General features: G+C 36.7%; 3 protein-coding genes across 3 annotated transcripts; 1 reads left to right on the top strand and 2 right to left on the bottom strand.

Annotated features, from left to right (window-relative positions):
- Positions 1-20,065: 20,065 nt before the first annotated feature.
- On the top strand, positions 20,066-21,575 carry LOC141665353 (glutathione S-transferase T3-like). Its single transcript, XM_074471336.1, has 2 exons — positions 20,066-20,201; positions 20,770-21,575. The coding sequence occupies exons 1-2, from the start codon at positions 20,066-20,068 to the stop codon at positions 21,573-21,575; spliced, it is 942 nt and encodes a 313-aa protein (XP_074327437.1).
- Positions 21,576-25,436: 3,861 nt separating this feature from the next.
- LOC141665352 (glutathione S-transferase T2-like) lies at positions 25,437-26,018 on the bottom strand. Its single transcript, XM_074471334.1, has one exon. It carries the CDS (start codon positions 26,016-26,018, stop codon positions 25,437-25,439), a length of 582 nt encoding a protein of 193 aa, XP_074327435.1.
- Positions 26,019-36,735: 10,717 nt separating this feature from the next.
- On the bottom strand, positions 36,736-38,025 carry LOC141665351 (uncharacterized). The gene is made up of 2 exons (XM_074471333.1): positions 37,684-38,025; positions 36,736-37,146 (listed from the first exon to the last, which is right to left on the bottom strand). The coding sequence occupies exons 1-2, from the start codon at positions 38,023-38,025 to the stop codon at positions 36,736-36,738; spliced, it is 753 nt and encodes a 250-aa protein (XP_074327434.1).
- Positions 38,026-72,089: the final 34,064 nt, after the last annotated feature.

Genomic DNA, 72,089 nt, shown 5'->3' with positions numbered 1-72,089 from the left:
CATCAGTTAAAAGTCATAATTCAGCATCCGTTGATAGAAGTAATGCAGCATCCATTGAAAGACAAAGTGCATCATCCGTTGAAGTACATAATGAAGCATCCATTGATCATAGTCTATCAACGGATAATCAATTCACTTCATCAGTTGATAGAACTCCCAGTTCCTTTCAAAGGATCAGTAACTCAGGGGGAGTTTCAACCAATCAACACTCTATCTCACATCATGACAATACTGAGGCAACCTCATCTAGAGCTAATCTACCACCTCAAAGGAAATGGACCAAGAATCATCCTTTTGAATTGATCATTGGTGATGCAACATCTAAGGTGCAGACTAGAAGGGCTACTCAAGATGAATGTCTATACAGTAGTTTTCTATCACAGGAGGAACCTAAGAGAGTGGAAGAAGCTCTATTGGATCCAGATTGGATTTTAGCAATGCAAGAGGAGCTAAACCAATTTGAGAGGAACAAGGTATGGAAACTGGTACCCAAGCCAAAGAATAAAAGCTCTATTGACACAAAATGGGTATTCAGGAACAAGATGGATGAAAATGGTATTGTCATAAGGAATAAAGCCAGACTGGTTGCCAAGAGCTATTCTCAACAAGAGGGAATAGATTTTGATGAGACATTTGCTCCAGTTGCAAGACTTGAAGCCATTAGAATCTTTTTAGCCTATGCAGCCCATGCCAATTTCAAAGTCTATCAAATGGATGTCAAGAGTGCTTTTCTGAATGGAGAATTGGAGGAAGAAGTTTATGTAAGCCAACCTCCAGGATTTGAAGATCCAAATTTTCCAGACTATGTGTATTATCTGTTAAAAGCACTCTATGGACTAAAGCAAGCACCTAGAGCCTGGTATGAGACTTTGTTAAAATTTCTTCTAGATAATTACTTCACAAGAGGTACTGTTGATAAAACTCTTTTCTTTAGAAATGTTAATGGCTCTACAATACTTGTTCAAATATATGTAGATGATATTATATTTGGTTCTACAGATGATAAGCTTTGTAAAAAGTTTGCTAAGTTAATGCAAAGTAAATATGAAATGAGCATGATGGGAGAACTAACTTATTTTCTTGGTTTACAAGTTAAACAAGTTAGTGGTGGAATTTTCATTAGTCAAACAAAATATATTTATGATCTTTTAAAGAAGTTTGACTTAATGGATTGTTCATCTGCAAAAACTCCCATGGCCACTGCCACCAAGCTTGAATTAAACAAGGCTGAAAAGTCTGTGGACATTATAAGTTATAGAGGCATGGTTGGCTCACTTCTATATTTAACTGCTAATAGACCTGATATAATGTTTTCTACATGTCTCTGTGCTAGATTTCAAGCTGACCCTAAAGAATCTCACTTAGTGCCTATTTAAAGAATTTTCAGATATCTCAAAGGGACACCAAATCTAGGAATTTGGTACCCTAGAGAGTCTGGTTTTGATCTAATTGGCTACTCAGATGCAGATTATGCAGGTTGCAAAATAGACAGGAAAAGTACAACTGGCACCTGCCAATTTCTAGGGAATAAGCTTGTGTCATGGTTCAGCAAGAAGCAAAATTCTGTTTCTACATCAACAGCTGAAGCTGAGTACATTGTTGCTGGTAGTTGCTGTGCACAGATACTATGGATGAGGAATCAACTATTTGACTATGGGCTAACTGTTGATAAAATTCTTATATTCTGTGACAACACAAGTGCCATTGCCATTACTGAAAATCCAGTGCAGCACTCAAGAACCAAGCACATTGACATCAAGTACCACTTCATAAGGGAACATGTGATGAATGGTACAGTGGAACTTAATTTTGTTCCAAGTGAAAAGCAGATTGCAGACATATTTACCAAGCCACTTGATGAATCAACATTCACAAGATTAGTAAGTGAGCTAGGTATGCTTAATTATTCATAAATTCATGTCCTTATTATAATTTGTTTTGAAGCTTGAAATGAATTTGAACAAGGTTGGCTTTAAGTAAAGTTTATTCTATCAATGGATATTCCCTATCCGTTGAAAGCCAAAAGTGTTCTATCAACGGATGTTCATTATCCGTTGAAAGACAAATACATTTCTGGTAATTTTATCCTTCAACGGATAAAATTGTGTAATAATATTCAACGGATAGATGTTTACCTCATCCGTTGAAGTGTCACATCAGTTGTTTTAAGTAAGTCACAACCGTTGATTCTTTTACGTAACCGTTGATACATACATATATACACAGTTGTATGTATTTGTATTAAAGGCAGTTTTTAGAATTCATACAGTTTTCTTTATTCTCAAGCGGCTGTAATTTACTTAAAAATATTGTTTAATCATTACGTTTTAATTTGAGAAAGTATAAAAGCCCCTTGAATTTTTATTCTCACTTTACGCTTTCTTGCAATTTTTCAAAAGCTTTCACTCTCTTTCTCTTCCAAAACTCTCAACTTTTCTCTGCAACCTCTACCCACTACAATGGCACCAGTAGTAAAGATAATGTCCCAGTCTGGATTTGTCTATGAGAAAAACAATTTCGTAGCTTTGGTGGAAAAGAATGAAGCCCACTCAGATTATCACCAGATGATGGACTTCAACAAAAATTGCAAACTAAGCTATGCAATGCTGGAAGCCCCAACTATTTACTGTGAGGTAATTGAGGAGATTTGGACAACTGCAGAGTTCAACCCCACTGATATGACCATCTCTTTCACTCTCAAAGGTAAAGATTACTGTATTAACTGTGATGATATACAGTCCTATTTCAAACTACCTGAGAACAATGCCATGACACCACACGCTGATAATGATGTATCTAGCATGTTAGATTCCATAGGCTATTCTTTTGATTCTGCTAGTTTAGGGAGTATTAGAAGAAAAGGCCTTAGGAAAGAATGGAGTTTTCTTGGTGATGCCTTTATCAAGGTTTTCTCTGGGAAAATTAGTAATTTTGATGCAATAACTTCATCTCTAGTTAATATGCTCTATATGCTAGTTTATGATAGGTATTTTAATTTTAGCAACTATGTCATGCTAGAATTGGATACCAGGTTAGGTAACAAAGCTAATAGACCTCATAACATCTACTATGCTAGATTCTTTATGTTATTGGCTAACCATGTAGCTGAAGGTTTGGTCATAACTAATGAGAGTAATAAACTCAAATGCTGGGCACAAGAGAAAAGGGTCCTTGCAGACCTTTTGAGAATTAATCTCAACAATCAGGTGCCATTGGTATATTTACCAATAATGAATGCACCTCAGGTAAGTGAGATAAATACTTCTTCAACTCCTACTACTTCTAACCCCATTATATTTTTACCTTCAAGTGTGGCCATGGAATCTGTGTCCTTGTCCCAACAGATTCCTACCAAAGCCACCAAACCTAAAGTTTCAAGACCAAAGTCAAAGAAAGCCACATCTGTTGTTTCTCAAAAGACAACAGTTGTAACAACTACCATAAACCCTGAGGGGAGTGAATAGGGTGTGAGTGGTGAGGGAAGGGGTGAACATCAAGAAACCCCCCAGGATAAGGTAGGAGAGGTGAGTGGTACCCCAGCTAGCCAAGCCACAGTTTCTCAAAAGACTGTGGTGGTTGAAAAGGATTCAAACTCATCCCTAGTTGCATCCTCCCAAAAGGGTGCAGCTATTGAAAATAGTCCCCAACCAGGGACACAGAACAAAAGAGGGAGGGACACTGAAGCCACACACTCACCTGTAAAAGCCTTTACAAGAAGAAAGAGGATCAAAACCTCAGTTTCCACACAGGGTGCACACACTGCACAGATACACCCACCTGTATCTATGCCTTCTCAAATTCAGCTTGATGTGACTCCAACAAATGTGGAGTCACAACCCCATTCTATCAAAATTGACACACATCAATCACCAAATTCTCCATCATCATCTCTGGATGTGGACATGATATTCACATCAATTCCTGATTCTCCCTCTTTACAACTCAGGGAGGAGCCCCACTCAAATACTGGTGATCATCATCTGTTAGATGATTTGTTGGATCATCAGCCAATTCTTTCAGATTTGGTTGAAGAATCTGTGTCCCCTAAATTAAAATCAATCCACACAGGTTCAACAATCATGTCACTTTCAATTTCTACTTATTTTCCTTCTTCAACGGATATTTCTCATCTATTGACAAGTGGTTGTTCTTCGATGGATAAGCTTAACATCAGTTATCCGTTGATACCATCAGTTCCTACTTCAACGGATACTCCCTATCCGTTGATAGTCTCTACACAAATAACTGAATCAATTCCAAGTGTAGAAGACATGGTTACTGTACAATCACTTCTAGGATTGAGGGAAGGCAGTGAAAATTTGAGTGAGAGGCTGGGTTGCTCCCAGGCAAAATGAGAGCTTGAGAGTCTAAATATGCATGCTATTTCTTCCAGCATCGCAAAAGAAAGTGAGAGGAGTGCCACCTTAGTAGGTGAGGATGAGGGTGTGAGGAGTGTGAGCCAGGGGGAGCCCCTGATGCAAGAAAAGAGAGAAATTGAGAGAAAAGCAGGTACAGAAGGTATAAGGATGGATCCAGCCATTGCCAATGAGTCAATGATTGTGGATGATGCTGAAAAGGAAAGACAATTTCAGCAACATTACAAAGCTGTAATTGATAACATTTCCTTGGATGCTGACACTTTTACTCATCCTGTGTCAACCTATCAATTGTTGGCTACTCAGGGCTATGAGGAGGCAGAAAAGACTTTAAACCTAGTGCATACTTCAGAATCTCTACAAAGGGATAAATCTGCTGTCAACTTGATGCCTTCTACAGCTGGTGAGCCATCTGAAGAATTTGGAGTAAATTCTAATGATGATGACTCTGTTTCATTTGATGGAAGCATGAACTTAGGGGGAGATGAAGGCCCAAGTTCTATTCCAGATTTACCTGAATGGGCATTGACAAAGGAGTCAACACCAGGAAAATTCAATGTCTCCTTAGTCAAGCAAATCATGTCAATCCAAAGAGCCATTCAGAACACCTCCAATACTGGTACCAAGGCTCTTCTTCAAGCCCACCTAGATTCTCTACATCTCATGAAGCTACAACAATAAAGGTAGAATTTGAGTGTGGATGAGCTCAAGAAGGATATAGCTGACTTAAAGTCCTACAATTCTGAGAAGCTGGATTCAGTCATGCCCTATGGTACCATGCAGGACTTGTTACTGAGAGTAAGAAGAGAATCAGATGCTGAAAAGAGGCTGGCCAAGTTGGAGGATAGAGTTCATGTCATTGAAAACTCTGTGGTCACCATTCTTCAAAATTAACAGTCTCAGACAAGTTTACTCATGCAACTGGCTAAAGCACAAGGCTTGACTCCTCTCCTTGATGATAATAAAAAGGGGGAGAATAAAGAAGGGGGAGGGGAGCCATCCACAAACATTCAAATATCCAAAGTGCTAGTTCCTGCCATCACTACTTCTCCAACAGTTCAAATCAAAGGAAAGCTTGATGGAATTGATCTAATCCAGCTAGCAGCAGCTGAGATGAAGGTGAAAGAGCAAAGGAGACAAATTGATGAAAGGATGCAACAGGTGTTTGGCTCTACAACCTCAAAATCATTATCTGTGAAACTAGCACAAAGGTTGAGCAAATCATTATGGAGCACAAGCCAGTAAGGACGAATAAGGGTGGAGAAACTTCCTTCAGGAATTTGAAACCCATGGTACTCAAGCCATCCACTAGATTCAACAGGGACTCTACAAAGAACCCTCTAAACTTTAGTCAATCAAAGGAAGTAGATTTTCCTCTTCCAAAACCTGATGAAGATAAAATTTTGGGTGGCAGCATCATAAAGCACAAAGAGACCAATGATGTAGTGGAAAGAATGAATATGGCTATCATTTATAGAGAGGGAAAGAGTATCTATGTGATGCAAGGACATCCCAAACTCTCTAAAGCCAAGAGGGAAGAAACCATGAGGTTAAAGGAAGAAGCTAAAAAGCTGAAGGCTGACAAAAGAGCACAAGCAAAGCTTGAAAAACAGCTAAAGTCAAGTCAGGATGAAGAAAAGAAGAAGATTGAAGACAAGAGTGAAGAAGACAAGATTTAAAGCAGAAAAGTGGATGGGGAATGTGCTTGGTGAAAGTGTGGAGGAAAGAAAGGAATGGCAGAAAGGAATGGCAGAACGGGAACAGAAGGAAGGCCAATGCAAAAAGGAAGAGTGGAGATGACACTGAAGAAACCCAATCAAAATCTAAACCACTACCTTCCATTCCTGAACCTTTTGTTGCTGATCCTAGTATAAATGTCCATGGTGAACCAATCATCCCTAAAGAGGAACCTATTGATTGGGACACCATCAACTTGCCTACCTTCCTAACTACCTCTCCACCACCAAAGAAACTGAAAAGAAAATCCAAATCTACACCTCCCCTAACCTCAAGTAAATTCACTCAGAAATATAAACTTAAGCCTAAACCACAAGCCTCAAAGGATGATTATGTTCACATTTGCGACATAAAAGAGTTTACAGATATTGAACTCTATCTGGATGAGCTGGAGGAAGTAAGGGGAATAAGTGCATACAAACAGCTCCCAGAAAGGCTAGTGTTCAAGTATAAAGGAAGTGAGGAAAGGACTTGGCCTCTTCAAAGAATTCTGAATGAAGGCTATTCTACCTTGGTTAGAGTTTACTCAGCTATCAAAAGGGATTCTGGCTTTACCAGGACTGCCAAAACTGAGATTCTCAACAAGATTGCTAGCATAAGGAAAACCTGGTGGGAGTCTAATTCCTTGCCTAGAACATTACTCATACCTGAGCATGGAATTACAATTCATAAATCACCTCATTGGTTGATGGAGTTCAGAGACAATAAAGGAGTCAGAATATTTTTCAGACCTGAAGACCAGCTTAAAATTGCCAGTAATGAAACTATCAAGGACATGCAATCTAAGTTGGACATCGGTGAAGAAGATGAAGCTGAATTCTACAGACAGCTCCAACTCCTAGTAGAGGAAAATGACAGGAGGCTAGGGAAGAAAATAAGGGATCAAAGGAAAAGAAAATAATCTGCTCAGCCTAAAGGAGCATCCTTGGAAATAATGTAATTCTTCAATTCTATCTCAGTACATACACTTTTGCAGCACTTTTGAATTTCTACTTGATTTCAGTTGATATATTTGTTAAGTGTTTTGTTATCATCAAGTTAAACCCGAGTTTATGCCTACAATTCTAGTAGACATAAATAGGGGGAGATTGTTAGGAATATGTGTATTAGTTTGATGATAAGTTAAACAAAACACTTAAGTGGAAATCTAGTGTTTGTAGCCTCAACGGATAAGACCATTCTGGCTATCAGTTGATGGAGTAGCTTTACTTAGAAATAAGTTCAGTATTGTAGCATATTTCAGTTTCTGTATTTAAGTTATAATTCTTAGATGATTGTGGGAAATTATAAGTCATGTTGATTGTAAATATTTCATGCCTTGTAATTTTGTATAAGTGAAGTAGTATCAACTGATAAATTAAAGGCCTTTAACAGATGAGAAACAAAGCTTCAACGGATGTCTCTAAAGCTTCAACGGATAACATCCATCAACGGATGAGTGCATCAACGGATAAAGCTTCAACTGCTAATGCATCAATGGATAAAGCCATTAACGGATGAAAGCTTCAACTGATGCTCAGTTCAATAGTAGTTGACAGTGACAATTCATAAGCTGACAGAGGCACATGGGTTGACAGAGACAATTGGAATGTGGTAGCCTCTTGGAGGAATCAAGAAAATGCAACATTTTTATTCTGGTGCAAACAAGGAAGTATTCAAAGATTCACAGATTATCCTAGATTGCATTGGATAGAGAAATGAAGGAGAAACATGTGAAGAATCTTTTTAATTGTATTTGTACTTTTGTCTTCACTTGTAAACTTGGTGATATATAAACCAAGTTGTAGCTAGTAATTAGAAAGTGAATTTTCCAGAGCTGTTTAGAAAAACATAGAGAGAAAATCATCTAGTTTGTACTAGGACGCAGTTGTGATCAATTCTTTTGAATCACAGATTTTCCGAAATACACATCTCTAGTGAAACAACAAATCCACCAGAAAAGTTTTTAAAGCCTTTGTGTTCTTTACATTTGTGTTTTGAATATATATCTGTCTGCACCTGCCCAAAGCAATTCACACACAAATGTTCACCAAAACACTTAGCCTTTGAAACTGCTCAAAACTTGAAAAAGTTTTGAGATTTACATTCAACCCCCCTTCTGTAAATCTCATTGTTAGTTCCTTGGGAATAACATATCTCAACCCGAAAATTTTATCCATACCCGAACCCGACCCGAACCCGAAAAAATACCCGAAAATGAATACCCGAACCCGATCCATCGGATTTCGGATCGGATTCGGGTATACCCGAAACCCGAATTTTATTTGAATTGGATATTCATACCCGAAACCCGAACCCGAACCCGAAATCTGAAAAGTTGTATAATTATTGATATTGCAAGTGCTTGGGATTGAACACGCGACTTGTAGAGAAAGAGTTTTAATGTGTTATTTTCAACCACTACACCACATCATTAATTGTGTTATTATATGTATAACTAATATTTAAAAAATCAACTCAATTGATACCCAGTTTTTTAAATTTATTACTAAAAGATGTTTTGTTAACCTTATAAATTTTATAAACCTTTTAAATGATTGAATAATTATATTTAATTAAACTTTATAGTTAGTTAATTTTTAACATAAATATAAAAATATATGTTCTAAAAATTATATAAGAATATGTATAATGTAAATTATTAATATATATATATATTATGATGTGTAATATATAAAATTATAATATTATATATATGTAATTTATATATATAATAATTAGGGTTTTTTTCGGATTTTGGGTTTTTAATCGGGTTCGGATAGAGTTTCGGATTTCGGATCGGTATGCCTAATATCCAAATCCAAATCCAAAAAATTTCGGGTTTAAAAATTAAATCCATATGCAAATCCAAATCCAAAAAATCGGGTTCGGTAAATCCAAAATTTCGGGTTTCGGATCGGGTATCCGTTGGATCGGATTATTTTGCCATCTCTAAGCGAACTGAAATTATAAGGGAAATGATGTTCTTGCACTCGAAGAAATCTGGGTGTAACTAGAGGTGAACAAAATCTGTAAAACCCGCAAAACCGACCCAAACCGCCCCTTATTTTGGCCGAACAAGCCGACCCGTTCGAAATCAAAAAATAATTGTGGTTCAATTTTTTTTACCCGAATATGTTGGACTGGGTCAGGGTTTAATAAATATTAACCCTAAATCCACCCGACCCAACCCGTTTATGTAATCTCAATATAAAATTAAAATAATAATTAAAATAGATGGTTCTATTGATAACAAAGTTGTACAACTATATGTAGTTGCAGTCAAACTTCATATAGGTTTGAAGTTAAATTGGTGCTTGCTTGTATACAGCGCCATATGGTATGTTATTTGATAAATATCATTTTGCTGCAACTCTGAATAATGTCCATAAAGCCATAGAGTTTATATAAAATTCTCGCAATAATGTGACAATCAAAACCTCTTGCAGTAGTGTTCATATTAACTTGGATGTTTTATTTATTTGAAATCATCTTGCTATATATAAATTGTTATGCTTCTTTATGGTAACATACTAAATGATCTGCTATATGCTAACATATTGTAACAGTCTGCACTTCCGGACTATTAATTATAAATACCAAAACTTAAACAAAATAGATTCTTATTTGATAATTCTAATATATCACGAAGGTCAAAGCAGCGGTCAAACTCAATAATCAAAATCATAACAACGGAGACGTAGCTCCACAAATCCGATAATAATTGTCTAAACAGATATCAAATTTATTCTTATGGCACGAAAGTCTTTAATCTAATCGAATAGCACGAAACTAATCAACACGGTTCTCCATAATGTTCTCATTCCTTATTCATAATATGCTCCAAATTCCGAACCTGAAATATTAAAAGGGGTGAGCTACAAAGCTCTGCACGTTCAAAATTGACTAACTATTTAACGGAAAAATAATTGGTGTTTTAATAAAACAATTTTTTCTCAAAATAATAATAATTTTGTAAAATATTTTCTAAAATAAATCTAACCCAAAATTTTTTATTTTAAAATTCAGAATTTAAAACAGAGCAGAATTTATAACGGAGTAAAACAGAACGAAACAGAACGAAATGATAATTCTTATAAATACCACAGTCTTGATCTATGACCAAACGTTGCCAGTAGCCGGCATCTAATTCTTATTCTTATTCTTTATACCACACTTTTCCAGTAGTCGGCATCTAGAGTTCAATAATTACACACCCTTAATAGGTATCTAAAGTTGCACACTTGTGCGCCTAATAAGGGTATTTAAGGCTAGTTCCGGAACTATACGTAAATTATGAACGGGCTTGAAAATGTAGAGACTGTGTTTTAAAAGATTCTCGTATCTTATTTCTATATAGTTCGAAACAAAATTCTTATATCTTATACGAAATTCGAAAATCTGAGTATCAAAACTTTTCCAAAAATAAAAGTAAGCCAGAAAGTACTTATCTTAAAGCCTGACCATATCTGAATATAGACTTTTTGACCCTCTAAATAACTTTATCTTGAAAAATATGAAACAGAAAATTTGTATAGAACGGAAAGAGCTTTCGAAAAAGTCCAAGATCACTGAATTCTGACTTACGATGAAGTTTTTACGAATTTTACAAGATTGCTGATTTATGCTAAGAAAAGCCCTACGAATTTTGATATTAAAAACGAGGAATACAAATATTATGTATTTATAACGATACAAAACCCTATTTATTAATCTACAAGCTATCCATATTAAAATCTGATTCAAATTTTAGGCTCATTTTTCTAATTTAAATTTTAAATCCTAATCCTTTTCCAATTTTAATCCTTTTTATTCTACTATTCTATTATTAATCTAATTTTAAAATTACAGGATATTACATACTACCCTCCTTAAAAAGAATTTGGTTCCCAAATTCACAAAAATCATAAAATTCGTGATACGTCTACCCCTTGATCTACCAAAGGTCAAACTATGGTCCACAAGATCGAATCCTAGGGAATGTGCTAGTCTCGTACCTAACACATTCCGAAGGACAGCCTGCTCTGGATACCAACTGTAAGAGCCTGCACTTCCGGACTATTAATTCTAAATACCAAAACTTAAATAAAATAGATTATTGTTCGATAATTCTAATATATCACTAAGGTCAAAGCAGCGGTCAAACTCAATAATCAAAATCATAAAAATGGAGACGCGGCTCCATAAATCCGATAATAATTGTCTAAACAGATATCAAATTTATTCTTATGACACGAAAGTCTTTATTCTAATCGAATAGCACGAAACTATTCAGCACAGATCTTCACAATGTTCTCATTCCTTATTCATAATATGCTCTAAATTCTGAACTTAAAATATTAAAAGGGGTGAGCTATAAAGCTCAGCACGTACAAATTGACTAACTATATAACGGAAAAACCATGGGTGTTTTTAATAAAATGATTATTTCCCAAAACAATACTAATTTTGTAAAATATTTTCTAAAATAAATCCAACCGAAAGTTTTTTATTTTAAAATTCAGAATTTAAAACAGAGCATGTTGGGTCCCAATGTGTTTGTAGAAGGGGGGGTTGAATACAAACAGCACCGAATAATCGAATTAAATGCGGAATAAAAAATGTGAAACAAAATTCAAGTTAAATAAAAATATTATTAAACTTGAAAGGTGTTACAACAACTGTATCGATTACAAGGTATTAATCTCAAATTAATTATCACAAATCTAGAATAAATTCGACATGAACTTTTTCTATTTTTGTAATAAAAAGATTCAAATGCTAAACGCAATTTGAGATTAAGTTCTAGGGATTTTGATCCGCTAGATTGTTACACAAGAACAAGATAAATAATTCTAGTGGTTTGGATTTAACATTAACAAACTAGAAATTGATCTTGAATTTCTGCAGATGAAGGATGATATTTTTCAGAGGCGGCTGCTTTCTTTTGTTCTTGACTTGTGTGTTGGATTAATTGCTTTCTGCTGCTTCTTTGCTTCTTTTTAAATCATTCAACAGAATTGATTTGAACTGGAATGACAATCCTGAGCTCAGCAAGACTTTCGGTAGGACAATGGATTGAACTAGCAAGACAATCTGAATGAACTAGCATGACAATCAGAATGAACTAGCATGACAATCCTCCTCCTAGAGTAACTTTCGGTGAGACTATTAAAAATGGCCTAGCATGACAATCGGTATGACAATCCTGATTGTCATGCTAGTTCATTTTCAATTGACTTGCTGAATTTAAATGAATTTTAATCCAATTTAAATTCTGAAAATTCCTAAAATTCCTAGAATTAATTCAGAATTAATTAATCAATTAATTCAATTAATAAATAAATTATTCTTCGCAGATATAATTTATTTTCTTAATTAAATTAGATGACTTAATTAATTAATAGAGAATTAATTCTAGTCTTGAGCAGCAACCATTCTTCTGCAAATCTTCTGAAAATCACTGAAAATTATGAATCAATTCCATCACTTCAACGTTGACACTCGATGTACTGTCTGGTTCATGAGTGACTAACTTCCGTGACGTTTCTTCATGTCTTGACTTTGACACTTTGATTTTCTTCAGATTAAATCCTTGTAATAAATGATACTCTGACGAGATCTCTGTCACTTGATTAAATCCACGATCTTGATTTATATCACTGAGGCATGATCAACTTCTTGAACTTCTTCCAGTGAATTACCTCCTCAAGTCTGTAGATGAACTTTGTTTCTGAATCCTTTGACAGATATTACTTTGCGAGATCTCTGTGACGGTAGATCCACTATTTACTTATTACATTCTTATTTGAGTTGAGTTGAATCCTCGAATATACAAATAGGTCTATGACATATGACTTACAATCTCCCCCTATTTGTTTGTTAGACAATAACACACAAATACCTAGAGGATAACTCAACTAACAAATAAGAAAAAGATATAAACATACATGCAAAGTAAATAGCAGAAAAGTTCTGGATGAGATTTAACATTTTCCAGATTCCAAGTAGATGTTCCTCTAGACTGAACATATCTTCAAGTAGTTCCATCTTCATTTGTACAACCACATTTCCTGTTGAGAAGCCCATATCTCTTGCTTCTCCCCCTATGAGAATCAACTGATTAAAGAAGATCACCTTCGTTTTACCACCTCTCCCGTACAATAGGATCCGCAGATAAAAACCAATGGTACTCCCCTAACAGCTTCTTCCCTGACTAGGAAATCACCTTGTGTTTACCACCTCTCCCGTACAATAGGATCCGTAGTTACAAACAACAATGGTGTGGTGTAGTGTACATGTAGGATCTTTTTCTTCCTCCCTGCTATTTCTCCCCCTTAGTTGAGGAATCCTCCAAACTATTACTTAAGCTTTTATCTCCCCCTTAAAGAAGGAATGTATGCCGTCGTCTGAAGGAGTTCTCATATTTCACTTGGATGGAAAAGAAATAACAAGTAGTTTCTCTTTCTTCCTCACTGTGAGTGTGTGATTGTGTTTAGTGTACCTCACATGTGTTTCACTCTTCTCTCCACTCGTGTTTACACTCATTCTCACAAGTGTATCACTCTTCTCTCATAGCTCCATAATCCAGCTATACCTGCAAGGAAAATCACCTTAGCCATCCTTAAGGAGGTCACAGGTGGTGCAATGGGAGTTCACAAATCCCCATCCTTGTTAAACTCGTCAGATAAATCTGAGTCATAATCTACAAGTTGCTAGTTTCCCTTTTAGGGTTCCAGATTTGAATTCTGGGAAGGTAAACAATGATCCAAAGATTTTAGCATAAAGATCAAGGTTCCCTTCTAATGTCTGTGAAGACACTTCCTTGTGACTCATCAGGTAATATCTGAATCATTGTCAACAAGTTGCCGATCTGCACCTATGTCAGATCCACTATCCGCAGATGCATCCAGGGGATTTAAGCCTGGGGAGGTAGACACTGACCACTAACATATGGCTTTTGGATCAGTATCCTCTCCTAACACCTGTAAAGGCAATTGGTCCACTAACGAACCTTGAACAATCGAATCTGACCTTAAAATGGTCGAAACTCTTGTTTCCGTCAACTCATCCTTTGTGTGTGTAACCTCTCCTTGTGCATCAAGAATTGATTATGTTTGAAGTGGTGACACTACATCGGATACCTTGGCCGACAGGCAAAATTCAATAGACTCACCCTGTTGAGAGAATGAATCTAGTAACTGTTTTTGTGCCTTTTCAGCCATTACATCTTTTTGAGAAGATGTATGGGGGCTAGCAGTTGTCTCGGTTTAAATACTACTCATCTATGTATGAGACAGAGCCACTGGGTTGACTACAGAACCTTCCTTATGTGGTGCACTAGGCACTATCTCCCTCACGCTCATTCATACTATATTTAGTGGTAAGAGAGTGTTGGTTGGTTCTGTTTTTTTTTTTTGTGTTTGTCTTTACAGTCTGGGATAGACGTTGTGGGTTTTCAACCTCATGACTGTCAATGAAAGAAAGTCAATGGAGACTGAACATGTATCATAGAACATATGGTAATAGAGAGAAAATGATTTACAATAGTGATTTCAAAAGATTTTACATGAAATAAGAAATCACTAATGTAGAAAGAAGTTTAATTTTGTTTTTCACTATGAATGAGTTTTTGATAAAACATTGATCACTTAGGGTAAAGTCTAAGTAATTCTCATTCATGTCAAAAGCTTACAAATATCTGCAACATAATGTTAACAATATATCATTGACCGATACTTGTCAAGTACTTTAGATACTAATTGTTATGTTGCATTATCAATATACCACTGCACATATAAAACAATATGATTGTGCTTAGTGATAAGAGAGTTATAAATATGACGACTCTACTTATTCATATAAAACTGTAACTGCAGTTAGAGTGCCATACCATGTCCTTGACGATTGCTTGAGCAGTATACTAGTTCATACCAACCTGAAGTGAGATTGTGAAGAAGAAATTGCATAGTCCAATAGATCTGCAGCTGCAAAGTCCATGAACTGTGGTGCACTGACTTCCTCTTTTAACTCACCAATCAGGAGTACACTTGTACACATCTTACTAGAGTACAATTCCAAGTGTAATGTGCAGCAGGTGTCTGATATGTCGTAATATTCTCAAGTCTTGTCACTGGTGCTATATGTTAGATACTGCTTCCTGATAATAACCTAGCACAATATACAAAATTACAATGATAACATTCCCAGCTTGTAAACAGCCATATCCCTCGGATAAACCTTTGCTGTTATCTCCAAAGGTAATCAGGGGGCCAGCTTTCTCAATCCTCATTTGATAGCAGGGCTCTATCTCCGGTCATATGTCTTGATGATCCACTTGTCAAGAATCCACACTACCGGTTACACCTGTATACTGCCCTGCACTTCAAATGGATTAGACCTTCTTCAGAACCCAAACTTGGTTGGGCCCGGCATACTTGTAGAACTGTCCTTTGTCAGACAAAACAACATTTTTAATTTTAATTGTCTCAACTTTCTCAATGACTGAACATTTGACCTTGTAAACAGCCTTAACAAATTTCTGTTTAAGCTTAGGCACAAATGTCTCCTTTCTAGCCTTAGAAGGACTGGCAGTCTTAGACCTATCATGCTTCTTGTTATTCACATGCTGACGAGGAGTAGTCTTATCATTAGACACATGCTTACCATTAAAATAAGCATACATCATATTAAAAGCACAAGACATACAATTAGCAACACCACATGCTTTATGAGAGTGATTAACAGCAGGCAATTTATGCATGGTAGACATGGCATTATTGTTATCCAACTCATGTGTGTCTGAGTTAGTCTCAGTTGCTTTCACAACTTTGACTGGAACTTTCGACTCACTTGACTTGGAAACAATTTTCTCATTAGCATGATCCTCAGCACGTATTTCTTCTTGAATAACAGAAGAGGTCGCATCAAATGGTTCAGCAATTGATGCTTTATAGAGGGGTTCATCAACACCCTTAAGCACATGTGGTACTTCCCTCCCTTTAGCACATACATGAGGAGGGGAGTTTATGCCTAATTCTCCAATAGCAGCATTGTAATCATAACCTATTCCAGATGTTTGATTAACAGCTTGCTTACTGTAGAACTCTTTAGCCTTCGAACAAGAATTGAAGTAGGCTCTAACCTTAGTCTCAAGACCGGTGATCTTATCTTTGAGAATAGTTTCGAGTTTTCTATAACAGTCAACTCTATTCTCTAGAAAAGATACCTGTTCTTTTAATCTGTCTTGATTAATGTGCACAAGTCTTAATTCATTGACCTCTTTCTCAAGGTCTGTGATCTGTAAACTTAACAGTTCATTATCACGACGTGCACAATCTAAGTTACCTCTTAGATGATAAACCATTTCAGCATCAGAAAGTTTTACCTCTATTCTTGACGATGAAGCTTTTCCATCAATAGCCATAAGAGCAAGATTTCCTTCATCTTCATCTTCACTGTCAGTATCATCCCAGCTTCTTCCCTTTGCCAGATAAGCCCTTTCAGAGTTCTTTCTTACTTGCTTTGGCTTCCTACATTCTGTGGCAAAGTGTCCCAACTCATTGCAGTTATAGCATCTAATGGTGCCCCGATCAACCATCCCTGTTTGGTATCCACCACTGCTGGTGTTAGAGGATGAAGATCCACCTTTCTGGAATTTGTTGTAGTTGGACTTGTACTTCAGCTTGGGATTCCTCTTGAATCTGACATGGGAGAATCTCTTGACAATTTGGGCCATTGACTCGTCTTCCAATTGCTCCAGCTCTTCCAAGGAATAAAAATCATCACTTGATTGATTTGTAGTAGGAGGATCATATTCTGCTACTAACATATTTTCCTCAGCCTTGGAATACTGTACCATTCTCTCCAATTGTTGAGATTGCTGTTGTTGTTGACCTTCAGCTACAAGTGCAGTAGATGTGCTGACCATTCTATCCTTCCCGTAGACTTCCTTCTGTTGAATCTGCTCCAACTCATAGGTTTTTAACACTCCATAGAGCCTGTCCAAAGAAATCTCACTCAGATCTCTAGCTTCTCTAATGGCAGTGATTCTATGTTCAAGATGAGCTGGCAGTGTTAAAAGGAACTTTTTGTTGACCTCCCTGATTGAATAATACTTTCCATTGATGTTCAGGTTGTTGATCAACGCATTGTACCTCTCAAACACTTCAGTAATTCCTTCTCCTGGATTTGATTTGAAATGTTCATATTCAGAGGTTAGGATTTCCAACTTGTTCTCCCTAACTTCCTCTGTGCCTTCATTAATCACCTCAATAGTTTCCCACATGTGTTTAGAATTTTTACAGTTCATCACATGTCTGTTCATCAAAGGATCAAGGGAATCAATTAATATTAATTGAAGGCTGGCATCCAAGGAGGCTTCTTCCTTCTCAGCAGGAGTAAAATCTTCAGGCTCTTTTGGATAGGTTCTAGCTTCAGTAGTCACCACACCATCTATTATTACCTCCGGTTCAATAACCATCGGAGTTTTTATATCCTTCTTTAACAAGTTTGAATATTTGGGATTTGCAACTTGTAAAAATAATAGCATCTTCTTCTTCCACATGATATAATTCTCTTTATCAAATTGTGGAATTTTAACGGTTCCAACTTTATGTGAAGTCATTATGAATTTTTGAATGAATAAAAATTCAAAGAGTTGAAAAATCACAAAAGTCTAGGATCTTGATTTGTTCGTTAATCAGAAGGCTCTGATACCAATTGTTGGGTCCCAATGTGTTTGTAGAAGGGGGGGTTGAATACAAACAGCACCGAATAATCGAATTAAATGCGGAATAAAAAATGTGAAACAAAATTCAAGTTAAATAAAAATATTATTAAACTTGAAAGGTGTTACAACAACTGTATCGATTACAAGGTATTAATCTCAAATTAATTATCACAAATCTAGAATAAATTCGACATGAACTTTTTCTATTTTTGTAATAAAAAGATTCAAATGCTAAACGCAATTTGAGATTAAGTTCTAGGGATTTTGATCCGCTAGATTGTTACACAAGAACAAGATAAATAATTCTAGTGGTTTGGATTTAACATTAACAAACTAGAAATTGATCTTGAATTTCTGCAGATGAAGGATGATATTTTTCAGAGGCGGCTGCTTTCTTTTGTTCTTGACTTGTGTGTTGGATTAATTGCTTTCTGCTGCTTCTTTGCTTCTTTTTAAATCATTCAACAAAATTGATTTGAACTGGAATGACAATCCTGAGCTCAGCAAGACTTTCGGTAGGACAATGGATTGAACTAGCAAGACAATCTGAATGAACTAGCATGACAATCAGAATGAACTAGCATGACAATCCTCCTCCTAGAGTAACTTTCGGTGAGACTATTGAAAATGGCCTAGCATGACAATCGGTATGACAATCCTGATTGTCATGCTAGTTCATTTTCAATTGACTTGCTGAATTTAAATGAATTTTAATCCAATTTAAATTCTGAAAATTCCTAAAATTCCTAGAATTAATTCAGAATTAATTAATCAATTAATTCAATTAATAAATAAATTATTCTTCGCAGATATAATTTATTTTCTTAATTAAATTAGATGACTTAATTAATTAATAGAGAATTAATTCTAGTCTTGAGCAGCAACCATTCTTCTGCAAATCTTCTGAAAATCACTGAAAATTATGAATCAATTCCATCACTTCAACGTTGACACTCGATGTACTGTCTGGTTCATGAGTGACTAACTTCCGTGACGTTTCTTCATGTCTTGACTTTGACACTTTGATTTTCTTCAGATTAAATCCTTGTAATAAATGATACTCTGACGAGATCTCTGTCACTTGATTAAATCCACGATCTTGATTTATATCACTGAGGCATGATCAACTTCTTGAACTTCTTCCAGTGAATTACCTCCTCAAGTCTGTAGATGAACTTTGTTTCTGAATCCTTTGACAGATATTACTTTGCGAGATCTCTGTGACGGTAGATCCACTATTTACTTATTACATTCTTATTTGAGTTGAGTTGAATCCTCGAATATACAAATAGGTCTATGACATATGACTTACAGAGCAGAATCTATAACGGAGTAAAACAAAATGAAACAGAACGAAACGATAATTCTTATAAATACCACAGTCTTGATCTACGACCACACTTTTCCAGTAGCTGGCATCTAATTCTTATTCTTATTCTTTATACCACACTTTGCCAGTGGTCGGCATCTAAAGTTCAATAATTAAGTGCCTTTAATAGGTATTTAAAGTTGCACACTTGTGCGCCTAATAAGGGTAACTAAGGCTAGTTCCGGAACTATAGCGTAAATTATGAACATGTTCGAAAACGTAGAGACTGAGTTTCAAAAGATTCCCTTATCTTATTTCCTATACAGTTCGAAATAAAATTCTTATATCTTATACGAAATTCGAAAATCAGAGTATCAAAACTTTTCCGAAAATAAAAGTAAGTCAAAAAGTACTTACCTTGAAGCCTGACCAGATCTAAATATAGCCTTTTTGACCCTCTAAATGATGTTATATTAAAAACACGAAACACGAAAGTTGTAGAGAATGAAAAGAGCTTTCCGAAAAGTTTAGGATCACTGAATTCTGACTTACGATGAATTTTCTACGAATTTTACAAGATTATTGATTTATGCTAAGAAGAACCCTACCAATTTTGATATTAAAAAATGAGGAATATGAACATGATGTATTTATAACGATACAAAACCCTATTTCTTAACCTACAAGTTATCCATATTAAAATCTGATCCAAATTTTAGGCTCATTGGTCTAATTTAAATTTTAAATCCTTATCCAATTTTAATCCTTTTTATTCTATTATTAATCTAATTCTAAAAATTATGAAATATTACAACTGACCTGTTTAATTTTTAGTTTAACAAAATTAATTCGATCAAACTAATCCGATCCTACCCAAATTAATCTATTAATAATAAGGTTGGGTTATAAATATTTTGTAGGTTTACAAATTCGATTTTTTGTAAACCGTACATAATGGATTGGGTTAATTTTTGCCAGCAACCCAGCCAAACCGACCCGTCCAAATCGACCGTGTTCAACCCCAAGTGTAAGAGCAGCTGCAGCCGAGGGCCAATTGTCACCTCGGGCAGAGAGAAAGAAAAATGGGACTGTAAATATGTGGTTGGAGTATTGTATATGAAATGGGACGTCCCGGTTTCAAGGGACGGACCACTTCATCACAAGTGGGGGCCCAATTTCTTATAAAAATTGTAAAAAAAGAATCTGAACAAGGCATATGCATTATATATGTAGCCATCACTTTTTTTAAAATGAATGTAACCGTTACTTTTAGAATATATCTGTTGAATGGATAAAAAATTTATAGCCGTTAACCTAATGTTTAGTATAAATTGAATTTATCACTTCTTATTTTTTACAATCTTCTTCTACTATATACTTGAAATTTTGTTTACACACAAAAAATAAATTCCAACAACTCTCAACCTTCAAACTCACAAAATCCAAATCAAATTTTCAATTCTCAAGTACCAAATACTCAATTTCCATATCCATATCCAAATCCCTATTTTTAAACTCTGAATTCTCAATTTTCAAATCCATTTTTTTCATTTACTCAAAATTCTCAATATCAGTTTCCATTTGGTCAAAATTTTCAACAATTTCCATAATTTGAAACCCAACAAATCCCATAAATAACCAAAATTCTCCACAATCAGATTTTTCGGCTTTTGGTGGCACAAACAGTATCGATCTCAACAATAATTATGATGATCTTGAAGATGTACGAGAGGGTATTGGCCATTGGAAATGGACTGAAGATAAACTCTTAATTAGTACATGGTTAAATGTATCTATTGATCTTATAATTGGTGATGATCAAAGAGGGGAAGCATTTTGGGAACGAATTCGTCAATATTGTGAAGAAAGCAATCCTGACCTTATCAAGAGAGGGCTCATAGCTATTAAAAAAAGGTGGCACCGGATAAATGAAGGAGCTCAACGATATGGATCATGTTATGATCAAGCGAATCAAATAATAGGGAGTGGTTCAAACATGGACAATATTGTTGCATTAGCTCTTGAACTCCACACAACCAAATACAAGAAAAAATCCAACTTTGATATGCATTGGAATGAGCTACACAGGCATCTGAAGTGGAGGACTCCTTTGACAAATAGTGGGAGTACAAAGAGAACAAAAATAAATAATTCTGGAGCTTATTCATCATCAACTAACAATGAAACACCAACAGATGACAATGATGTTGCGCAATCCCCGGTTCTTCCTAAAGGTACCAAAGCAGCTAAGAGAAAAGGAAAGGGAAAAAAGTTAAAAGAGTTAGAAGAAATAAAAGCTGTTGAATGCCGAAAATTGTCCTTGCTGGAAGAATTTAATAAGAATTACGAAAAGGATAACGATCTAAAGATCATTATGGCAGACACTACAGTAATGAACGAGGCTCAACTTGAAGTGCATGCCATATTGCTTCAAGAAATCAAAAGCAGGAGAACTAGCCATTAGAAGCTATCCCTTAAAATAAATTTGTCTTAGAAGTTATTCCTTGTCTTTTAGTCATTGTAATGTAGTCGGTATCTTGTAGCCATTGAATATTCGTCATTGTTAGGTAGTTATTGTCCTGGAGTCGTTGTAACCTAGTCCTTGTCTTGTAATCTTTGTCAACTAGCCGTTATAAGCTAGCTGTTGGTATAAATTCATTTCAAGTTCTATATAAGATCATCAATATATTGATAACAACCACACTTTTTATCTACTTTCTTCATATTTTTAAAAACTCTACTGAAGTATTCATTATGGCTAATAATTCTGATGCAATGAAATATTTTATTAAAGAGATGCTCTCTGACGACTCTCTATAAAAATGACGTCTTAAACTTGTTAACGAACTTTATGGAGAAATCCCTTCTTCATCCACGCCTCGTAGGATGATACACAGAGACCGTGAAGCAGGCCATGAACGTCTACTGAGAGATTATTTCGCAGAAAATCTGGTGTACACTCTGAAAACGTTCCGACGAAGGTTCTGAATGGGACGTCATATTTTTCTTCGGATTGTAAATACTCTCCCAAATTTTGATCCAAATTTTCAGCAGAGAGTTGATGGATTAGGAAGAAAAGGTCTCTCCCCTTTACAAAAATGCACTGCCGCTATGCGTATGTTGGCATATGGAACAACCGCTGATGTAGTTGATGACTATGTGCGAATCGGTGAGTCGACTTCTATTGAATGCTTGAAGAAGTTTGTCACTGATGTGATTTTGTTATTCGAAAGTGAGTACTTGCGAAAGCCAAACTCGAATGATGTTCAACGTCTATTAGCAATGGGGGAGGCTCGCGGATTTCCCGGTATGATGGGCAGCATTGATTGTATGCATTGGCAGTGGAAAAATTGTCCTAAAGCATGGAAAGAGATGTTCTTGAGCGGTCACAAAGGCATTCCAACAATATTACTTAAAGCAGTTGCCTCATCTGACTTATGGATATGGCATTCTTTTTTTGAAGTTGCTGGTTCAAAAACGACATAAATGTTTTAGACCGGTCTCCACTATTCGATGAAGTTCTAGAAGGTCGTGCTCCAGAAATAAATTACAATGTAAACGGTAACAATTATAACATATGGTATATATCCCGATGGGCAATGTTTGTCAAGACAATTCCACGTCCGCAAGGTGACAAGCGAAAGTTATTTTCCAAATATCAAGAAGGTCAACGTAAAGATGTAGAACGAGCATTTGGTGTATTACAGTCTTGATTTGCAATTATACGTGGTCCAGCACGATTTTGGGATAAAGAAGATCTTTCTAAAATAATGTGAGCTTGCATCATCTTACATAACATGATTGTCGAGGATGAGAGAGACACATATGCCACTCCATTTGGTCCACTGCCATCTTATGACGATATAACAAATGGAATATCGCAACCAGATATAGGAGATGAACCTTTTGCTCCTTATAAAAGATATATTGAAAACAACATTCGAATTCGTGACAGACAGAAGCACCATCAACTACAAACCGATTTGGTGGAACATATTTCACAATTTCACAATACTCGCTAAGTTATTTGTCACATGTTGTTCTTAATTATGTACCATTGTGTCTTAGTAATATTTTTAATTTTGTAATGTTTGTATTTTAATAATATTTTTAATTAAATAATTTTTTATTGCATTTTTTAAATTTTATAATCATATATAACTTTATTTTTAGTTTTTAATAATATTATTTTATAACACATATTTATCAAATTAGAATATAATATATTAAATAATACATATCATATAAAATTAAAATTGATAGAAGTGGGTCTCAACTTGTAAGGGGAATTGGTCTCTTGGATTGGAGCAAGATGACCATTTTTGTTTAAAAGACCAGTTGAAGCTTAGTTGTCATGTGAGTGGGGTAAAAAAAAGGGGAACTGGGACTGTAAATTGGATTTGCTCTATGAGCGCCCGCAGCGGTAGTGGACGTTTTAAAATTTAGTGGTCTCACTTTTTGCTCCACATAAGCAAATACAAGTCCAGGAAAGAACGTAAACTACATGTCTCCAGTGAAGGGTCAGTTCTCACACTTTTCAAAAATTCTTTTATAATATTTTATTGTCAATTGTAACTTGATTAATAGATTTATTTATTCAATTACTCAATTGTATTCGTTTAAATTTTAAAATATATAATAATTTTAAAATTATAATAATCAAATAAAAGTGATTAAAATTTTAAATATGTTAATTAAATAAGATAAAAATGTAATTAAAACATATCATATTATTAAAAACATGAAATAAAAATACATTAAATTTAAACGTTACAATTAAAAAAATTTAACGATTATTATGAAACTGCGAGATATGCTCAATCAAGTCATTTTTCAGTTGGCGATGTATCTGTCTATCACGCATCTGCATACTATTTTGAACATATGTTTCATACGGGATAAAAGGTTCTTCCCCTAAATTTGGTCCCGATAAGCCATTTGTTGTATCATCATAGGTTGGTAATGGACCAAATTGAGTAGCATATGTGTCTCTATCGTCTTCAACAATCATATTATGTATTATGATGCATGCTCTCATGATTCTCCCAAGATCTGCTCTATCCCAAAAGCGTGTCGAACCACGTACGATTGCGAAACGGGACTGTAACACACCAAACGTTCGTTCAACATCTTTTTGTTGACTTTCTTGATATTTTGCGAATAATTTTTTTTTCTCATTATGTGGACGAGGTATCGTTTTAACGAATGTTGCCCATTCAGGATAAATTCCATCTGTTAAGTAATATCCCATATTATAATTATTTCCATTGATAGTATAATTTACCTCTGGAGTACGACCTTGTAGTACATCATCAAATACTGGAGACCGATCTAAGACATTTATGTCATTATTTGATCCAGTAACTCCAAAAAATGCATGCCATATCCATAGATCAGATGAAGCAACTGCTTCTAGTATAATTGTTGCAACTCGTTTGTGACCACTCATGAACATTTCCTTCCATGCTTTTGGATAATTTTTCCATTGCCAATGCATGCAATCAATACTTCCCATCATACCAGGAAAGCCACGAGCTTCACCCATTTGTAATAGACGTTGCACATCATTTGAGTTCGGCTTTCGTAAGTATTCACCCTCAAATATCGCACATACAGCGGAGACGAATTTTTTCAAACATTCAACTGCAGTATCTCTCCAATACGAACGTAGTCATCAACAACATCTGCAGAGACACCATATGCCAACATACGCATTGCCGCTGTACATTTTTGTAAAGGTGATAAACCTTTTCTTCCCACAGCATCAATCATCTGTTGAAAGTATGGATCGAAATTTCAAACAGCATCCACAATACGAAGAAAGACATGTCTTCCCATACGAAATCTTCGTCGGAATATATTTTCTGGATATACAGGATTCGGAGAAAAATAATCATTCACTAGACGTTGATGACCTGCTTCACGATTTCTATAAATACTTTGACGAGGCGTGGATGTTGTTAAGCTTTGTCCATATATTTTTTGAAAAAACTCGAGTCGACGATTGTGTTTAGTGTCATCGCAGAACTCTTCAATGAATTCTTCAGTGAATTCCTTAACAAAAATTTCTGATGTGGGTGTTTGATTCATGTTAGTGTTTGATGTGAATTAAAAGAACTAACGGAACTGGTTTATATCGAAGGTAAAAGAAGAATATATTCTAACGGCTAGTATATGAACAAATAAAAACAAACACTAGATTCAAACGGCTAGTTTACAAACAAGAAAAGACAAACACTAGATTCTAACGGTTAGTTTACAAACAAGAAAAGACAAACACTAGATTCTAACGGATAGTTTACAAACAAGAAAAGATAAACACTAGCTAGTTTCTTGCCATAATTTTCTCAAGTAGTTTAGCAAGAGCCATTCGCTGAGCATCATTCATTTTAGTAGTATCTGCCATAATGACTTGTAAATCCATCTCACTTTGCTTCACCGCAAGCTCCTTTAGTCGAATTTCGTTTAATGATTCCATTATATCCATTCTTCTTTTGTCTGTAACTTGTATAGCTTCATATTCAGCAACTTCTGCAACTGTGGCCTTCGCCTTTCCCTTCCTACTAGTTGTAGTTTTTGTACCAGTAGGACGAACCGGTTCAAATTCATCAGATATTGGTGTATCGTTATTTTCTTCCGATGAATAAGCTCCAGAACTACTTACTTTAGTTCTCTTAGAACTTGCACTAGTTTGAGGAGGTCTCCACTTGGGATGTCTACGAAGCTCACGCCAATGAAGCTCAAAGTTAGACTTCTTCTTGAAATTAGTTAAATGATAATCACGAGCTTTCTCAATTAAATTATCCATATTTGTACCGCTCCCGGCTGTTCGTTGAGCCTCGTCATAAGCTGCTCCAAATTTCTGAGCACCTTCATTTATTCGTTGCCACCTTTTTTTAATTGCCATAACTCATCTCTTAATGACGCCGGGAGATTCATCTTCGCAATATTGTTGAATTCGATTCCAAAATGCTTCGGCCTTTTGATCAGTACCGACTAGTGGATCAATTGACACATTCAACCATGCACTTATTAGTAGTTTATCTTCAACCCACTTCCACTGACCGGTATTTTCTTGTACATCTTCGCTTTCTTCACAATCATCATTTAGATCAATAATATTTTCGTGGCCAAAGGCCGGCACTTGTGTTTCCGGAGAATTTTGGATATTAATTGGTGTTAGTTGGGTTTCAAATTGTGAATTTAGAAATGGAGGAAATGGAAAGTTATGGGGTAAATTTTGAGGATATGAAAATGGAAATTGAGAATTCTGATAATGTGAAAATTGATATGGGTTTAAATTTTGTGGGTTTGGAAAATAGAAATTTGGAAATGGATATGGAAATTGATGGTTTATATTTTGAGAATTTGAATTTTGATTTGAAGATGGGGGGTTGTTTGGATTCATTTTGCTAAGATTTTCTTTTAGAAGTAAGGAGTGTGAATAATGAGAGTAAAGAAATTGATATTTATAGAAATAAAAATATTACCATTTATAACCGTTATAATTATAACGTTAGTATACTAACCGTTGATATTATAGCCGTTGTTTAAAAGTAATTCACATATACACTCACAAGTTTACATAATCATATGGCATGTTCAGTATTTCTCAAAAAGTAGTATTAAAATATTTATCTACGGCCAAATGGCTCCGGTCCGAGACAGTGACCCTGGCCATTTGAAAGTGTCTCGTCTAATGTTGAAATATTCACTATCCAACCACTTGGAGAAATTACGTGTTCCGAGGTATGAAGTAACCCCGCATTGCAGGTGTTCTAAGGCCATATCCAACAGTTGTGATCCAAAAATTCAAATTTGGATCACCATCTGATCCAAATACTGATCCAAATTTCTGACCAACTCCAACAGTGTGATCCAAATATTTGATCCAAATTATTTTTTACATATAATAATATATAAATATCATATTAAGCATTTTTATCTTAAATTTATCATTTAATCATTATTAACAATTTATATAATATTTCTTAAATTAATTAAATCAAAAAATATTAATACACATAAAAATATTAAAATTGTGCACTTAATTCACGAAAAACACATTTATTGCAATAATTAACATACAAAATATCATTAATAAATACTAATTTTCCGAATTAGTACATTGTTCCCACAAAGGCTCAATTAATGAATCTCTAAGTACAATATGTGTCTCTTTATTTTTTATTTTTAAATTTTAATGAAATTATTTTTTCTCATTATTTTAAGTTTTATTTTAAAAATAAATTTTGTTAACTATTATTTATATTCTGTTATTAATTATATAATTAAATAATCAAAGATCAATTTAAAATCTCATAAAGTACAAATAACAAAATCATTATTTTATATTAAACTAAGTGATCCAAATTTGGATCACTGTTGGAATGAAATTTGGAATAATTGCCCCAAATATTTAGATTAATGTTGGATTTGCCCTAACACCCATATTTGAAAAGGGCTTTGTACGCTAGTGCCTAGTCACATGGCAACCAGCACACCCGGTAAACATATGGGACCCCTGCTAACATCTTGATACTAAAATCGAGGCAAAGCTGTAAACCTAAAACTCTCTCGCTGATACTAGTTGCACATGCCCGAGTGCACGTGGGGTATCCTGTAATCGAAAACTGGGGTAATTTTAAATTCTTAATCGACGGCTGTGATGGATCCGTACCCTTGGAAAAACAATGACAAGCGAATGATGAAATGATTTTGATGCAGACGGGGAGGATACGACTGTTGACGAGATCGAAAAATATTTGACCCGCGAATACAAGTGCACGTGCGAGTACAGATGGAGTACACGTGTGCTTTGCTGGCCTGGGGTGAATTGTCTGCCACGTGGATTACACGTGAAGGGCAATCATGATGGAGCGTTCTTTGAAGACAAGTGAACTTGGGGAAGTTGCACGATACATTTGCAATGTCAATTGACCGTTAAATTTAGAGAATTATCTGAAAATAAGTATTTTATAATAAATAAAATTAAAATTTTATTTTTGCAAATACAGGGGTAAATTTATTTATATAAAAAAATTATTCAATTTTTATATACAAAATCTTAATCATTTTACATATTTTTTTTAAAATTAACTTTAAGGAACCTTTTTATCGTGGATGTTCTCTTTTTTCAGAAAAATATAAACATTTTTCAAAATTTGTCAAATATACGCAAACAAATTACTCATCTTAATTTAATATACAGTAACTATTACGATGACTAAGCAAGAAAACAACTTATTCGGCTAACATTTTTATAACATGTACAAAGGATAAAGTAAAAGGCAAAAGGGGCCCGGAGAGTACCAGTTTAAAAACACAAATTTCAGTAACATTTTATTACAAAATGGTTTTTTAACATTTATTTCGACGTAAAAGAGTAGAATTTTAAATTTTATAAGAAAAATGGATAACATAAACTAACATGACAACGATTTCCTGAGCGCTTGCACTTCTTACCTGTAGATTAATGATTCAAATGAAATGAAATGAAATGTAACAAGTGGTGTACCCATAATTTGAAAAAATATTTAACTTGGTCTCTTACTCTCAGGGTGTGGCTACGAAATGGAAGTGTACAATATTTGAATTTTAATATTGAATATTTTAGGGGATGCTCGTAAATACATGGTAAGATTTCAATTTATAAATTTAATTCATTTCAATTGGTGTAATTTTTATGCATGCGGGTTTATTATTATCGATAATATAAGTCAATCAAATTGAGCTAAATTTATTGTTTTTGGAAAAAATTCATGACAACACAAATTTAGAAGTTGTTAGAATCTCGGTGCAAGTTATGCTGATTTGAAACTGTTTTCACGAAAAACACTAGACGGAAATTTATGCATGTTGTGGCCGATCTTATTTGATGATTTATAGAATTTCATAGGCAATGGAGTACTTGTTTTTTTATTCCTGGAGTCCATTTACATTCTGTAATTAATATAGTACGTAAAAGATTAGATACTCATATTATTTTGTGCATCATTTTATATAAATATCATTATTCAAATAAAAATCTTGCAAATCTCATATATTTTATAAAAAGAACAAATAAGTTCTGTAATATAAAGATGTATGTTCTGCATACTAAACATGTATTATAGAATAATATGGTTTACAATTTTTACCCATAAATTATATGTATTTTGCATATTTTTTATTAAAATATTGATGTGTATGCAAAATAATTCACGAAAATAACATTAACTGTAATGTTTTATGTAGTATTTAGTTGTAGAACGTATGTAGAATCCTGGACTCCGCAAAAAATGAAGACTTCATAGAATTTATATATATATATATATATATATATATATATATACTATACTATATTATAATAAACGAAATATTAAAAGTTTGGTAGTCGGTCAGTCGATACTTGATAAAATTACTTAATTACCCTTAATTAATTATTCTATATCTTATTGTCCAGTTAGTCGATTTGTCAATTCCAATACTTATTGATATTGGAGTCAATTTCTTTAGTCAATTTAATAACTATTTCATATCCAACTCTATATTATTATTAATTGATATTAAAGTTAAGTTCCTCTACCAATTTAAAATTCTAATTCATATTTAGGTATATATTATTCTAATTAATATTTCGGACTAAAATAAATTTAAGCAAGATAAATATAATTAGTTTAATTTAGTTGATATAATGTGCATCGGGATAAGAAAAAATAATAAATATTAATGATTTGTCTAAAAAACTATTCTATTGAACTAGAATAAATAAAATAATACATATTAGTCATCTAAGATAATTAAAATATAATTCAACCAACTAAAATAAAATCATATACATTAATTATTTGGGCTAAAACAAAATTATTTTATTAATCCGGACATAAAAAATTAAAATTAAACTAAATTTAATTAGCTGAATTTGGTCATAGTAATGGGTCTCGTGCTAAAATAAAATAAAGTAAAACACTAATATGGGATAAATTAAATTAATATTAGATTAAGTATAATTCGTATTCTATTGATATGAACCAAAAATTAACTTTTGACTAAACATAATTTTTTTTTAAAACACACATAAAATGATCAATAAACTATATCGTTCAATCAATACTATTGTCTTTTTAAAATAGCTCTTATAATTTATGGATTAAGTAATAAACTTTCGAGAAATAATATTTTTATTAAAGTTTCAAAATAATAGAAAAACATTATATTTTTATTCTCAAAAAAACTATAAACTCTCTATAATAATTTTAAAAACATATGAACATACATATGTATTAATATAATTATCACGAAATCATATTATTTAGAAAGGTAAAAATAAAAAAAATAATGAATAAATTTTACAAACTCAATTTAGAATATTTTGTTTACAAAAATTATATAATATTAAAAAAGATTTGGGTATCGGTGCATCGTTAGGGTTTTAAGCTAGTAATATTTAATAACTAAATAAATATATGTAGCAGTAATAGTTTTGGTTTAAATAGTAGTACCTGTTTATACTAAATATATTTTTGAATGTAGAATTGGTGACAACACTTGCAGTGTTTGATGTTACTTTCTTGGTGTTAAGCACACAATGACTATTGTAAAGAAATGTAGTTAACCTTTTAAAAATTTGACAAACAACTCTTTAAAAAACAGTGAAATATTTTAGGTGTTCAAATATTTTAGCTACGTTGTACAAACATGTGCAACTTCATTTATAGAGCATTTATATATTGAACCTATTGTTAGTTTTCGGTGATCAAACGCAGATTGCGGATAACGCCCCAAATACATAACCAAGCAGCTGAAACAGATGAGGCATACACTTTTATTTAGAAGCAAAAATTGACAATATAAAAGTACACTGAAACACAAGAGCATGTGAAAATTAAGATTAAAGAAACTAATATTAATCCACCTTCCCGCATTAGGTGCTGAAATAGTTTCAGAAGCTGCCAAGTCTCAGGAGCAATTAATTTTAAAATCACACACTTATAACCTGTTTTGATTTATAGTTATATTTTCATTTTTCAATTTTTATTTCATTCGGTTTTAATATCGAAACTAAACTGATTACAATTGAAATTGGGTTTTTTTTATACCAAAACTGAATTCAAATCATAATTGACGATAATGATTTTCGATTTTAAAAATCGGAGATATATGGTTGTGGTTCCGATTTCATTTAGAAATCGAGCTGGACCGACTCATCCTCTGGCCTAGTATTGATAACAACCATAACAAAATCCTTTTGAACGTCACATGTTGATCGCACGGCAATATCGGACACGACCCGAAACCCGATCCGAACCCGACTCGATTCATAACCCGATTTACTACTAGAAAATCCCAAAGTGAACCGAACACGACCTGTACAACCCAAAAGTGACCCGAATTGACCTGTTATTACGAATTTTATTTCTTCTCATTTAAAAATTTGTTTTTATTTAATTTTAGTTAATTTTAAACTTGACCCGAAATTGATTCATTTATGAACACAAATATGATCCGAAATCCGTAATTGCCCCTTGATGAGAGGCATTAATGGTTAAAAAATTGTAACGGGCCCGGCCCACGTGAGGGGCATATGGGAGAAGAAACCCCCAGGTACGGACAGAGAAGAAGATATGAATATGATATGATTGTCGGAGAGCGAATGCGGAATGCTAGTCGGGTCGAAGGTACACGTGGGACAGGTACCACGAACTCAGGGGCCACCTAATCATTCCCCAATATATTGTCGGAATACCTCCATTTTTTATTTTATTTTAGGACTTGTCAACTGATTTTTAAAATGTTTTTTGAAAATTAGGACTTTTTAAGTAAAGTTTCAATTGAAAAAATTTCCGGTTAAAATTGTAACTACGCTCCTACAAGTCAACAATAGATTAACAGTGCCTGTAATTGGGACAATCGATGAATTTTCTGTGTCAGGACAATCGATGAATTTTCCTGACACAGAAAATTATTAAAATTACGAACCGGGATTGAAATGGATGGAAAGGATGGTTTGGTTTTGAAAGAGCTATTGTAGTGTTGGAACCAAAAATCGAATTAATATGACATGGATTTAAATTATGAATTTATATGTTTAGTTTAAAAGTAAGATGAATTTGTTAGGTACAAATATTTATGAGTTACTTGTTAAGCCCAGATTCCTTCGAGAGCTTAAACTGGCTTCGGCTGCCTTGAAGGTGGTTTCGGCTGATACATGAAAATGAAGAGAATGCGAGAGTTTGTACCCCCGATTCACCTCCGGTGTGAGAATAAGAATCTGGTTGTAAGGGTGTGGTAATAATACAAGAAAAGCAGAGTGTATGTGAGAATGTGTTTGTTTTGTCTTACTTTTCAAGGGTTTTTATACCCAATTCTGCCATGAATGCTCATCCGTTACTCATCATTAAGGAGGGAGTGAAAAAGGGGCGTTATGTCCCTTGTTCTTCCTAACGGTCTGGAAGTAAAGTGGGCCTTGGCCTGGGACTTATGTGGGCCTTCATCTCGCGGGCCTGAAGGTCCTTCGGCCCAGTAGCTCAATCGCATATTGGGCCTTCGTTCGATGGGCCTTGGTGGGCCTATAACCAACATGTCCTTGTCCTTCGGCTGGGCCTTCGGGCCGGCCGACGGACACCGGTCTCGGCCCATATTGAGGTGAAGAAACCCTAGGGCGACCGCTTCAATTCCGCCTTGATCTTCGGTCGTACACGTGGCAAGCTTGTGGGAACTTGCAGTGCATTAACGTGACAGCTGTTGGCACGTCGTTCCATGGCTCAATCTCAGCCGTTGAATCTCAACCGTTTTAATCTGGGACGTCTATTTTAAAAACCCCCAAACGTCGCCTTTCTGAATTCATTTTAGGCGCCTATATAAAGTCCATTTGCGCATTTCCTTTTCTTTTTATCACTTTCAGTTTCTCCACACACAGCAACGAACTGCGGCGAGTTTTTCAATCACGGGCAACAACAACTCCGTCTTCCCAGATTATCACATCTCAATCCAAGAACACCTTCAAATCAGTAACTCTCTTCGGGGGGTTCTTGGCCTAAGAACGTCCTTCGGGAGCCGACCCAGGGGCAGATGGGCGGTTTGGAGTTTAAAGATGGCAGGCGGATGGTTTTCTGGGGGCGAGTACGTCCTTCGGGGGGACTTTCCCTTTAGAACAGCCTTCGGGAGCCGACTCCAGATCTTTTTTCTGTTCGCTCGGTTCTGGGACATGTACTCGGCCTTCTAATATTTTTCATTTTTCCTTTGTCTTGTCGCGAGTACATGGACTAATGTCGCTCTGTTTCCAAATACAGGGACATGGAGCGAGCGAATCGCCCTAGAGACTTGGGACCCAAGGTCGGGCACTTTGGTGGGAACCTCTTCTATTCACCCCGAGAGAACGGGTCGGGATCTTTTTGGATCGGTGGCGAATTGCCCGGTGGTGAATAACCGGTCGGAATTGACGAATGAGAGAATAATTCAGATGTATTCTGATTTCTTTGTCCTTCGGAATTTCTTTTGACTCTATGCCCCTAAGGAGAACGAACAGATTATGACACGCCTGGGGTGCCCGAAGGGTTTGGTAGCTGTGCCGTCGGGATCTCGGAGGCGACTTTCAAATGTGGCTTTAGAGTGCCGATTCTGAAGATGGTGAAGTACCTCTTCAGACAGATGGGGATCGCCCTGGGGCAGATGGATCCCAACGGGTTCATCCACATCAACTGCTTCCAGAACAGGTGCCTTCATGCCGGAGTTCTCCCAACTCCGAGGCTATTCTTGTGGCATTATGACTTCCGAAAGAACCCGAAGAGCCCGCGTTTTTATACCATTGCTCGTCGGGCTGGCTGGGCAGATTGGACGGCCACCAACTCCAGTAACAAGCAGACCCATACTCACTGGTGTTTTGTGAGTGGTCGGAAATTGGATCCGTTGTCCGTCGTGCGGGACGTGAACCCTTCGCTGCTCCTCGCTCCGAGTCTAACAGAGAGGGAGAAGGAGGACTACGCGGCCCTGGTAGACGTCAATGTGAGCAAATTGGGTCCCGAGGAGTTTCGGGATAGAGATTGGCTCCTCAGCTTGTGGGGTGGGGGTAACAAAACTTTTTCCTTTGTTCTTTCATTATTTATTTTGTTCCATCGCCTATATAATTTGTCCTTTTTATGCATTCTGTCATACCTGCTCGTGCTGACTTGTCTCCTGTTTACATTTCAGTGTCTTCAAGAGAGGCCCTGATGGAGCAGAAGAAGGCCAGGGCGGCCGAAAAGAGGCCTGCAGAAGAGGTGGCGAAGAAGAAAGCTGTTGATGGAGGGTCCACGCCGAATCCTTCCGAGGAGACGGAGGATAGACCCGAGACAGGGTCACGCCGCTCCGTCAGGTTCCGGCGGCCTCTGATAGAGATGAGGACGAGCCGGTGGTGGTGAGGGAAGGGAACTCTTCCAAGAGGACTCGCAGCCGGGAGGGGGTCGTTCACTCCTATCTCCCCGGATGGGGTGTGCTGACGTCCGACCACACTGTCTACCCGGTGAGGCAGTCTACTAAGGAGGTTGCTTCGGACCTGTGCCACGGCCTCCAGCTCCCGGCCGATCTGCCGGCCTTTGCTTCGGCTTCTCCGACCGAGGCTTGCACTGAGCTTCTGTCCTTTTTGTCCTTGGTATGTTTTTAAGTTTTCTTCATTTTTTCTTTCGCTTGTCCTTTTTTCTTTCCACACCTTTTTCTAATGCTTTTGCCTTGTCTTTTTTGCAGACTGCTCCTTGGGCCGCAACCGTGGAGGATAAAGTTAGGGATATGGAGACTCGGATGGCCGAGGTGAAGGAGCTGGAGAGGAGGGCCACGGCGGCCGAGGAGGAACTTGTAAGGGTCAAAGCCCAGAACGAGGTCCTGGACGACGAGGCCACCGTGCTGAAGGAGGACAAGTCTCGGCTGGAGAATGAATTGGAGAAGGCGAACCGGAGGATCTCCCACCGGAACGTCCAGCTGAAGAGGTCCCGAAAGGAGCTTCGGAAGAAGCAGAAGCAGCTGGACCAGACGGAAGTGCGCTGCTTCCAGTTCGGCGCTGACTATGTCCTGAAGAAGGCCCATGGCCTGAACTGGGACTATAAGAAGTTGCTGGACGACAGCCTGGAGGATCCTATCGGCCGGTCAGCAGTTGAAGCCCCTCCTGTCTCCTCCGGCGAAGACGAAGAGCTCTCGGATGAAGGCCCTCAATCCTAAGCTTTCAGCACTGAGGCCCTCAATCCTAAGTTTTCCTTAACAAATTTAATAAAATGAATCGTGTCTTCGGATTTATCCATTCGCCTTAACGATTTTAACGAATTGTGTCTTCGGCTTCATTTGCCTTAACAATTTTAATAAAACAAATCGCATCTTCGGCTTTTGACTTAGCAATTTTAACAATTTTAATAAAGTGAATCGCATCTTCGGCTTTATTCATTCGCCTTAACGATTTTAATAAAATGAATCGCATCTTCGGCTTTTGCCTTAGCAATTTTGATATAGCAATTTTAATAAAACGAATCGCATCTTCGGCTTTTGCCTTAGCAATTTTAATAATGCCTTACTACCCCCTATGACCCCAAGGGTTAAAGGCCGAAGGTGACTTCGGGCTGTTAATGCTTTTAATGCTCTTACGCGAAGGAACAAGGGTGTTGGTCATTTAGTGATTGCCCCTTGATCAACATGTCATTGTTCGTTCGGTTAATAAGAAGTTTTGGCTGGTCTTCTTCGGGATTGGCCCTGGACCAGGTCGTTCTTCATTTTGTATTCTTTGGTAGTTACAATCGTGATTGAGGCCGAAGGAGCATGTCCCTTTCTAAGATTGCCCCTGGACAGGGTTTCCTTCGGCCTTCTTGAATATCACACGAACGAGGGAAAGACGAAGGATAGGGCATTATTTTAGGATTGCCCCTTAAGGCCCTTAATTCGTGTTTACCATGTGCGAATTTGTAATAGTGTAGTGAAGGATGTTTAAGTTTTGGGTGATTGCCCCTTATGTTACATGCTTCGTTAACAAACTAGACAAGGGCGGCGGTCGAAGAGTTTATCGTCTTCGGGATCGCCCTCAGATAATACTCATACGGCCTCAGCTTTGGTAAATAAAGAAATGTGACAGAAAATTCGTCTTTATTTATAATCGAACTGCTTACATTCTTTATATAAAATTCAAGTACAAACTTTAAAGAAATTTCTTACTGATAAAATTTCCGAAGGCGACTGGCGTGCCAAGTGTTTTTGATTGCTTCGCCCGATAATGTTTCAAGCTTGTATGTTCCGGGACGAACGACCTCGATCACCTTATAGGGCCCCTCCCAGTTAGGCTGAAGCTTTCCTCGTTTAGCCGGCATAGATGTGGCCAACTCCCTTGGGACTAGGTCTCCGACTCCGAAAGACCTCTTCTTGACATTGGAGTCATAGTATCGTGCCGCTTGTAGCAAGAATCTCATGTTCCTTTGGTGGGCGGCTTCTCTTTCCTCCTCTAATAAGTCTACGTTCGCCCTCAGCCTGAAGCTATTAGTTTCTACATTTTAGGTCTCAGTTCGATATGATTCCAAGCCTACTTCTACTGGAATTAGGGCTTTGGTTCTATAGGCCATTCGGAAAGGAGTTTCTCCCGTCGATGTCCTGGGGGTCGTTCGGTAGGCCCATAGGATCCAAGGGAGTTCTTCCGCTCATCTTCCTTTAGCTTCTCCCAGCCTTTTCTTTACTCCTTGAAAGATTATTTTGTTAGCTGCTTCTACTGCCCCATTCCCTTGCGGGTGGGCGACTGAGCTAAACTTTTGCTCAATTCCGAAGTGGTGCAAAAACTTACGAAATTTGTTTCCAATAAACTGGGTCCCATTGTCAGAGATGCAGACCTTCGGAATCCCGAACCGGAGAATAATTTGTTCCCAGAAGAACTTCTTTGCTGCTTCTTCGGTAATGGCGGAGAGAGGTCGTGCTTCGACCCACTTGGTCATGTAGTCGAGGGCAATTATGCAGTATTTTGCTTGCCTTGTGCTTTTTGGGAGAATGCCCACAATATCCACGGCCCATACGGTGAACGAAATGGGACTTAATACCGAAGTCATCTCTTCTGGGGGCTGTTTTGGGACAGTGGCGAACAGCTAGCACTGTACACACCTTTTTGCATAGTTGCTGGCGTCGGCCTTCAGAGTGGGCCAGAAGAATCCCTGTCGGAGAATTTTAAAGGCGAGGGACCAACCGACTAAGTGTTCGCCGCACATTCCTTCGTGCACCGCCTCTAGAGCCTGTCATTGTTCTTCGGTGTTTAAACATCGCAGAAGGGGCTGACTGACTGACCGGCGATACATCCACCCATTAATGATTGTGTAGTTCGATGCTCTGTATTTAATTTTTAGCGCTTCCCTTCGGTCTGGAGGTAGAATGCCTTTCTCCAGAAAGTTCCTGAGGGGGGTCATCCAATCGTTCCCTTGGTGAATCTCCAGACATTCTTTCTTCTCGATCGAAGGCGTCTTGGCTTCGGTGAGGTAAATAGAATTAGTTAAGTTCTGTGTCTCGGCCGAAGCTAGCCTGGAAAGGGCGTATGCCCTAGCATTGTTTTCTCTGGCAATTTAATTTAGTTCAAAGGTTTCAAATGACAAAGAAGCATCTCGTACCTTGGCAGCATAGGCTTTCGTTCGGGGATCTCTTTGCTCATATTCCCCCGTGAAGTGTTTCACAACCAGCATGGAGTCGCTGAAGGCCCTTAGATGCTTCGCCTCAAGGCTTCTGGCCAGCTCCATCCCTGCGAGGAGCGCTTCGTACTCGGCTTCATTGTTCGTCAAAGGAAAGTCGAATCTTATGGCCTGGCATATCTCGAATCCTTCGGGCTGGAGAGAATTAAGCCGGCCCCGCACTTTTTTCCGGCTACCGACCCATCTACAAAAAGTTTCCACTTCCCTGGGATTCGGATTAGTTGTTCGTCGGGTGAAAGATCCTTCAGACCGGAAAATGTGCATTCAACCATGAAGTCAGCCAAAGCCTGAGCCTTAATTGCCGTTCGGGGGACGTACTCGAGATCAAATTCCCCGAGTTCGATGGACCATGCTACGACTCTTCCAGAAGCTTCGGGCCTTGTTAAAATCTTCTTCAGAGGTTGGCTGGTAACAACTTGAATCGTCCGGCCTTGAAAATAATGTCGCAATTTTCGGGAGGCCATAACCAGCCCATATGCGAATTTTTCGGCGTTGGGGTACCTTGTCTCTGTATCCTTGAGGACATGGGATGCTGATTGCCCTCGTAGTTTTTCACAAGTACTGCTCCCAGAGTTCTGTCGGACACGGATAGATAAAGTTGAAGGGTTTCCTTCGGATCGGGCCTCATCAAGAGTGGTGCCTTTGTAAGATATTCTTTTACTTCTTCGAATACCCTTTGACATTCAGGCCCCCATTCAAAATTCTTTGACCCTTTGAGCACGGCGAAGAAGGGGAGTGCCTTCTCAGCTGACCGGGAAATGAAACTCCGAAGGGCGGCGAGCCGGCCTATCAATTTCTGGATGTCTCTGATGCATTTGGGAGGTTCCATATTAATAACTGCCTCGATCTTCTCTGGGTTCGCCTCTATCCCCCGGGCACTGACTATGTAACCAAGAAACTTGCCACTGGAGACTCCGAAGGTACATTTGTTCGGATTGATTCTCATGTTGTTCTTTCGGAGCGTTTCGAAGCATTCTTCTAAGTCTTCGGCATGATCTTGGAACAGTGATTTTACAATCATATCATCCACATATGCTTCTATGTTCCTTCCAATCTGCTTTTTAAAGACCTTGTTCACCATTCGTTGGAATGTGGCTCCAGCGTTCTTCAGTCCAAAGGGCATTTTAATATAAACATAAGTCCCCTTCGGAGTTATGAACGCTGTCTTGGGCACATCCTCATCATTCATAGCAATTTGATGATAACCAGAAAAAGCATCCAAAAAACTAGGTACCTCATATCCTGCCGTGGCATCTATCAGTTGGTCGATGCTGGGCAAGGGATAGTGATCCTTCGGGCATGCTTTATTGAGATTCTTATAATCCACGCACATCCTCCACTTTCCATTCGACTTCTTAACGACCACCACCTTGGCCAGCCAGTCTGGATATTCAATTTCCTCGATAAATTTGACTTCCAACAATTTTTCTACTTCGGCCTCTATAACCTTCTGTCGTTCGACTGCAAATGTCCTCTTCTTCCGCTTCACCGGTTTGGCATCGGGATACACATTCAGGCAGTGCTTTACCGTCTTGGGATCCAATCCGGGCATGTCTTCCGGCCCCCAGGCGAACGCGTCATGGTATTGCCGAATGACAGCTATTACCTTCGTCTTCAGATCCGACCCCATATTTTTTCCGATCCGAACCATCTTTCCCGAATGGCCCGCGTACAATTCTACTTCTTCGGTTTCCGCGGCGGGTTCGACAATCGGGCTCGAGAGATCGGCCCCAAATTTCTCCAACTCAATGTTCAGTGTTTCTCGGCTTCCGCTGGGCTCGGACTCAGCCCGCTTCCTCTTTCCGGTTCCATCCGGTCCTTCATATTCCTGATCCTTCTCAAGGTCTTCCAGCATTATGATTCGGGCGGTTTTCTGATCGCCTCTCATTTCTCCTACCCCTTTCTCGGTGGGGAACTTGAGTTTAAGGTGGGGTATAGACTCCACTGTTTCAAAGGTTGATAAGAAGGGCCTGCCAAATATTGCATTGTACGGGCTTTCCATCCGAACTATATAGAACTTCACCGGCTTCTCGACGGTATATGACAATTTGCCTAGGAGGACCGGTAGAGTAATTGTTCCTTCGAACTGAATGGGATGCCCTCCAATGGCATAAAGGGGAGCCTCGTTGCAGGGCTCTAGTTTCTCTCCAGCCAAGTTCATCTTGCAGTAGGTTTTGTGGAACAGTATGTTGGCCGAGCTGCCTGTATCCACCATTACCTTCCATATCTTATTTTGCCCGATGATAGGATTGATGATTAGAGGGTCCTCGTGCGGACGAATGACATCCTCATAGTCTTCAGTGCTGAAGGTCATGGGCATATAGGGCTTTGCCTGTCCAAACTGATACAGATTGTACACTTGTCGGGCATACTTCTTGTTTGCTGTCTTACTATCCTTATCCAGGATATTGCCCCCAGATATAGTTTTTAATTCGCCCCTTATCATGTCCCTTCACTCTGGCTCCTCGGCGTCTACCTCCTCCTCTTGGTTCTCCTTCGGCCCCAACCTATCTCTTAGATCTCGGACGAACTGATTAAGCTCGTCGTCTTTGATCATGCACTCAATGAGCTTTTTGAGGTGATATCACTTATCGGTGTTATGCCCCTTGTCCCTATGATAGTCACAGTATTTATCAGGGTTCTTCTTGTGGTTTGGGACCTTCATTTTGGCGGGACGGACGAATCCTGGTTTGCCCTTAATCTCGTGGAGAATCTTGGAGTTCGGCGCATTCAAAGGGGTGAATACTGTAACGACCGAGAAATTACGTTTGTATTATATTATAATAATGATAAATTATGTGTATTATTATGTGATTAAATGTGTTAAGTCATTAAACCCTAACTGCTATGTGTTATGTGTTGGCTGTTTTGATCCAAACGTGTTTTGGATATTTATTGAGCATTTTATCGTCAGTTATATATTTTATATCAAAACCCGTACAGCTCAAAACTATGTTTTAAAAGCCCGTATTTCAAACAAAATCATTGGCCCTATTTTATTTAAAATGCCCTATACCATATCGCTATTCTGAACCCTTAGACGTTTTACAAATTGACATTTTTCGCGAAAAACGACTTTTCCGGACCCCTTCGGGTACCAAAAACCCCACAAAAATTTCATTTTTATTTTTATATGATCATGAAATTATCATATATCATTTTTCTTTGTATTTTTGTAATATTCACAATTTTTGGGAATTTTTAGCATTTATTTTATATTTATTGGATATTTAAAAATTCAATATTAATACCCAAAAATTATAAAAATTGAGGCCAAATATTTTTATTAGGAGTGTTATTAGACCCTTAATTTTACTAAGGGGTATTATTTTCATAATTACAAAAACTGATTTACTATTAATTAAATCAGTTAATTATAATTAAAAATCAGAAAAATAAAAAGAAAATTAGAAAGGGAATTAGGGTTAGGGTTTGTGAAGAACAGAGCAGGAGGATCAAAGCTGATTTTCATCGTGATTCCGGAGTTCAAATCGTTAGTGTAAGTACTCGTTTTGAAGCTTATGATCTGTAGTTTTCGATTATGTAATTATTTTTGATGTTTGATTGATTGAATTGGAATTTGTATTTTCGGGTTTAATTTCTTGAATTCGGGTTTGCAGTTCTGTTAATTGTTTGATGATTCTGTTAGCATGGACGTTTAGATCGTTGAATTTGGGATCGATTGGCACTGGGTTTGTGCTCGTTGGCTTCGGTTTCGTGCTCGCCGGATTTTAGACGTCGCCGCCGTGTTCTTCGCGTTTCCGGTCACGTTTCGTCGAGAGGAAGACGAGGGAAGGAGGAGGAAGGTGCTGGGAGCGTCGTTGTGTTGCTGTGCTTCGAAACCGCAGAAGAACGAGCCTGGAATCGAGTGTTTTTGCCTCGCCGGAAACCGTCGTCGTCGCCGGATTCTGGGACAGTGACGGCTGTTCTTCGTGACCCGTTAACCCGAGGTCGACCCGGTTTGCAACCCGGAAACGACCCGGGTTTGATCCTTCAGAACCCAAACTCTGTTCTGATTTTGTGTTTTTGAGTAATTTATTAATTATTTATTAATTATTTTATTAAATTATAAATTTGAAATTAATTATTTAATTAATTATTAATTATTTATCTAATTATTTATTAATTATCTAATTAATTAATAATTGGGTAATTAATTAATAATTAGGTAATTAATTAATAAATAAGAATTAGAAATAATTAAGTGATATGATTAATAATCTAATAATTAGTTAATAATGCGAATAGTAATTCGATAATTAGAATTAGTATTCGAGCGATAGTTATTCGAATAATATTGCGGTAATTATTTATAGTGTATAATAAAATATCGATAACTAATTGATTAGCGAATCGTATGAGTTTCAATAATAATATAATAGTTCGATAATTATGCAAGAATTGCGAGTAGCTCGTAGATATACGAGTGATTAATCGTTAAGTTGGTTTATAATTCGAGTAATTCGTAGTTATTCGATAAATAGCGTATCAGTTAATTAAATCGATTGATTATTTGTAAATAATCGATCTGATCGAATAAGTAATAATAATTTGTAATAAATAGTAATAATTCCTAATAATTAGGGATTAATTATTTTAAAATACAATATTTATTAATTAATTATTTAAAAATATAATTAAGGATTGTTTAATTATAATTAATTATTTATAAATTAATTATTAATTAATTAAATTTTGTTTAATTCATAATAATTCAACCGTTAGTCCGATTTGAGCGAAACGAAGACCCATAGACTCAGAAAAATGAGACGAATTCAATAAAAATAGTTGTAGGTTATAATTTCTTCCGAAAAAGAGTGGTTTGGTGATAATTGATAGTTCGTAGGTCCTAATAGGGTATAATTGAGTCGAATAAATCTCGAAAAATTATAATAAAATCAGATAAGGCAAGTTAATGCAGGTATGAGTCTAGAATCGATTCTAAAAATAATTATAAGTCTAAAAAAATTGATTATGTGCTTTATGTGCTACGTTCTTTACGTGATTATGTGAATATATGTGCTGTATAAATGTATCTGTATATATGCGAGTCAGATAGAAACGCATGGGTAGACTGATAAGGTTGCGTGATATCAATTCAAGATACACGTATATAGTAAGTTATCTAAACGACTATCTTTCCATGATTGGTTCAGTGTTAGCAAGGCAGAGCAAGCTAGGATCAGAAGACGGTGAGTTGAACCAGGTTAAGTACGCGCAAGGCAAGTTTTTCCCCTATTCTAAATTCAGAATAGTGATTTATATTTTCTTTTATCGTATCAGTTACCTTTGATAATCATTGTTCATATACACTGTTACCCATTTATTATTGCTTGTTTCAATTTCATTTCGATTCTTGATTTCACCCAATTTATTGATTCCGTGTTCATATTTCAATCCTTTTTACCCTTGTTACATATACTCTGGTATATCCTGGTGTTGGGATATATCAAAAGCATTCCGATTGTTCCAGATGCTAAGCCTTGGACTGGATGGTTACTATACGGGCTGGGTTTTACCCAGACCATTATTTAATAGGCCATAGTTGCCTGAGTACTCTTTATGTTGGTTGGGTCTATGCAGTTGGGTATAGATCCGCACTATATTCTGACTGATCAACAGGTTATAGTGCATATGTTGGTTCTTGTTTCCAGTCTTGTTCATTTGGTACTCGCCAGCATTGGCAAATTACTATCCTATACAGATTCAGATCAGTGCACGAGAGCAGTCCTAGAGTTAGGTTATGATGGTCGTGAGGCGCATTCTCTTTTCAAGAATCTCTTCCCTGCTCTTGTTCCGGGCTAAGGATGTTACCGAAGGTGAGGGCCTTTCCCGCTAGGGCAGTGAAGTTCGTGCTAAATGACCGAACGAACGTATCTGGTTGTGAGTCTTCTCCTACTAAGAACAGAGCTGCTGGATGAATTCTGCTCTGATTCCTGAAAATGGTTATCCGTGTTGTGTTCTTAACCTTTGTTGTAGTTCATTTCCTTTGTCTTAAGTGATCTATTAGAGAGCTTCCCTGTGACCACCCGAAAGGTAAGAAAGAGATGCTCCGCGTAGCTAACCCCAAGTCTGGTAGCCTTTGAAAATAGGTTTCTGACGTAACTGCCTATCATGCCAAGCTTTACGCTGTTGCTCTTGCACAGGAGGTTGCCATCTTCCTCGGGATGGATCAATTTGTGTAAACGATCGCTTTCTATGTCTCCCAATCGATGCGGTACTGCCAATCGTAGACTAGTGACCGGGGAATGAGAGCTTCAGCTCCATACACCATGATGAATTGAGTGTTTCAATTATTGGTTCACTTATTTCTCTTTCTTTATACTATATATATTGTTGCAGGCTTGTTGAGAAATTTTGGCTCATCCCCTTTTATTGTTATTCCTATTATTTTACAGTTAAGGTAGAGAATGAAACCCATCAGGACCCGCATAGTCAAGAAGCGAGTCAAGCAGCGGGACCCTCTTATACCAAGAGTGTTCCTTCCCATTCCCGAAGAGAGCTTTGAATTGCCAGATCAGGTGTAGTAGGATAAGTAGTAATGTTGGGTTGAATAAAAGTCTTGTGTAGTTTGAATAAAAGTTGTGTGGTGAGATTGTAGATAGAATAAAGTTTTGTAACAAAGAGATTTCTTGAGACAGGTTTTATTTATTTGGGTTTGTAATAAAGTGTAGTATGTGGTTCTTATTTTCAACTCAGACCTTAAAAGATCCTGAGTAGTGATAGTTCAGGGTAATTATTATATTTATATTCCGCTTGTGCAGGTTTAGTTGTAGTTGTTGTTAATAATGCCCCGAATCTATACTCCAGATTTGGAGGGTGTTATAGTTGGCATCATAGCTTAGGTTTGACCTTTGAAAACAAGAACGTTAGGGTTAAGATAAGATAGGAAAATGAGATAGGATAAAAGTAAGAGTGTTAGGATTGTCTGTTTATGTGATTAGAAGTTATGAGTTTTAGGATTGTGATTTGATTGTTTTTGTGTTATTATTTTTATGTATATTAGATGGCTTCTTTATCATCGTCTACGGAGCGGACCGAGACAGATCCAGTGGTTGCACCGGTATTAGCTCCAGTATCAGAGCAGATCTTACCCCCATTGCCACCACCTCCACCATTGCCACTTGGACCAGCACCAGAGATACCACCTCCCCCAGAGGTACCAGGTTTTGCAATTTATTTTCCATATTTTGAGCCAGAGATACCAGATTTTCCACCATTAGAGTTTTCGATGTTCGATATTCCTGACATGGTTGATCTTCCGCAGTGGGAGGATTTAGAGCCTCAGATTCCTATTCCACCAGTTGAGATTCCAGAGATGCCACAGATGGAGCCAGAGGCAGAGCCGCCAGTGTATGCACCTATGGAGCAGCATGTCTTATTCCCTGCCCCATTAGCCATTTATGCCCCTGTTCCTGGAGTTTATCAGTTTCCTCAGCCAGAGTTTATGGATGAGATAGTGATAGATGGGCAGTTACCTTCTCGAGGTTCTAGCACGGATCTTCGTGAGCATCATACAGTGACTTATCAGCGCTTTCAGGCGGAAAGAGAGGAGAGGATTAGATGGCAAAACCAGTGCAGAGAGATCCTTGGATTGTATGAGATGCAGGCAGATGGTCCTGTCAGAGCATTACGACCAGATTATATACTGAGAGAGAGGCTACATCAGATTCACCGGATTAGTTCTCAGCAGCTTATGGATTTGAGACAGCAGGATCTTAGTGCGGAGACAGCATATCGTAGAGCATTGGGACTTACCGAGGCAGTGCTAGAGGCATTGCAGGAGGAGTTGAGCCACGTGCCACCAGGATTTTGAGACTAGCAGATCGAGGAGTGTTGTATCAGGTACATTTTGTAGATAGAGGTAGCATAGTATTGTATGACTAGTTTGTATGAGTGTAGCTACTGACTTTGACTGATAGTAGTAGAAGTACGACTGTTATATCATAGGTTTTTGTATCAAGCACTGACACCTGCAGCTGGTGTTCTACCTATATATATATGAGATGGTCTTTTGCACGTTTTCTTTATTTTATTTCCAGTCATTTAAATATTTACATTTATTTCATTACCATTGCATAATTACAAATGTTGTTTTATTTACGATCATGTTGTACCCTTATGTTTTCAAAAAGATTTTAAAGTATATATTTTTATTTACACATTATACTGTTTTATTTATTTAGCTATTTAATAAGTTGTTTTATTTTTCCAAATCAACTATTTTAATACATGTTTAATATACTGTTAGTAAAGAAGACCCATTGTTTATTTACCAGAAAGATGACACCTAAAAGAAAAGCACAACCCGACTCATCAAATGGAAACACCGAGGGCCAAAACAATAATAACCAGATGGATCAGATGTTTAATCTCATGCAACAGCAGATGTTGATGATGTAACAACAAATGCAGCAGCAACAGCAGCAGTTCTAGCAACAGATGTTACAGCAAGCCGCTCATCCAGGACGTCAAGTACCACCAGCAGCACCTACGGTCACTTTCAAGCAATTTCAGTCAGTAAAGCCTCCAGAATTTATGGGTTCCACGGATCCTACAAAAGCGAGAGCTTGGATGAAAGAGATGGAAAAGGATTTTTCATTGGTGAAGGTTGAGGAAGAACAGAAGACGGATTTTGCTAGCTACTTTTTGAAAGGCGAAGCCAATTACTAGTCGGAATCGAAGAAAGCTTTGGAAGGAGAAGGTGTGGTGACCTGGGATAGATTCACTGATCTTTTCTTGGAGAAATATTTTCCTCGTTTTATGAAGAACCAGATGGAGATCAAGTTCCTGGAGCTGAAGCAAGACAACTTATCAGTGGCAGATTACGAGACCAAGTTCACTGAATTGGCTAGATTTGTTCCAAAGCAAGTGGATACGGATGAGAAGCGGGCCAAGAGATTCCAGCAAGGACTGAAACCATGGATTCGTAGCATAGTAGCTGTGTTTGAACTGAAAACTTATACGGCTGTTGTTCAGAAGGCTATGATTATTGAAGGTGAAAGTGAAGCAGCTCAGAAAGAGAAAGGACCAGGAAATTTTCAGAATCGTTTCAACAAAAGGCCGGGATTTCAAGCTCGAGGAAAAGTAAACTTTAGGAGACCGGAACAAAACAACCAGAGGATGGGTAATCGACTTCCTGCCCCAACGCAGCAAAGGCTTATTCGACCGCCTATACCTGATTGCAAAACGTGTGGTAAAAAGCATACGAGAATTTGCAACAAGCCAAATGTCACGTGTTTTAAGTGCAAGCAAAGGGGACACTATTCTGAAGAATGTCCGACGGGAAAAACAGAAGTTACTTGTTTCCAATGTGGGAGAAAAGGACATATCGTCAGAGACTGCAGAGGAGTTGCAATGGCCGCTAGTATTCTAAGAGTTTTAGAATTACCTCCACCTCCACTACCACAACAAAATCAGCCCAGAGCAAGGACTTTCAATATGTCAATGAAGGAAGCGGTACAGAGTCCGAATGTGGTTGCAGGTACACTCCTTGTAAATTCCGTAAATGCTCTAGTATTGATTGATTTAGGAGCTACTAGATCTTTTATTTCTGAAGATTTTATCTCTAAGATAGATTATGAGGTTCAGTGGTTAGATGAAGTGTTAGTCATAAAATTAGCGAATGATGATCAGGTTGCAGTAGATCGAGTATGCCCGAGTTGTGATATTGAGATAGGGAGATGTCATTTTTCAGTTGATTTGATACCTTTTAGGCTAGGGGAGTTTGATGTTATTTTAGGAATGGATTGGCTATCTAGTAATAATGCTCAGATTGATTGTGCAAATAAGAAAGTGAAATTGCAAACTGAAGAAAATGAAACGGTAATATTTGAAGGTGAGAAGCAAAAGCAGAAATTCTTAACAATAATGCAGATGAGAAGATTGCTACGCCAAGGATGTCAAGCTTATTTAGCCTATGTACGGGATACTGACAAGGGTAATCCGAAGATTGAAGATATTCATGTAGTTTGTGAGTTTCTTGATATTTTTCCAGACGAACTACCAGGACTTCCACCAGATCGAGAAATCGAGTTCACTATTGACTTGACGCCAGGGACTGAACCAATCTCGAAAGCTCCATATCGAATGGCACCTATTGAAATGAGGGAATTAGCAAAGCAGTTGCAAGAACTTCTCGACAAAGGAATCATAAGGCCAAGTGTATCCCCATGGGGCGCACCAGTATTGTTCGTGAAAAAGAAGGATGGTAGTATGCGACTATGTATTGATTATCGTGAGCTGAACAAGTTAACTATCAAGAATAAATATCCTTTACCTCGCATCGATGATTTATTTGATCAACTAAAAGGAGCAGCATGGTTTTCAAAAATCGACTTACGATCAGGCTATCATCAGTTAAAGATCAAGGCCGAAGATATTCCAAAGACAGCATTCAGAACGAGGTACGGACACTATGAATTTCTTGTGATGGCTTTTGGATTGACGAATGCACCTGCAGTGTTTATGGATTTGATGAATCGAGTATTCAAGAAGTATCTGGATAAGTTTATCATTGTATTTATTGATGACATCTTGATCTATTCAAAGACAGAAGAAGAACATGGAGCGCATTTAAGAACGACATTGGAGATATTACGAAAGGAGCAGCTTTATGCAAAATTTTCAAAATGCGAATTTTGGTTGAAAGAAGTGCAGTTTCTAGGGCATATCATCAGTAGAGAAGGCATTCAAGTTGATCCAGCAAATATTGAAGCTGTGTTAAATTGGGAAAGACAAAGACGCCGACAGAAGTTCGAAGTTTCTTAGGATTGGCAGGATATTATCGAAGATTTGTCAAAGATTTTGCGAAGATAGCAACACCGCTGACCAAGTTAACTCGAAAAAGTGAAAAGTTCGAATGGGATGGTAAGTGTGAGGAAAGTTTTCAAGAGTTGAAGAATCGGTTGGTGACCGCACCAGTATTAGTACTGCCAGACGAGCAAGGAAATTTCGTCATATACAGTGACGCTTCGTATCGCGGGCTAGGATGTGTATTGATGCAATATGGTAACGTCATTGCGTATGCTTCGAGACAACTTAAACCTCATGAGCAGAAATATTTTACGCATGATCTGGAATTGGCAGCAATTGTATTTGCATTGAAGCTTTGGAGACATTATTTGTACGGTGAAAAATGCGAAATCTACACGGATCATAAAAGTCTGAAGTATATCTTCATGCATAAGGAACTGAACATGCGACAACGTCGATGGCTGGAATTGATTAAAGATTATGATGTTACAATAAGTTATCATCCAGGAAAAGCAAATGTTGTAGCGGATGCGTTGAGTAGAAAAGAAAGATTGAATCGGTTAACTTCATGCGAAGAATTGGTTAAGGAATTCGACAAATTGGAAATCGAGATTCGTATTCCCCATGAATCTGCAGGAACTATCTACGCTATGACTTTCCAACCAGGGTTGCTAGAAAAGATTCGCCGTTGTCAAGATGAAGTGATGAGTCAAAACGACGACTTAACGGGAGAAGAGATTACAACTCAGAAAGATAATGAAGGAATTTTACGTTTTGCGTCAAGAATCTGGATCCCTAACGTGGCAGAATTAAAAGAAGAAATTATGCGAGATGCGCACAATTCGAAGTATTCCATTCATCCAGGAAGCACGAAAAGGTATCGCGATTTGAAGGAAAACTTTTGGTGGCCGAATATGAAGAAGGAGATAGCAGAATGGGCAAGTAAATGCTACACATGCTAGTGAGTTAAAGCAGAACATCAACGTCCGAGTGGGTTATTGCAACCATTAGACATTCCAGAATGGAAATGGGAACATCTGGCGATGGATTTCGTAGTGGGACTTCCAAGGACGAAAGCAAATCACGATGCAATTTGGGTTATTATTGATCGATTGATGAAATCAGCACATTTTCTTCCGATTAATGAAAGATTTTCACTGGACAAGTTAGTACACTTATATCTTAAAGAAATTGTGATGCGTCATGGAGTACCAGTATCGATTGTATCGGATCGAGATCCTCGTTTCAATTCAAGATTTTGGAGACAATTCCAAGAATGTCTAGGAACGAAGTTGAAAATGAGTACAGCCTATCATCCGCAAACCGATGGTCAAAGCGAAAGGACAATCCAAACGATTGAAGACATGCTACGAGTTTGTGCGATCGATTTTGAAGGCAGTTGGGATGAACATTTATCCCTAGTGGAATTTTCTTATAATAATAGCTATCACGCCAGTATTGGAATGCCACCGTATGAAGCACTATATGGGAGAAAATGCAGATCACCCGTGCATTGGGATGAAGTTGGAGAACGCAAGATTTTGGGTCCAGTATTAATTCGGCAGACGAAAGAAAAGATTGAACTTATTCGAAAATGAATCGAGGCAGCGCAAAACAGGCAAAGAAAATATGCAGACCAAGCAAGGAAGGATATGGATTATCAGGAAGGAGAACACGTATTGCTCAAAATATCGCCATGGAAAGGATTGACCAGATTTGGCAATAAAGGGAAATTGAAGCCACGATATGTTGGACCATTTGAGATTTTGAAGAAAATTGGGAAGGTTGCGTACGAGTTAGCTTTACCACCCCATATGCAGCACATTCACAACGTATTTCATGTATCTATGCTTAAGAAGTACAATCCTGATACAAGGCATGTAATAGAGTATGAACCAGTAGAACTTCAGGCAGATTTGTCGTATGTAGAGCAGCCGATAAGAATTCTAGATCGGCAAGAGAGGGTATTAAGAAATAAGTCTGTGTCATTAGTGAGAGTCTTGTGGAGAAACCCAGTGGTTGAAGAATCAACCTGGGAGCTTAAGAGTGAAATGTTAGAAAAGTATCCTCAGTTATTTGCATAGTATGATTCTGAGGACAGAATCCTGTTAAGGGGGGAGAATGTAACGACCGAGAAATTACGTTTGTATTATATTATAATAATGATAAATTATGTGTATTATTATGTGATTAAATGTGTTAAGTCATTAAACCCTAACTGCTATGTGTTATGTGTTGGCTGTTTTGATCCAAACGTGTTTTGGATATTTATTGAGCATTTTATCGTCAGTTATATATTTTATATCAAAACCCGTACAGCTCAAAACTATGTTTTAAAAGCCCGTATTTCAAACAAAATCATTGGCCCTATTTTATTTAAAATGCCCTATACCATATCGCTATTCTGAACCCTTAGACGTTTTACAAATTGACCTTTTTCGCGAAAAACGACTTTTCCGGACCCCTTCGGGTACCAAAAACCCCACAAAAATTTCATTTTTATTTTTATATGATCATGAAATTATCATATATCATTTTTCTTTGTATTTTTGTAATATTCACAATTTTTGGGAATTTTTAGCATTTATTTTGTATTTATTGGATATTTAAAAATTCAATATTAATACCCAAAAATTATAAAAATTGGGGCCAAATATTTTTATTAGGAGTGTAATTAGACCCTTAATTTTACTAAGGGGTATTATTTTCATAAATATAAAAACTGATTTACTATTAATTAAATCAGTTAATTATAATTAAAAATCAGAAAAATAAAAAGAAAATTAGAAAGGGAATTAGGGTTAGGGTTTGTGAAGAACAGAGCAGGAGGATCAAAGCTGATTTTCATCGTGATTCCGGAGTCCAAATCGTTAGTGTAAGTACTCGTTTTGAAGCTTATGATCTGTAGTTTTCGATTATGTAATTATTTTTGATGTTTGATTGATTGAATTGGAATTTGTATTTTCGGGTTTAATTTCTTGAATTCGGGTTTGCAGTTCTGTTAATTGTTTGATGATTCTGTTAGCATAGACGTTTAGATCGTTGAATTTGGGATCGATTGGCACCGGGTTTGTGTTCGTTGGCTTCGGTTTCGTGCTCGCCGGAGTTTAGACGCCGTCGTTGTGTTCTTCGCGTTTCCGGCCACGTTTCGTCGAGAGGAGGACGAGGGAAGGAGGAGGAAGGTGCTGGGAGCGTCGTTGTGTTGCTGTGCTTCGAAACCGCAGAAGAACGAGCCTGGAATCGAGTGTTTTCGCCTCGCCGGAAACCGTCGCCGTCGCCGGATTCTGGGACAGTGACGGCTGTTCTTCGTGACCCGTTAACCCGAGGTCGACCCGGTTTGCAACCCGGAAACGACCCGGGTTTGATCCTTCAAAACCCAAACTCTGTTCTGATTTTGTGTTTTTGAGTAATTAATTATTTATTTATATTTTAGTAATTAAAATCAGTTTTTAATAATTCTAAAAATTAATTAAAAAATTAGTTTTAAATTCTGAAAAATAGTATTATTAATTTCTAAATTATTTTATTAAATTATAAATTCGAAATTAATTATTTAATTAATTATTAATTATTTATCTAATTATTTATTAATTATCTAATTAATTAATAATTGGGTAATTAATTAATAATTAGGTAATTAATTAATAAATAAGAATTAGAAATAATTAAGTGATATGATTAATAATCTAATAATTAGTTAATAATGCGAATAGTAATTCGATAATTAGAATTAGTATTCGAGCGATAGTTATTCGAATAATATTGCGGTAATTATTTATAGCGTATAATTAAATATCGTTAACTAATTGATTAACGAATCGTATGAGTTTCAATAATAATATAATAGTTCGATAATTATGCAAGAATTGCGAGTAGCTCGTAGATATACGAGTGATTAATCGTTAAGTTGGTTTATAATTCGAGTAATTCGTAGTTATTCGATAAATAGCGTATCAGTTAATTAAATCGATTGATTATTTGTAAATAATCGATCTGATCGAATAAGTAATAATAATTTGTAATAAATAGTAATAATTCCTAATAATTAGGGATTAATTATTTTAAAATACAATAATTATTAATTAATTAATTAAAAATATAATTAAGGTTTGTTTAATTATAATTAATTATTTATAAATTAATTATTAATTAATTAAATCTTGTTTAATTCATAATAATTCAACCGTTAGTCCGATTTGAGCGAAACGAAGACCCCTAGACTCAGAAAAATGAGACGAATTCAATAAAAATAGTTGTAAGTTATAATTTCTTCCGAAAAAGAGTGGTTTGGTGATAATTGATAGTTCGTAGGTCCTAATAGGGGTATAATTGAGTCGAATAAATCTCAAAAAATTATAATAAAATCAGATAAGGCAAGTTAATGCAGGTATGAGTCTAGAATCGATTCTAAAAATAATTATAAGTCTAAAAAAATTGATTATATGCTTTATGTGCTACGTGCTTTGTAATAACCCCAATTTTTGGAAATTTTTGAAACCCTTATGAATAGTGATTTTGCAGATTATGCTGAATGAGAAAACTTTTCATGCCACACTATATAGGGGTTCTGTTATGGATATTCTGAGATTTTATTAGTACTCTATATGGTATATAAGTGTATGTAAAGATCGTCAGAATCCAATTCCAAACACTTTGATTTTTCCCGGAAATCCACTGGATACGGAAAGAATTGAGTATAAGGTAACAGGATGAAAAGAATTTAAATTAAAGGATTGTAATAGAGGATCATAAAAAGGAATATAATGTATTAAGAAAGGTTAAGGGAACCTAAGTAATAAGATCCCGGGTATGATCCTTCAAACGATAAATGAAAACGAAAGTTAAGCGAACCGTATAACAGATCAGCGGTCATTAGGCAAACAATTAGGAAGTTAATCAAATGGATTAGAGAGGATGATGTCACCCAACCAATGGGAAGAGGACAAGGAGGGGAGGATGACATCATGAGGATGACACAAGCATGACATAAGGAGGAAGGAGATGTGGATGGTTATTAACCACACAAACATCAAGGTTAAATTGGTAATTAACCAAAAACAAATCAAAATCTCATCCACCAAGCCAATCATTTCATTTTTCATCAAACAAAACACAAAAATCTCTTTCTTCCCAAGCTAGCTCTCGGCCCATTTCTTAAAAATTGAAGATCCAAGCTCCACCACTTACTATTTAGCAAGGTAATTATCTAAGCTTCCCCATGGATAGTTACATACTTCCTATAAGTTTAAGCTTCTAATTCCAAGCCAATCTTTTTCTATAAATCATGAAAGAAGATGGTGAATAGTGTTTTTCAAGAACTAAAATTTGTGTTCTTGAAGTTTTGTTTAGATTAAGCTTGGATAAGGACTTTAAGGGTGATTCCAAGCCATTCTCTTGATTCTCCACTCTCCAAGGAAGGTATAAACTACAAACCCTAGCTTTAGTTTTGAGTAATTAGGATTGAATGTGTTTGATATAGCATATGTGAAGCATGATGCTTGATTGGTTGAAGTTTGGTTGAGTTTGTAGAGATTAGTTGGTTTTGTTGCATTGTTGGAGTTGTAAATCTTGGTAATTAGTTAAAGAACCTAAGTAAAGCTTTTAGTTCATGTGGGGAATAAGTATAAATGGTTAATGTGGATTTGTTGGGGCTGTTATGATGTGGTTTGGAGGGATATTGGTTGTATGATTGATTTGGGGTTGATTTGTGGTTGGTTTTGAATGGTTTAAAATTGGAAAAACGCGTAAACATAGCCGTCGTAACGTCCGATTTTCTTTAGACTGTTTTTGTGCATAACATTAGGACCCGAGAACCCCCTGCTAGATTTTGACCATTGCCATGTTTAGATAGTTCATATTACGAGCTTCGTTTTGATATGTAGTTCGTTTGATTCCGATGAACGGTTTAGGAGAAACGGCCGTTTTAAGTAACGACGTTTTGCGAACGAGACTTTTCCCCTCGCCTTACTTTGAAACATAGGTTAAAGAACAAAAAGGGTCAATTAATGTATGAAACATTTATGGTAAGTGTGTTAGGCAGTTGGTAAGACACTCGCGAAGGAATCGCCTTAAAACTCGTAAAGATTAAATTATTAAAAATGGTGGAGCCGAGGGTACTCGAGTGACTTAAGAGAATCAGTAAGCGCAAAACGAGCGTTAGAGTCTGAGTTGGTTAGAGTATAGATTTACAAGTGACTTTGGTTTAATTCCAACTTACTTGTTGTTTATAGGTTACCAGACTCGTCCCGAGCCATTCGTAACCCCCAGTCGCTCAGGCAAGTTTTCTACCCGTTATACTGTTGTTGTGATGTATATATGTATATGCATTATCTTGTGATAGATGCATGTTGGTTAATTAGCAAATTTTGCGATATATTGAAGCATGCTGATATGAAATATATATGCATGCCTGTTTCGTATTCTTTCCATATATAATTGTTGATAATACCTATGCTAGAGGATAGCGGTAATTTGCATATACCCTTAGTATAGGGACCCAAAGGTGGAAATATTTTCTAAAACCGGGAGTCGAGGATCCCGAGTAGATTTTGTATATATGGATATAATTATAAATATATATATATATACTTATATATATATATATATATGGTCATAGTTTTCAAAACTATTAATCGAATAAGGTTTATTCGATAACTTTAACTTTATTTTATTATTGAATATTATTTCGAATATTATTCGAAGGCGTATGACTCCTTTATATTATTTATTGAATATTACTTGGATATTCATTTGAGGATGTATGACTCCTTTATTTTATTTAATGAATATTATTTATAATATTCATTCGAGGGCTTATGACTCAGCTTATTTTATTTATTGAATATTATTTGAATATTCATTTGAGGATCTATGACTCCGATTATTTGCTGAGATATATTCTTTATTTTATTAAAGAATAAGGTGTCGATAATCAAACTCACTTTTGATTATTCAAATAAAGATAGTACTTTCGTATAGGTATATCTTTGGTTATTTAATATTCATTTCAAGTATAAGTTTTAAAACTTCTACTTCAATTATTTTTATAAAGATTATTCTTTATGGGAATATTATTTAAATAATAATATTCATATATTTTCTAATATATTGGGACTGATTTATTTTGTTAAATCAGCATCACTCCAAGCATTCTTAAAAATGTTTTGCGAGTCTTCAAAATGATTTTTAAAAAGTTAGAGCGGATCCCAAAACTCATTTTTATATTTAAGATCCTCCTTTCGAAGGGGATTTAAATACTCGCTCAAAACCTGAGGGATCCGGCTCTGTGGTGTGTTTTATATTCGCAACAAGGTTGCTGTTTTGATAAATGAATTGATTACTTACCCAACACTCGGGAAGTAAAATTCTTGGAACAAGTTAATCCATTAACAGGCATCGCCTGGGAAATATCGGTGAGTTCTCCTTTCCAACTAGATACGACTTCTTGGTGGAGCCGTATCAACAAGTTTCTACTTGGGGAAAGGGGGAACGAGCTTTACGTTTCAGAGTCATGGATTTCATCTGAACTAGGAGTGGCGTAAGTGGTCGAGTGGCGCCGGCCCAGCCTTATTATATTGGCCCAAATGGCCTGGAAGTTCCGCTAAGGCGGTCCATTCCTTAGGAGTTCAGTGTTCGGTTGACAAGTAAATCCGACAGGTTCTCCTCTACATGTAGAAAATGGTGGGGTTGTACTACTACGACTGATCATCGTAAGTGGTCTTCCTGGCGCGGCAAACTCCCGTAATGAGTTCATCATCCAATTGGATAATTTCTGCAACACTACCCAGAGCACTTCGATAGAAAGGCTACGGTTGGGCGATTGTTGAGTGTTGGCAGGGTCAAGTTTTCAAAATGATGTTTGCATCAAATGAAGTATCTCGTAACTTCATTTTATTTTGATGATATTTTAAAGATTTAATCTATTCAAATCTGGTCTTGTAGTCTCATCTATTGATGAACTTTGGAAACTAATTATAACTTGAATGGTGGTAGTTCAAGTAGTATTTGGAAAAGATATAAGTATATTGGAGTATCTTGTAACTTCATCTTTTAAACTTATATCTAGTAAATGATTATCTTATGCATGACAAAGATTTTCAGAAAAACGTTGAGACAAGGTTAGATATATGAGATCACCTTGCAACGATATTTTTATACAGTTATACACTGGAACTCTGTGTGTATTATGCATGGAAGAGGACTTCCAATATTTTGAAAAGTATATATGTATATATATACTGAATATTTTGCGACTTCATCGCATTAAGATATCATCTTGGTTCATTTCTTTTGACCAAGACCTTCATGAGTACTATGAGAAGGCTCATATATTGTTAATCATTATACATATTATTTTGGTGGGCTTGCTGCTCACCCTTGCTTTCTTCTTTCATCACACAACATCAGATAGACAAGATGAACCGGACCAAGCTCCCGATTCGCAAGAGGTTAGGAGACGTTCCGCAGTTTTCTAGAAGCACTGATGCCGCCATAGCTGAGGTAGGAACTACCAATAGGCTAGGCTTTCAACTTTTGATGTATCAGATTATGTATATTTATGAATTGTAATAATGGCAAAGAAATGTAAATTTATTCAGAAACCTGTTTAAGGTGTATTGGCATATAATTGTGGAATAAAACGACTTGTGATTATTTTTGGATATTCATCTCTGAGACTATAACTTGTGGTGTGTGTGTTTATTGTGGGGTCACAGTACAGAGTAGTTGATTATTTATTAAGATTGGGTGTTGTTAAGGGAAATGGAACTCGTGACAACCCGGATCCCCGACCCCGGATTTGGGGGTGTTACAGAAGTGGTATCAGAGCTAAGCGTTATAAACCTCAGAGATGATGTGACGTTAAGATAATAAGTTAACCAAGATAATAAGAACTCTTGCCAAGTTCATAGTCGGGCTACCTAACGTAGTACTAACAGTTAAAACCCTTATGGGAACCCTTATAAATATCGCGATAGGAGCGTAGTTCGTTATCGTATATGGTAGCGGAACTCCGAACCCTGAGGTTGAGGAGCAACAACGCGATGATGTTTTATTAGTTATTGGAGATCAGATTGTGGATCCGATAGAGCGTCCTAACGCGGGACCGGATGATGTTCATATTGAGGATGTAGCGGTTGAGGATGTTGTCCTAGAAGGGATAGTTGCTGAGGAGGATCCCATGGAGGATCCTGACAAGAATGAATAAAGGACCACTGATGAATTGATGACCATGGTTAGGTCGACTACCAGAGGTAGGATTGGTCGGTCACTACCGGAGGTTCGTTCAAGTTTGTAAAGATAGTAGCCCCTTTAACGCGGCTTACTCATAAGACTGAGAAGTTCGAATAGGCAGAGAAATGCGAGAACAACTTTTAAGAACTGAAGCAAAGGTTGGTGACGGCCCCTATGTTGGCGTTGCCGGAGGGAAAAAGGAGATTTTGTGATTTGTAAGTGACGCTTCGCATAAGGAATTAGGGTGCTTCTTATATAGCACAACAAGATAATCGCGTCTGCGTCAAGACAATTAAGGGAATTTAAAATTCGATATCCCCACCCATGAGCTTGGGCTCGTGGCAATAGTTTTGCCCTAAAGATTTGAGGCACTACTTGTATGGAGAGAAGTGTGAGATTCACAAACCATAGGAGCTCTAGTACATTCTTACGTAGAAAGAGCTCAACATACGCCAGAGGAGGCGGTTAGAGCTAATCAAGAATTATGATTGGGAGATTCTTTATCATTCGGGGAAAGCCAATATGGTGGCTGATGCCCTTAGTAAAAAGGAGAGACTCAAGATGATAATGTCTTTTGGAGAGTTTATAAGAGATTTTGAGAAAATGGAAATAGTAGTGAAGGTAACCGGAGCCGGTACCGAAAAGCTGTTTGAGATAGCAATACAGCCCGAATTATTGGAAAAGAACATATTGTGCCAGTAAAAGTGATGAATGAAGGCAGAGAGCCAACAAATAGATATGAGATTAATACCGAGAGAGATGATAAGGGAATAATGAGGTATTCCTATAGAATTTGGGTTCCAAATGTTTAAGAGCTTAAAGATGAAATCTTAGATGAAAGCTAGTTTGAGGAATAAGAGTTAGAGCAAACCCTGAACGTGATAGTCAGGGAGGTTGCCACCAAGACAAAAGGAACCCATAACATGATGAAGTGGAAAATGAGGATTTAAATTATGTAAGATGACCCCAATTATGGGGAGTAGGAAGAAATATTTAGACTGAGGAAACAAAAGTCGAGTAAGGAAAGGAGACCCGAGATGGTACCCCTATACGGTAATTCATGGACCTGTCTAAAAAGAACTTAGACTATTATCCCCAACCACCACCCTGAGGAGACGGTGCGGTGGGAAATTCTTTCATGACCTTTAAGTCGCTAAGCTCTCAGAGTTCCAAGGAACAAGCTGACCCAGTCGAGGCAAGAGCCTGGCTAAAGGAAATAGATGAATCATTTGAGATTCTAAATGATTGACGAACCACAAAAGACTGTTTTGTCACTTACCCTCCTAAGAGAGAGACCACCCGCTGGTGAAAGGCCAAGGAAGGCACGGAGCAAGAGATTATAATAAACTGATTTAAGTTCAGTCAATTGTTTTCAGGAAAGTACTTCCCAAGGTTATGGAGATAGTGTAAAAGCTTAAGAGCCAGAACAAAGGCAGACGAGTATGATGAATTATGAATCTAAGTTGTAAAAGTTATCAAGATTCGTTCTGAAGACACGAATCCAGAATGACGGGATGTTTGAAATCAATGCTTATGTTGTGTTGGTTCATGAAATAACGATAAGAGAAAGGAATATAAAGGCAAGAGAGTTTGAGGAATGATAAGGGAGTTGGGTATGAGGAAACCCTAAAGACTCGTAGAAATAGAAATAGAAAAGTATGTAATCGTCCGGATGAGAGTGATTCACCATGAGTTAAATTGATGGTTGAAGGTATAAGAGATACATATATTTTATCCCCTGTAAGTTGGGAAGATTCGAGGAAACCTTGAGATAATTCGAAGGATAAATAATGAGACGCGGATAGACCGAGGAGACAAGAAAGTAAGAAATTAAGAAAATTGGATGAAGGAAGTGACCTTCAAGAAGGTAAAGTGTAAGACCGGTGGCATGATACCCAGAAAGGGAGACGCCAGATATGAAAGATATCCCAACATTGAGATGACTGTTGAGATAAACAACAAAAGTAAATAAGGAATTATTAAGAAGAAGTTCACGTTGAACATGACCAATATCTTCCAGAACATCCATGTTATCATTACCAAATCAGGAAAGAAAAGCGGATGACCATTGTTATCTTTTGGAGGCCATATGGATTGACCTCAATTTGAATAAGGATGCTATTATGAAGTTAGGTATAGACTATCGAGGTGGGAATGATTGAATAAGACACCCTTATCAGGGATATATGACTTGATTTATCCATGGAAGGATGCAGGTACCTTTTAAAGGTGGAATTAAGGATAGAACATCGGTAACTTAAAATGAATCCTAGGGGAATGCATAAAGGTTGGAATTTCACCCTTAATAGGGACAATATGAGTTTTGACAGTATGATTTGGAAAGGGTTAAGGTAACAACAACCTTTAAGAATCAGTGGGGAAATTTTTCAGAAGTATATAGACAATGGTTCTAGTAATAGTAAATGGTATTTTGATATGCCCTGTATCTAGGGAATACAGGAGGAACGATTGAAGGATAACCTTAGAGGTTTTACAAGGAGAAAGGTAATATTCAAAATTCTCAAGAATAGAAATGTTGATAAAGGAGATATGACGTAATTATAATGTTGCCAAGTGGGGCACGTGCTAAACCACGAGAAAGTATCGATCGAACCAGTAATGGTCGAAATTGTTCAGGGCAATTAGGACTTAAGATAAAAGATGTTCTAATTATGATTGAGCGTCAGTCATGACAGTGATTAACCTCTAAAGACTGAGGCAATAACTTATGGAAAAATGGTGATTTTTTTTACTCATCAGATTTTAAGGAAAGCATTTTCACATGAGCTGTGATTGAAATAAGGTAGAAAATTTAATTGGAGGTGGTTAAAATGACATTGACTGTAAGGAAATTTTACTATCAGGAAAGGCCAAAAAGGTGGCCGACACTTTAAAGGTAAGAGGATAATTATTGGTGCTTGTGCCAAAGGAATACAGTGATGATGGTTAAAGCTATGAAGGTTGTATTATGGTTTGGAAGATTGACATTCCTTCTGATGACTGTGCAATACCCAACCGTAATAGTAGTTGGTAAAGGTTTAATTCGTGTAATCGCCATGAGCAGGCTATCTATCTCAGAAGATACTATCTTGAGATAAGCCAGGACCATGTTTCAAAAAGGACTAGACGAACCTTTGAGTTAAGTCTTCTATTTAAGGCATATGATTAAGAATGGTATTAACCTGCTATCGTTGCTTTGATGGAAACTCTTCTGCAATTTTATTTGCTTCATGTCATGTATGTATGTCAGGATCAGGAGTGTTCTTCATGAATCATGAATGGTGATTATGTTACCTCCTTAGAAGAATTCGATACGATATGTATGGACTCTGTATGGTTAGCTATTAAGACTTCAAGGAAAATGAATGACTACAGTAGGTCAGTGGTGGACTATAGTAAGGCAGCAATGATTCTACGAGTAATGAGCTGATTACAACCGTGAGAGTTGTATTGGAATGGTTGTTGAGATTGAGTACCACTAATCGGGTCGTGGTAGTGTATAAGTTATCATTGATAGACTAATTAAGTAGAGTGTCTACCTATTGAATATTTATTCTTTCTTATCAATAGAGAGTCATATTACTATATGAGGAAGGTTGCGGTACAAGCATAGAATTTTAGTAACGGTGATGTCTGGAATGAAAACCCAGATTCGATTTTCGATATCGAAGGAGTTTCAAAGGTGATTGTGTACAAGCTCGATGAAGAGCATGGGTCCATAGAATGATGGACGGAATAGAAATATTTAGGCATGGGAAATACGATGCTATAATACTTGATGCTGATATAAATACGTTTATATTTTGTTCTCCTATGACAAACCTCTATAGTTCAGAGGTAGGTTCTAAGCCAGAAATTTTGTGGCAGTATATTTTTTTATATATACAATTCTCTTCAGTTCGTTCTTTTCTCTTCTTTTCATTTCATGTAAGCTGAGAGGAACAACCCTTCCAGAAGGGGAGGTATTGCCGAATGACTATCTATCTGTGTGATAGAAGCCTAGTAGGATACCATCTATTGTTTAATTGCTTGTCAAGTACTAAAGGCTGGCCACCTTCTGTACTAACTATGCGATATAACAAGTGTTCATGATCATAGTGATCTCTCAACAAATTCCTTTACTTCTATATGATTGATCAAACTTTGGGAAATAGAAACAGCTGAAAAAGGAGTAATAAAGTTGTGGTAGTATTCGGAATGGAAACACATTCGTGATACTAAGGTTGACGTGGTTATTAAAAGGTTATAGAACGCTAACGAGCAAAAGTATAACCAGTATAATATTAGGAACGGAAGGTAGTAGCGATTACGAACTGGAAAAGAATGGGTATTGAGAAGCAAAAGCTCTAATGTTAAAAGCTATAATAAGAGTCTGTGCAATGGACTTGAAAGAATTTGGAATGATCACTTAACACGGATTGAGTTTTCTTACGATAATAGATCATATGTCAGTATTGAGATGTCGTCTTATAAGATCCTTGAGAGAAGACAATGTCGATCCCCTTGTGTTGGGATGAAGTTGTAAGAGCGCAAGATGCTCAGACCAGTAGTGGTCCAAAGGACCAAGGATATAATAGATCTAATCAGAGGATGGCTGGTAGTAGCCCAAGATGGACATAAAAATTATGTTGATTTGACACGAAAGGACAAGGAATGGGAAGTAGGGGACCTAGTGTTGTTATAGGTATTCCCTTGGAAAGGAAGTGTAATTCAGATGCCAGATAAATAGGGGCATATGAGCGCATAGACATGCAACCCGACGTAACCTATATGGAGCAACCAGGAAGGGTTATAGAGTAAAAAGGAACAAGTGCTTAGGAGAAGGGTTATCAAACTAGGCAGAGTTTGGTGATAGGACCATAATGTGGGAAAATTTACTCAAGAATTAGAAAGTGCAATGCTAAGAGAGTATCCCTATTCATTTTATATCTGATTCCGGGACGGAATCCTTTTAAGGAGGGGAGACTGTAATAACCCCAATTTTTGGAAATTTTTGAAACCCTTATGAATAGTGATTTTGCAGATTATGCTGAATGAGAAAACTTTTCATGCCACACTACATAAGGGTTCTGTTATGGATATTCTGAGATTTTATTAGTACTCTATATGGTATATAAGTGTATGTAAAGATCGTCAGAATCCAATTCCAAACACTTTGATTTTTCCCGGAAATCCACTGGATACGGAAAGAATTGAGTATAAGGTAACAGGATGAAAAGAATTTAAATTAAAGGATTGTAATAGAGGATCATAAAAAGAAATATAATATATTAAGAAAGGTTAAGGGAACCTAAGTAATAAGATCCCGGGTATGATCCTTCAAACGATAAACGAAAACAAAAGTTAAGCGAACCGTATAACAGATCAGCGATCATTAGGCAAACAATTAGGAAGTTAATCAAAGGGATTAGAGAGGATGATGTCACCCAACCAATGGGAAGAGGACAAGGAGGGGAGGATGACATCATGAGGATGACACAAGCATGACATAAGGAGGAAGGAGATGTGGATGGTTATTAACCACACAAACATCAAGGTTAAATTGGTAATTAACCAAAAACAAATCAAAATCTCATCCACCAAGCCAATCATTTCATTTTTCATCAAACAAAACACAAAAATCTCTTTCTTCCCAAGCTAGCTCTCGGCCCATTTCTTAAAAATTGAAGATCCAAGCTCCACCACTTACTATTTAGCAAGGTAATTATCTAAGCTTCCCCATGGATAGTTACATACTTCCTATAAGTTTAAGCTTCTAATTCCAAGCCAATCTTTTTCTATAAATTATGAAAGAAGATGGTGAATAGTGTTTTTCGAGAACTAAAATTTGTGTTCTTGAAGTTTTGTTTAGATTAAGCTTGGATAAGGACTTTAAGGGTGATTCCAAGCCATTCTCTTGATTCTCCACTCTCCAAGGAAGGTATAAACTACAAACCCTAGCTTTAGTTTTAAGTAATTAGGATTGAATGTGTTTGATATAGCATATGTGAAGCATGATGCTTGATTGGTTGAAGTTTGGTTGAGTTTGTAGAGATTAGTTGGTTTTGTTGCATTGTTGGAGTTGTAAATCTTGGTAATTAGTTAAAGAACCTAAGTAAAGCTTTTAGTTCATGTGGGGAATAAGTATAAATGGTTAATGTGGATTTGTTGGGGCTTTTATGATGTGGTTTGGAGGGATATTGGTTGTATGATTGATTTGGGATTGATTTGTGGTTGGTTTTGAATGGTTTAAAATTGGGAAAACACGTAAACATAGCCGTCGTAACGTCCGATTTTCTTTAGACTGTTTTTGTGCATAACATTAGGACCCGAGAACCCCCTGCTAGATTTTGACCATTGCCATGTTTAGATAGTTCATATTACGAGCTTCGTTTTGATATGTAGTTCGTTTGATTCCGATGAACGGTTTAGGAGAAACGGCCGTTTTAAGTAACGACGTTTCGCGAACGGGACTTTTCCCCTCGCCTTACTTTGAAACATAGGTTAAAGAACAAAAAGGGTTAATTAATGTATGAAACATTTATGGTAAGTGTGTTAGGCAGTTGGTAAGACACTCGCGAAGGAATCGCCTTAAAACTCGTAAAGGTTAAATTATTAAAAATGGTGGAGCCGAGGGTACTCGAGTGACTTAAGAGAATCAGTAAGCGCAAAACGAGCGTTAGAGTCTGAGTTGGTTAGAGTATAGATTTACAAGTGACTTTGGTTTAATTCCAACTTACTTGTTGTTTATAGGTTACCAGACTCGTCCCGAGCCATTCGTAACCCCCAGTCGCTCAGGCAAGTTTTCTACCCGTTATACTGTTGTTGTGATGTATATATGTATATGCATTATCTTGTGATAGATGCATATTGGTTAATTAGCAAATTTTGCGATATATTGAAGCATGCTGATATGGAATATATATGCATGCCTGTTTCGTATTCTTTCCATATATAATTGTTGATAATACCTATGCTAGAGGATAGCGGTAATTTGCATATACCCTTAGTATAGGGACCCAAAGGTGGAAATATTTTCTAAAACCGGGAGTCGAGGATCCCGAGTAGATTTTGTATATATGGATATAAATATAAATATATATATATACTTATATATATATATGGTCATAGTTTTCAAAACTATTAATCGAATAAGATTTATTCGATAACTTTAACTTTATTTTATTATTGAATATTATTTCGAATATTATTCGAAGGCGTATGACTCCTTTATATTATTTATTGAATATTACTTGGATATTCATTTGAGGATGTATGACTCCTTTATTTTATTTAATGAATATTATTTATAATATTCATTCGAGGGCTTATGACTCAGCTTATTTTATTTATTGAATATTATTTGAATATTCATTTGAGGATCTTTGACTCCGATTATTTGCTGAGATATATTCTTTATTTTATTAAAGAATAAGGTGTCGATAATCAAACTCACTTTTGATTATTCAAATAAAGATAGTACTTTCGTATAGGTATATCTTTGGTTATTTAATATTCATTTCAAGTATAAGTTTTAAAACTTCTACTTCAATTATTTTTATAAAGATTATTCTTTATGGGAATATTATTTAAATAATAATATTCATATATTTTCTAATATATTGGGACTGATTTATTTTGTTAAATCAGCATCACTCCAAGCATTCTTAAAAATGTTTTGCGAGTCTTCAAAATGATTTTTAAAAAGTTAGAGCGGATCCCAAAACTCATTTTTATATTTAAGATCCTCCTTTCGAAGGGGATTTAAATACTCGCTCAAAACCTGAGGGATCCGGCTCTGTGGTGTGTTTTATATTCGCAACAAGGTTGCTGTTTTGATAAATGAATTGATTACTTACCCAACACTCGGGAAGTAAAATTCTTGGAACAAGTTAATCCATTAACAGGCATCGCCTGGGAAATATCGGTGAGTTCTCCTTTCCAACTAGATATGACTTCTTGGTGGAGCCGTATCAACAAGTTTCTACTTGGGGAAAGGGGGAACGAGCTTTACGTTTCAGAGTCATGGATTTCATCTGAACTAGGAGTGGCGTAAGTGGTCGAGTGGCGCCGGCCCAGCCTTATTATATTGGCCCAAATGGCCTGGAAGTTCCGCTAAGGCGGTCCATTCCTTAGGAGTTCAGTGTTCGGTTGACAAGTAAATCCGACAGGTTCTCCTCTACATGTAGAAAATGGTGGGGTTGTACTACTACGACTGATCATCGTAAGTGGTCTTCCTGGCACGGCAAACTCCCGTAATGAGTTCATCATCCAATTGGATAATTTCTACAACACTACCCAGAGCACTTCGATAGAAAGGCTACGGTTGGGCGATTGTTGAGTGTTGGCAGGGTCAAGTTTTCAAAATGATGTTTGTATCAAATGAAGTATCTCGTAACTTCATTTTATTTTGATGATATTTTAAAGATTTAATCTATTCAAATCTGGTCTTGTAGTCTCATCTATGTGATGAACTTTGAAAACTAATTATAACTTGAATGGTGGTAGTTCAAGTAGTATTTGGAAAAGATATAAGTATATTGGAGTATCTTGTAACTTCATCTTTTAAACTTATATCTAGTAAATGATTATCTTATGCATGACAAAGATTTTCAGAAAAACGTTGAGACAAGGTTAGATATATGAGATCACCTTGCAACGATATTTTTATACAGTTATACACTGGAACTCTGTGTGTATTATGCATGGAAGAGGACTTCCAATATTTTGAAAAGTATATATGTATATATATACTGAATATTTTGCGACTTCATCGCATTAAGATATCATCTTGGTTCATTTCTTTTGACCAAGACCTTCATGAGTACTATGAGAAGGCTCATATATTGTTAATCATTATACATATTATTTTGGTGGGCTTGCTGCTCACCCTTGCTTTCTTCTTTCATCACACAACATCAGATAGACAAGATGAACCGGACCAAGCTCCCGATTCGCAAGAGGTTAGGAGACGTTCCGCAGTTTTCTAGAAGCACTGATGCCGCCATAGCTGAGGTAGGAACTACCAATAGGCTAGGCTTTCAACTTTTGATGTATCAGATTATGTATATTTATGAATTGTAATAATGGCAAAGAAATGTAAATTTATTCAGAAACCTGTTTAAGGTGTATTGGCATATAATTGTGGAATAAAACGACTTGTGATTATTTTTGGATATTCATCTCTGAGACTATAACTTGTGGTGTGTGTGTTTATTGTGGGGTCACAGTCCAGAGTAGTTGATTATTTATTAAGATTGGGTGTTGTTAAGGGAAATGGAACTCGTGACAACCCGGATCCCCGACCCCGGATTTGGGGGTGTTACATGCTTTACGTGATTATGTGAATATATGTGTTGTATAAATGTATGTGTATATATGCGAGTCAGATAGAAATGCATGGGTAGACTGATATGGTTGCGTGATATCAATTCAAGATACACGTATATAGTAAGTTATCTAAACGACTATCTTTCCATGATTGGTTCAGTGTTAGCAAGGCAGAGCAAGCTAGGATCAGAAGACGGTGAGTTGAACCAGGTTAAGTACGCGCAAGGCAAGTTTTTTCCCTATTCTAAATTCAGAATAGTGATTTATATTTTCTTTTATCATATCAGTTACCTTTGATAATCATTGTTCATATACACTGTTACCCATTTATTATTGCTTGTTTCAATTTCATTTCGATTCTTGATTTCACCCAATTTATTGAATTCCCTGTTCATATTTCAATCCTTTTTACCCTTGTTACATATACTCTGGTATATCCTGGTGTTGGGATATATCAAAAGCATTCCGATTGTTCCAGATGCTAAGCCTTGGACTGGATGGTTACTATACGGGCTGGGTTTTACCCAGACCATTATTTAATAGGCCATAGTTGCCTGAGTACTCTTTATGTTGGTTGGGTCTATGCAGTTGGGTATAGATCCGCACTATATTCTGACTGATCAGCAGGTTATAGTGCATATGTTGGTTCTTGTTTCCAGTCTTGTTCATTTGGTACTCGCCAGCATTGGCAAATTACTATCCTATACAGATTCAGATGGTTGTTCCAACTAGCAGCTTATTGGTTCACTTATTTCTCTTTCTTTATACTATATATATTGTTGCAGGCTTGTTGAGCAATTTTGGCTCATCCCCTTTTATTGTTATTCCTATTGTTTTACAGTTAAGGTAGAGAATGAAACCCATCAGGACCCGCATAGTCAAGAAGCGAGTCAAGCAGCGGGACCCTCTTATACCAAGAGTGTTCCTTCCCATTCCCGAAGAGAGCTTTGAATTGCCAGATCAGGTGTAGCAGGATAAGTAGTAATGTTGGGTTGAATAAAAGTCTTGTGTAGTTTGAATAAAAGTTGTGTGGTGAGATTGTAGATATAATAAAGTTTTGTAACAAAGAGAGTTCTTGAGACAGGTTTTATTTATTTGGGTTTGTAATAAATTGTAGTATGTGGTTCTTGTTTTCAACTCAGACCTTAAATGATCCTGAGTAGTGATAGTTTGGGGTAATTATTATATTTATATTCCGCTTGTGCAGGTTTAGTTGTAGTTGTTGTTAATAATGCTCCAAATCTATACCCCTGATTTGGAGGGTGTTATAAATACGGCCGATTCTCTATCTCGCCGTCGTTCGCCCCCACGATCCATTTCTTTCCTTCCTTCTTTCCTAATATCCCTTCGGCCAGATCCTGATCTTGAGCCTTCATATATGTCGGCTCGCTTTGATCGGTCGTCCCTTCTTGAATCTTTATACCCCCCGATACTTTCCATCTTTCGGCGAATGTTCTCGCCTCTTACATATATATCATTCAGGGATTTCGGGGGGAAATCGTAAAGAGATGAGCGAAGTTTTTTACCTTTATAGGGGTCCAGCCCCGCCGTTAGGAAGCCCATTGCTTTGATTTTGTCCAGATTAGTGACCATCCCAACTTTTTCCTTGAACCGAGCGAGATAATCCCCAAACTCTTCGTTCGCCCTTTGTCTGCAGTGGACCAGGGCTTCAGTGTCCTTCCCCTTTCGGCATATGTGCGAGTAGTACTTCAAAAACTTCCTCTTCAACTGCTCATAGGATCCAATGGACCGGGGCTTGAGGGACTTGTACCACATCAAAGCCGACCCCTTGAGATAAGTCTTGAATATTTTGCACAATATAATATCATTGTGACCCATCCCAACCATCAGGAGTTCATATTTTTCGTAGTGGTCCTCGGGGTCTCTTTTTCCATTGAACTCGCTCATCTTAGGGAATTGCCTCTCTTCGCCCGGGGGGGTCGATACTGTTCAATTTCTTGTGTCACGACCGGTTCTCGATCGGGCCTTCTATTACCGAATAGGGCCTTCTCTAGGCGATTGAGTCTAAGGCTGAATCCATCGGGCTCCTCATCCGAATCAGAAGAAAAGGGGTGCTTGGTCCTTTTCCTTCGGGGATGCGAATCAGAGTCTGACTCATCTTCTTCGTCATGCACCCGACGTTCTCTTCTATCCTTATTCGTTCTGCCATGCATGTCGGCCCGCATTGCTTCGCGCAAGGCTTTTTCTTGCAGTTCAATCTCCTCCCTTTGGAGCTTCAGGGCCCTTAGTCGGAGCGCATCAACCTATCTTTTCTTTGCTCGCGCTTCCGCTTCTTTGTCAACTTGATCAATTTTGGCCTTGCCCTTCTCCGCGGCCTTTTCTGCCCCGATCTTTAGGAGCAATGCCTCTTCTTCAGGAGTCAATATGATGACCCCGTCCTCGTCCACTAGGGAGGACGATTGTCCTTTGTCGGTAAAACCAGGCGGCGGTGAATGTTCATGAATTGTTTTTATCATGATCTCGTTCTCAGCTTGTAACTCTCGTATTTCCCACAGACGGCGCCAAATGTTAAGCCCAGATTCCTTCGGGAGCTTAAACTGGCTTCGGCTGCCTTGAAGGTGGCTTCGGCTGATACCTGAAAGTGAAGAAAATGCGAGGGTTTGTACCCCCGATTCACCTCCGGTGTGAGAATAAGAATCTGGTTGTAAGGGTATGGTAATAATACAAGAAAAGCAGAGTGTATGTGAGAATGTGTCTGTTTTGTCTTACTTCTCAAGGGGTTTTATACACAATTCTGTCATGAATGCTCATCCATTACTCATCATTAAGGATGGAGTGAAAGGGGGCGTTATGTCCCTTGTTCTTCCTAACGGTCTGGAAGAAAAGTGGGCCTTGGCCTGGGACTTACGTGGGACTTCGTCTGGCGGGCCTGAAGGTCCTTCGGCCCAGTAGCTCAATCGCATATTGGGCCTTCGTTCGATGGGCCTTGGTGGGCCTATAAACAACATTACTATTACAATTTTTATTAATTTATTATGATTTTGAATCGTTAATGCAATTTTATATTTAATATTTGCATATATATGTATAAATAGATATTAGAAAAACTATAACTATGGTCCCTAGATACCTCCGACATGGGTATTAAGACTATTCGAGACCTTAATTTAGTATATTAAACTAAAAGTATGAGTTTGAAATTAATTGAACTCATAACTTATCTCTTTGACGCATAAACATCATCAACGAGAAAATGTATTAATACAGAAATGCGATATCATTTTTCATATTATGTGTTAATTAATTTTTATTATAAAAAAACATTATGTATATAAAATAGTATAAAATTGACGAGTTTTAAATTATTGACCTTATTGGTATATTTATAAATTATAATATAATTACTTATTTTTTATAATATCCGAACATGAGAATTTATTTATATTTTATAAGTAATTATTTGTTATTGGTGAATTTCGAGCATGAAAACCTAGCTAGCGTATTATTTTAATATTATAATTTTGATTATTTAATTAAGGCGAGCTGACGTCATGATTGTAAGAGATAATCAAAATGAAGGAGTAACTAGAATGATAAATTATTAAGTTGTATGGAGTCTTCATTTTTTGTGAAGTCTTCATTTTTTGTGGAGTCTGGGAGTTCACATACGTTCTACAATTAAAATATTGCAGGATATTTTATTTTCTGAATTATCTTGTATAATCATCATTATTTTAATGAAAATTATGCAAAACACATTCAATTTATGAGTAGAAAATTGCAAAATATATTATTCCACAAACAAGTTTAGTTTACAGAACATACATCTTTACATTGCAGAATATATATGTTCTACTTGTAAAATATATGAGATTTGCAAGATTTTCATTTAAATAGTGATGTTTATGTAAAATGATTAGCAAAATAGTATATTCTGCAATATTTTAAGTAATGTTTTATTTGAAGAACACAAGGGGACTCCAGAACTCCACAAAAAATAAGGACTCAATATAACTTAACTCATTATAGTGATTATTACTATACTATAATATATATATTTTGAAAGAAACACTATAGTATATGCTATCTACATATACATATATCCTATACGATATATGTATAGGTAGATAGCATAAATCATAAATGTTAGGTTACCAAAAATTTTCCCCATAAAATTTCCCAAATATTGATGTGTTGTATAGTAAATAGCAATTTTACTAAATATAATATGAGACCTTGCGTGCATTAATATGTGCCCACAAATTAAAACATGACATTTGTTTTCTATATCATTTGGTGAAAATTTTGGAAAAGAATTTTGGAAAACCTAGTATTACTCAACATAAATAGGTAAACTTAAATTTAAAAGTTTCCCTATTTAAACTAGGTATATTTGTTTAATGTACTAAACAGTAAATACCGGACGCACATCGTGCACTTATATGCAGTCAAGGTGTATGAAGTAAATTATGTTGTCACAAGCTAAGGTTGGCCGAATATTGATGGAGAATGTAATAAAAATATTTGTATTTTGTTGCCTTTGTAGTTTAGTGATAATAAGCTACTAAATTATATGAGCTACTTCAAATGTTCATATGTATACATGATTTCTCGAATCAATCAACCCGACCTATATTGACCCTATTGTTGGGGTTAAACCCAATAGGTTATATGAGTTTGGTGATAGATAATTATTATCATAATGGGAATTGATAATAATTATATGGTAGACAATAATTGTCATAATCGAATTGGATAATAATTGTATGGATTGTCAATTATTATTGTAAGATATATATTGTTGGCTAAGTTCTGTGATGGCTATATATACGTAGTCAAATTATGTTTGATAGGCATGCTTAAGAGATGTAGTCATCTTAGGTATCGTGTGAGAGATGTTTGAGCATTAGTTGACTCAAGTATCGGTTTGAGACACCATTGAGGTGTTATGTATTGATGTATTATTGATAATTATTTTGATTCATAATACAAGTTGGGACCTAGGTTTTCCACGTCAAACATAATTTTCTGTGTGTACTCCGTATTGGTAGAATTGAATCTCGAATATATCT

This window comes from Apium graveolens, chromosome 6 (assembly GCF_009905375.1).
Source record: "Apium graveolens cultivar Ventura chromosome 6, ASM990537v1, whole genome shotgun sequence".
Taxonomy (NCBI): Eukaryota; Viridiplantae; Streptophyta; class Magnoliopsida; order Apiales; family Apiaceae; genus Apium; species Apium graveolens.
Note: the sequence above shows the minus strand (reverse complement) of the source record. Positions and strands in the feature narration are given on the sequence as shown.

Excerpts from the sequence above, each read along its gene's own strand:
- LOC141665353 (XM_074471336.1), top strand. The coding sequence starts at position 20,066 with ATGGATTGGGTTAATTTTTGCCAGCAACCCAGCCAAACCGACCCGTCC. Across the intron at positions 20,202-20,769 it reads AGAGAAAGAAAAATGGGACT|ATTTTTCGGCTTTTGGTGGC; the intron begins GTAAATATGTGG and ends CTCCACAATCAG.
- LOC141665352 (XM_074471334.1), bottom strand. The coding sequence starts at position 26,018 with ATGGCAATTAAAAAAAGGTGGCAACGAATAAATGAAGGTGCTCAGAAA.
- LOC141665351 (XM_074471333.1), bottom strand. The coding sequence starts at position 38,025 with ATGCACATTTTCCGGTCTGAAGGATCTTTCACCCGACGAACAACTAAT. Across the intron at positions 37,147-37,683 it reads CGAAAGCCTATGCTGCCAAG|CCCCCAGAAGAGATGACTTC; the intron begins GTACGAGATGCT and ends GTCCCAAAACAG.